Genomic DNA, 71,824 nt, shown 5'->3' with positions numbered 1-71,824 from the left:
TGACCTCGGGGGGGGGGGGGATCACGTCACCCTCGGGGGGGGGGGGGGGGGGGGGGGGGTCACGTGATCTCGGGGGGGAGGGGGGTCACGTGACCTTGGGGGGGTTGTCACGTGATCTCGGGGGGTGGGGGTCACGTGACCTCGCGGGGGGTTCACGTCACCTCGGGGGGGGGGGGGGGGGTCACCTGACCTCGGGGGGGTCACGTGACCCCCCCCGGTTACGCCGACGCCAACGCCGACGCCAACGCCGACGGCGACGCCGACGCCGCTCAGGCTGGAAACGGGCCCCTAAGAGCTGCGCTCTAAAATACACGTGCTCCGAACTTATCCGAACCATGCCGAGCTCTCCGATTGTTTGCTCGTGTTGCCGAAGACGAAGTCGCCATACCAACAGCCCGCTCTCGAGGGGATCGGGAGCTTACGGTACACCGGAAGTTCTAGTTTTTCCGTACGAGAACGTCGCTTTCCTCCTCTCACTCAAGAACGCGTTCGTGAATATCGACTTCTCGTCTTCTTACGATGTTCTTAACTTTGAACTTTTCAGCTAAGTTGTCGTAACCCAAGATCTTCGTGAATCTGGCCTCTGTTTCGGCAGATAAAGGAAAACCAGTTCGGCAGTCCGACCACAACAACCTTTTCTTTTCTCCCTACGAAACTTCCAGCTTCATCCCCACTGCCCATCCGTGGAGCTCGCGGGTGAACGCAAGATGAAGAACGACGTCGTGACTCACACCACCCATTCACGATGCCTGTGACGCTGACGGCTCGTCGCTCTGTGATGACCATAGAAGTGTTACAATCTGCGCTAGAGGTTCAACTGGCGCTAGTGTGCTGTCGCAAATTGAAGCAGACAGCAACCACTCGAGTATTGATTTCCAGTAATATATTACTCTAGGAAAAATGAGTGAATTTTTTCCCTGCCTTCGATTATTAGAACAAATATCCTGAATAATTCGTACGTACTAGGTAACTTGGAACATTACTCATCCAGGCAGATGAAATAATTGGCCACTTACTGTGTTCTTCTTTCAAATTCACTGCATTAAAAACGGCGCTAACACGGCTTCGTACATGCATTTATGTGCGCTGTCGGGTACTGTTAGCTCGAACACGACGTCGGCACTTTTCAGCATGGGGCATATAGACGCTTTTAACACGCGCACGGTGAACACGCGCCAGATTGAGCCGCCTATAGGAGCCGTCATAGCCGAGCTCCTCTTGTTTTACCGAAATGCTGAGCCACAGACGCGGGCGTTTACGAGCCTCGACAGAGGCCTATGATGAGGAGAAGGACGCAGTACCACCTAAAGTGGTGATAACCCGTCCTGCTGTTGTAATGATGAAGTGAAGCGAACGGAATAAGAGGAAAGAAAAACTGAAAGTCGGTTATGGCGGTGCCCATGCACAGCTGCCTGAAAGCGTCTATACGTGCCAAACGGACGAAGGACATCTGGAATGCCAAGAAAGACGGCAAGAACTACGCAGTAGCACATGGATCAGAAACTCCATGTGCGTGCACGATGAAAATTAATTGAAGGCCACGTGATATGGTCCGAGTTAAAATGACTAAGTGATGCTTTATTCTTTCTGCTCTTTGCGAATATGCTTGATCTACGTTCAAAGAATCAACAGCACTTTCGAAATCTTTGAGAACAAGTGCCTGATATAAGTTGCCAGGCGTAGAAAATAATAAAGAGAGATACCCCTCATAGCCCACATACTTTATTCTTTGCGTATTGAATGTTTTTAACTGCTCGTGAAGATGGAAGACGAGGTCATTTTCATATAGAGACAGGACTGGCATATTAGCCACATATAAGCCTCACTGGAATGCTGGCGAACCTTGAAAACACTTTGCATTCCTTTCGATTGTTATTTTGCTTAAAATCGTCGCTCGTTTTTACACCTGTGCTGTGGAACACAGGTTTGGGCCTAAAATATACCGAAGTTAAACATCGTTCACTGATAAAGAAAAATGCGTTAACTAGAGAAATTACGCTTATACAATGTTAATAAAATAATAATAATAATAAATCTTTATTTTGTTTCATCCCTGAAACGGGGGACCAAGACAAAAAGCTGCGGCAGCAGCTTGACGGAGGTCCTGGCCCCCTTTACAGCAGGCGATTCCTAAGCAATTTCAAAAACGAACAAAAATGCTACATTGAGAGAAAGAACACTATTTTAAATGTACAGACCATAGACCAAACAAAAACAATAGAAAAAATAAAATTAATACATTCATTGTGGTATACAATGGTACAGTGATCCGTATGCCTTAGCATAGATGCTATAAGGTAGATACTATTAGGTAAAACCAAAATAACAAAAGGGTTCCGTATTATTTTCCGGCGAAGTGACAAAATGCACGCGCGTTTCGCCGTAGGAATGCACAGGAGCACCGCAAAAGTAGACTGGTTGCTGTCTGCTTCAATCTGCGTCACGGAAGTCGCATGGACACTATCGCCAGTTCAATCTCTAACGTACATTGTAATAACTATAAACGCTTTACACACGCGCCAAATTACAGGCGCCATTGCTGACCTTCTCTTGTCTTACCGAGATGCCGAGCAACTGAAACGGTAGTTGACGATCCTCTGCAAACGCCGATGCTTTAGAAAAGGACAAAGTTGAATCTAATATGGCAATAACCTGGCCTGCTATGGTAATGATAAATTGAAATAAACGAAATAAGAGGAAACAAAAACTGAAGGTCAGTTCTGGCGGCGTCCATGCACTGCTGCTGCAAAGCGTCTATATGGTGATGACTAGGGAGGAGGTTGCCACCTCGCGGCGAGCGACGGAGTTAGCGTAATTACGCTCGTGCTGTTAAAAAGCCCGTCGAGTGGGACAGCCGGAGAAGTTTTCGTCTCGCCCGACGCGCCCGACCGCGGACGACCCATGGCCTCCGAGATCCCGAAGCGAGGCGCGCGCTTCGGGATCTCGGAGGCCATGGAGGACCTCAGATAATTGGCGCAGCTGCTACTAGATGGCGCCACTTACCCGCAATTCGTAAGGTGCCTTCCGGGACGACAGCACTAATCGTTTAAGGCCTGCTCTCTACGTCATCGTACGTGGATGCCCGATCCGCCCCAGGTGGCAAACAGGCTGAAGCTCGACGGGGGTCATCGCAGAGCGGTTGAGGCGTCCGTCTTGGCGTCGCCATGCGCAGGCGTCGCACTCGTTGCGAGACGTCGCAAGATGCGCTGGCGGCGATGCTCACGCAAGCGAGGCTGCACGTAGTGATGACGTTTTTGGGGGGGAGTGGAAGAGGGTTCGTCTTCTAGGCGACCATTAGCTCATCTATCTCATCACTACCGCACGAATGAAATGTGGAGCATTTATTCGCGGTGGTTATGTTCTTTTTTTTTTTTTTAACGAAAGATTGATTTGACAAACCTACCTTTGCATGTTGATGATGCACGGGTCATACAATTGCGGACAACTTTCTAAGTTTATACAGCCAAAGCTATGGGTGCACGTGCGCTTGCGGATATTGAGCGCCCATCAAAGCAGTGCACGCTCACTCTTCGCTCCTGAAGGGGGGGATCGGTGGCCGAGTGGTCTAGCGCACACCAGCTCGGAGCACGTGGAGCGAAAGCTCGCGCTGCAGAACCCAGGATCCTGGGCTCGAGCCCCACCCCTGCCCGTTTCGATCTGGATGAGCATCGTACCGGCGTGCGGTCGTCTATCACTACTGCGTGGTGCACGTTAAAGAACCCAGGCTAGCGGCTGTATCGCACTGGCTAAATTTCTCATCTACAGCTGGGAGACTCGTCGCCCCTATGAGGCAGACCAAGTTCTAGGCTGTATAAACACACACACAACCCAATTTTTTTTCGCTCCTGAAGTGCCCCAAAACGTTTCCTCGAGACTAGTGCGACACTGTTTGCGGGAACGAGAATCGCCTTATTAGTCTTTTTTTTTCCAATTTAAAGGCTGTTATAACAGTTACGGATGAAGTGGAACATCCACATTCGGGACGTTAACTTGATCAATAAGATGTTTTTTTAGTCAACACCCTTTAAACGTAAAGTATAAAGATTTATCACAGATTTCATGTTTTCGCTAGCAGTGTCGGCCATTGCTATACATTGGTTTAACCCAGGGCCGTAACCAGGGGGGGGGGGGGGGGGGGGGGGGTTAGGGGTTCTGACCTTCCCCGAAATTTTTTTCTGGGTACGGCCCTGGTCAATGCACTTGCAGTCAGCCGATCTTAATCTCCACCTCTGCGCACGCGCAGTGGCGCCGGTCGGCTACCGGGTACCAAACCGTTACCGGATCTCCGGTTTGCTGCAACTCTCCATTATATGCCACTGATGCACATGATTCATAGGCGAAAATAAGACAATATAGACACTTTCAAAATGGCCGCCGTTGTCCCCGAAACCCCCCCGCAATGTTTTTCTGGGTACGGCCCTGGTTTAACCTATTACCGCTCATCCAATAAGTGTCAGAGAAGAACTACTCTTTAGTCATTCAGAAAATGACGAGTCGCCTCAGGAGAAATACACATTTCGAATCCTTTAAACCTCTTGAGGTGTCCGTTGAACTCGGCGCTTACGATCTGCCTCAGCGCAGCGCCGTTATCGCAAAAATTCTTCATAAACTAAATTGGCGTGTAACTGTAGACCCAGTCAAGTTTTTCCCTCTAAATCTAGCGGGGAAATTGATTGGTAAATAACTACGCTACAATTCAAGCTTTCGAGCTGTACGAGGCGCAGTCAAAAAGTTTCGAGGCTGAATTTGTAGCGTAAAAAAAGAAAATACTGGCGGACGCAGCACACCTCCTGGCGCAGTGCACGAGGCTAGATGACCAAAGAACACAGCTCCGTGCAAGGTACACCGCCCTCGGATTACCTTGCAACACTGAGGAAGAAATGCTACGCCCAAGAGGACCCAGAGCAAACAACGACAGGGCTCTGAGGCACTTATTGCTTTCTTAGAAGTCACTGCCTTACTAAACCTCCTGTAGTGCTACTAAACCTCCTGTAGTGTGACGAAAGGCCGAACAGAAACGAAAGCGCAGCACCACATAAACACGTCAAGCACGAAAGACAAGATTCTCAGCATACGACTTAGTCATCTTTGTACCCTCCTGCCGGACTTCCGAACCTCCAGAAAACTTTAAAAGTAAACATTTGACAGAGATCTGTCTGGTTGGGAGTAATTAATATTAAAAAATTTGAACACCAACCAAGCCCTTCTGTAGGGACCCAACGTTTCAAGGCCAATTCGGCCTGTTCTTCAGGGGCGAATTGGCCTTGAAACGTTGGGTCCCTACAGAAGGGCTTGGTTGGTGATCAAATTTTTTAATACTCCAGAAAACTGCGTTGCCGCAGGACACCTAGAGGGCACACGCCACGGCATCGGCACAGCTGACCTCTTCCTCTGGGATGAAGATAAATCACGATCATACCACCTTTCCAGCGGCTTGACGTTGAAGTGTTGGCGGTTTATTGATTGTTTTATTAAGTGTGGACAACTTATGAAATATTTTTTACCTCTCACATCCTCTACTACACTATCTCTTTCTCAACCCTTCACCTTCGCTGTGCAGGACGGTGACAAGAATGCGCACACTAGCGTCCTACCAACTGTCCTGCATACTTTCCAAAAGTAATTAAAATACATTGCCAAACAAACAAACAAGAAAGCAGCACGGTGATACGCGTGCAGCAGTCGAAGACGGGGATCTCCCAGTGTTATTATGCCAAAAGGCGTAGACCTGACAGACCTGTGAACATTTGGGGCTGCGCTACACGAGTTTTCGTGACCACGTGCACGAGCACAATGGCGATTTCACTACAGGCTGCAAACCAGAGCGAGAAAGAACGTCAATTCTGTGTGAAACTCGACACGTTCGAAATGATTCGGCCGGCTGATTTCAAGAAGCAGTGAATCGCGCGAAGTGTTTTTTAGTTTCACTCGCACCTCAAGAATGGCAGAACACGAAGAGAGGTAGGGCGACCATCTCTGACCTCCCTATTTTTAGATATTCAAACGGTTGTTCGCCGCACTAACATCCATTTGAATATTTTATTCCCTCGCTGCATGATGCTTTTGCGCAAAAACCACAAGCGCCGCAAAACCTCCGGTGTTGATATACGCAGACTGGAAGTGTTCAAGGTCTTCCTGACAAATGACACCAGCGTATCAATGGGTTTTCTTGTCTAAAGCAGTCACAAGCGGGCACAACGCATTTCGTGACACCCTGCAAACGGGAATAGATTCGCAACTTTTTTGGTGGTGACCGCCAACCTACATCGGGATTTTCCACGTTGAAGTTGGAGAGGGACATAAGAGCTGGACCTCAGCTCGAAGAAGCTCAAAGGAGGTCAAACATTCAGTACCGCACGACCCTGAAAGGGATTCATATCGCTTTGCCAGCAGATTGCTTTTACTTGGTTCCGAGCCGTAAGGGCTTTAAGAACAAACTTCCTCGGACGTGGCAGCGTGCGCTAAACAACGAGATTGTTTGCGGCGCCGACTTTCCACGGCTATTTCTGCTTTTTACCACCATCTTTACCTACCCGAGATTCTGTCAAAACTTCGTCACGGCACCAGTGTCTGTCTGTTCATAGTCGTTTCTTGTGCAGCGACGTCGTTATCCAACAGTGTTGTCACTGTTGGTTAAACGCGTGAGTAGCTCCTGCAGTTAGGCTTAATGCAGCTGACAAGGCATTTCGATGAACATTGCCTGCTTCTCATAGCCAGTGCATGTGCTCACACACCTGCCCCTCGCACCCGAATGCATCGGGTGCGAGGGGCGGGTGCAGGGACATTCTATGGGTGGCCGGGGGTCGCCTTGATGCCGACATAAAGATCAGAGGAGTTTTGGGTCTCACGGTGGTCGGCTGCTTCTTCCCACGTTACGTGCGACTAGCCCAGAGCCACCCGCAACCGGGTGTCAGAGGTGGTTCGTGACAGCAGCCGCCACGTAACCTGAATGCCACAGTCAAACCATGGCAGAGAACAAAGCTATCTCCGACGCCACCACGGCACTGCTCCATCAGCCCTTCGGTGCCACGGAACTAACGCCTTCTCCGAACTTCTACTTCTCGAATCCCAGCACTCGGAAGCAATGGGTGATTCAATTCGAAGGTTAGAGCTACGCTCCCCGACTGCATCGAACATCTGGCGAAGTTCCGATGAGAACACTTCTCTACGCCATGCTGTTCAAGGAAGCACGTCGCATCCTTGAACCGCTCACGCTGATTCCCGCGGACTGGGGCTCGGTAGAAGTTATCAAACAGAAGTTCAACGACCACTTCAGTCGTCTGTTGGACGAGGTCTACGAGAGCGTTTGGTTTCACAGTCGAGACCAAGAGCTGGTGGGTCGGTGGACAGCTTTTACCCCGCGCTTCGTACACTAATCAAGAAATGGCACTACCTGTCCGCGGCTATGGAAGACCGTCGGGTGCGAAACCGCTTCGACGTAGGTCTTCTGAATTCTCGTCTCTCGGACAAGCCCTGATGCTGTCCGAAGCTTACGCTAGAGGAAGCAAGGTTACAGGTGCGAATTCACGAGGACGCCGTGAAGGCCCGAATCGAAGTTTTTCAGAATGTGTCGGATTCTTCAGATGTGGTCGCCGAGGTGAAGGTCAAGTAAGGTCATCGGAAAAATTCGTCTTTGAAACCGAAGCTTCGCAAAGGAGAGGAGTCGTTGGCATCTAATTCCGCCGCGAAGAACTGCCGGTTTTGTGGGAAAGAGAGCCATCAACGCTCCGAGTGTCCCGCTAGACATGCGAAGTGCCGGTACTGCAAGCGGTTAGGTCACTTTGGCGCACTCTGAAAGAAGAAGAGCGGCTTGAGCTCCCTCCAACTGCACTCCGTCGCATTGAGTTGCCGAGCCAGGTTCATCTCGTTAAACGTCACCGGCTACGCGGTGCACTTGAATGTCAACACGGGCACGGAGGTGACGGTGCTACCAAGCTCCTTTCCAGGCTTTTCTCGACAACTGAAGAAGGTTTACGGCGGGTCGGCTGGCCCGAAAAACACTTCTTTGCAAGCCCTGCGCTCTAAGAAAAAGCTGAAAAAAAAGGTAGCAACGGCGCGTCTTCCTTCCTTCTACTGACGCGTTTTCAAGCGGACACGAGAAAAAGGGAGGAACGAAATGTCCAGGCAGACGGGAAAAAGCTTTCGCCTTCCCGATTCATCTTCTTTTGGTTTTGTTTTTCGAACACGTCGTGCACGTTGTTTAATAAATGCTGTTGAGTTGATTGAGCTTCAACGGCAGCGAAGGGCACCTATAATTCCGTCTTCTAGTCCAAACGTAGAGATCATTTCTGTTGCATTGACGTTTTTATCCATAATTTTATGAAACGAGCAAACGAAGCCGCTAGAAACAAAGAAGTTCAGGAGCAGTGCCAGCAGCGCTACGTACACTGGGTAAGTTGGCCGTCTCTGGATTGCAGGACTCACGCGCAAGGAAGTTATAAGTACTAGGAGGGGGCACGTTGCAATATGTGTGAAGCCTAGTCATAAAAAAGTTTAAACGATGTTGTTTTCAACGTGAACCCCATATCTCTTTGGCAATTGGTGCGCGTGACATGTCACGTGCGAGATGGGTGGTTGATTGTAGTAGGATTCCTTGCAGGCTTGCGCGCGCTGCGTCCGGTAAGTTTTATCAGATCGAAGGCTAGGCGTAAGCAGCTCTGTCAGCTCCGTCCGGTAGGTCACGTGCAGTGCCGATAAGTGGGGAGGGTAAAGAGGAAAATGAGAAACAGGCGACGCGTCAAGTGAATTGCAGAAGGGTTTGGATTTGGGCTATTTGGTGGAACATGTTTAGGAGTTAAAAGCGCTAAAAACGACGGACGAGTAGGAGGGACACACACCACAGAGCGCTCTGTGGTGTGTGTCTCTCCTCCTTGTCCGTCATTTTTAGCGCTTTTAACCCCTAAACACGTCAAGGAAACCTGGCTTCTGGAGGCTACACGGCTGACGTCATGCCCCCTCCTACCCTTCTAATCTCCTTGCCCACGCGGAACTACAGTAGCGGAACCACGCGGAACTATGTCGACGTTTTCGACGTTATGGAAATCGCAGGAACTGCATCCAAGACAGACAGGTTTGGCTGCCGGCTGCCTGGGTGCCTTCCGTGAGTTCGGGTCTGTTTTCCGATGCCGAGTGCCAACCGGCAATCAACGTGATTCTGTATTTCTGCGTGTCAGCAACATAGCAGCAACATCGTGATGGCTGTGTTGTACGCTGTGAATAGAAGACTGGAATTATCGCCGATGTGACCGTGTGTTCGCGTATCAGTGGTGTAACAACAAGATGAAATGACGTAAACCGTCGGGCATTTATGTCGCTGGTCGGGCCGTGATCGGAGGGGCGGGGTGCCACAGGTTGACATTCCGCTTTACATTAAAGAGTTTAATACCACTTGAGGGATTAGGTGTAATCAATCGACGCACGGATTGCCATGTTGGAACGCTGGTCTGAGCAGTATAAGCTCCTATCGTACAGTGGCCGATGCGACTGTCGGTTGTCTGCTCCCCGAGAGCGATTGCACTCTGGGGAATGGACTGAACAGTAGAAAATTATGACGGAAAGTGCGTATATTTACAGTGTGGAATTTTAGCATTAAAAAAGGATAGTAGGTAACATTGAAAAAAAAAAAAGAAAACAACAAGCTACCCTTTATTTTGCTGTATAAATATATTACGGTTCCTGGAGAAACTGCCCTCCAAGTGGCGCCCTGAGATGAGCGCTAGAAGATTTCCAGCTCGCCACGGCGTAGCTCCGTACACTTAACACCTGCCGCAAGTCGCGGCTTTGACTGCATTCAAGTTGATCGAAAAGCGATTTCTCTGCCCGTGAAGCATCACTTCCAGCTGAGTGAATATCCGCTCTACAGAGATTAATTCAAGACGGCAACAGCAGCCGTGCGCGAACAGCACAAATAGAAAAAACAAACACTACAATAGATATACAGGCTACGACGTGCCGTGCAAAGAAACAAATTGTAAGATATGCGCCTGCTAGGCGCGAATGCGAGCGTACCTTCGCGTCAATGGAAGAAGACGACGAGTGACAAGGTTTGTGAGTGCTCGTGCTCGTGCAGTTCGGACCGCTGATCGAACCGCCAGTCCATCATGTACTGTCCCGAACCTGACCTGTATATATGTACATAGCTTCAGTGTAATTAAATGTACATAACAAATTTGGCGACGAGGAAATCGAAAAAAGCGGGCGAGACTCCGGCAACTCATCATGGTTGAAAGGACATCGCTGACATTTGAAGCTTTCCAGGCAGGTAAGCCGGAGACATGGCCATTATACCTTCAACGGCTGGAATTCCACTTTGAAGCCCATGGGATCGCTACACCCAAGTTGAAGCGAGCCGTGTTCTGCAGCGTTTGCGGAGCCGAGACCTATGCAATACTGCATTCCCTCTGCGCGCCAACGACACCTTCAGAGACGGACTACGCTGACATCATTAAGAAGTTGGGAAATCACTTTGCACCAAAGCCCTCGGAGATCGTGGAACGCTTTAAGTTTCATAAGCGGGCACAGCACAGCGACGAACCCATGGCTGCGTTCATCGCGGACTTACGCCGTATTGCAGTTACCTGCAACTTCGGAGACGCCCTCGACAGCAGTTTGCGCGACCAGATTGTCTGTGGAGTTAAAGATGAGGCCTTGCAACGACGTCTGCTGAGCGAAGCCGAGCTTACGTTGGCTCAAGCGGAGAAGTTGGCAATAGCAGCGGAATGTGCGAAGAACAATGCCATGGAGATTAGGACTACGCCTAAGGACGTCAGCCAAATCCACAGCGTGGCTAAAGATGGACCTGGACCGTCACCGCCTGCACAACATCATGCGAAGCCTGAAACCAAGCAAGCGACTTCCGTGTGCTATCGATGCAACGGGGCACACTCTCCTCAGGATTGCCACTTCAAGAACGCCACATGCCTGTTCTGTGGCCGCAAAGGACATATTGTCAAAGCCTGTCTTCAAAAGAAGGCTAAGAAAAGTCCTCCAAGAGCAAGACGGGGGACGGCGCAAGCTGATCTTTTAGACGGCGATACCACCAAGATGTACGAGCTGTACAACCTCTCGTCCAACGAACCTGCTATCCTCGTAGACGTCGACATCGACGGACAGCCAACAGCCATGGAGGTTGACTCAGGATGCATGTTCTCTGTCATAAGCAGGAGAACAATGGCACGACTTCATATTCCAAATCAGAGGCTGAAACCATCTACGGTTTACGCCTTAACAAGGCAAAATGTACGTTCAACACCATGCAAGTCGTGTTTTTGGGATTCAGGATTGACAAGGACGGGGTGCGACCAACTGAAGACAAGGTCAAGGCCATTCATGAAGCTCCAGAGCCCAAGAACAAACAGGAACTACAGTCATTCCTGGGCTTGCTTAACTTCTACCATCGTTTCCTCAAGGGAGCTGCTCACACCTTGGAGCCGTTGTACAGACTGCTGGATAAGGGGGCGAGCTGGACATGGACCGTTCTCGAAGCTGAGGCTTATCGCAAGGCGAAAGAACTGCTCAAATCAACGGCAGTTCTGGCTCACTACGATATCAGCAAGCCTTTATTATTGACCTGCGATGCTTCGCCTTACGGTCTTGGAGCTGTCTTGAGTCACGTGGCCGACTCTGGGCAAGAGTCACCAATAGCTTACGGGTCCAGAACCCTAAGCAAAGCTGAGCGAAATTACTCGCAAACTGATCGTGAGGCCCTGGCGATCATATATGGTGTCAAAAAGTTTCACCAGTACATCTATGGCCGCCCGGTGACCATAATCACCGATCATAAGCCTCTGCTAGGATTGCTGAGTCCGCACAAGGAAATTCCAGCTATGGTGTCACCAAGAGTTCTCAGGTGGACTCTAATGCTAGCCGCATACCACTACGATCTGCAGTACCGTCCGGGAAGCAAGATAGGAAACGCTGACGCACTCAGTCGACTGCCTATACCTGCAACAGAGCTGGACGACATTCCAGTCGCAGACGTATGGATGCTAGAGACCGCTCCAGAACAGCCTTGGAACTCCGAAAAAATTGCAGCATCCACGAGAAAAGATTCCGTGCTTGCGCGAGTCCAGCGCTGGATCATGCATGGGTGGCCAGATGACAAGCAACACGAACAGTTCAAACCCTATACAACTAGGAAAGATGAACTATCAACTTATAAGGGATGCATCATTTGGGGAAGCCGGCTTGTTATTCCCAAAGTGGCACAATCCACTGTACTCGACATCTTACACACAGCCCATCCAGGCATTGTAAGGATGAAGGCACTAGCGAGGAGTACAGTCTGGTGGCCTGGCATCGACCATGACATTGAAGAAAAGGCTGCAAATTGCTCCACATGCCAAGAACACAGACCATCAATGCCACGGGCACCAGTGCATCCCTGGGAGACGACGCAACATCCCTGGTCACGTCTACACGTTGACTTTGCAGGACCTTTCAAGGGAAAGATCTTTCTGATCGTGGTCGATTCATTCTCGAAATGGCTCGATGTATGTATTATGAATTCTATGTCTTCCTCAGCCGTCGTACAGAAACTGAGGATGCTGTTTGCCGTACACGGAGTGCCAGACGTCATTGTCAGTGATAATGGCACAGCCTTCGTTTCGGCCGAATTCAAGGAATTTACAAGCCGCAACCAGATTCGACACGTGGCAGTGGCACCTTACCACCCTTCATCGAATGGCCAGGCCGAACGAATGGTGAGAGAAACCAAGGAGGCACTCACTCACATAAATTCAGGCGACGTAAACGTCGATTTGGCGCGATTTTTGTTCCGTCAACAAACACTGCCGCATTCCTCAACGGGCAGGAGTCCTGCGGAACTATTGATGAACCGACGCCTGAAAACAGCATTAGATCGCCTGCATCCAGATTCTTAGTTCCATTCATCATGGAAACAAGAGGACAAGTTTCTCCAGGAAGGGAAGAAGGCACGACTATTTACAGTAGGTGAAAACGTTTATGCAAGAAATTACTTGTCCGGTGCCAAGTGGACCCCTGGAGTAGTCACAGCCGTGACCGGTCCACTATCCTATAGGATTGAAACCGAAGATGGACGATCTTGGCGTCGCCATGTTGACCAGTTGCGCAGGAGGCCAGCGACAACTTCTGCAGGAAACTCGGAAGATAACTCTTCAGTTGACTTGAGTTTAACTGCTCTACCTGAAGCGGTCTCCGAAGAAGCGGACGTTAGGTCCGATGCCACACCAGCAGTCCAACCAGCTGGTTCTACAACAGTTTCCCCTAGCAACTCTTCGAGACCTCAAAGAGCAACACGCCGCCCTACTTATCTTAACGACTATGTGCCTTAGTCTAGTAGGGAGGAGTGTAAGATATGCGCCTGCTAGGCGCGAATGCGAGCGTACCTTCGCGTCAATGGAAGAAGACGACGAGTGACAAGGTTTGTGAGTGCTCGTGCTCGTGCAGTTCGGACCGCTGATCGAACCGCCAGTCCATCATGTACTGTCCCGAACCTGACCTGTATATATGTACATAGCTTCAGTGTAATTAAATGTACATAACACAAATTCATGGCTTCGAACCGCATTGGAACGGCTTGATTTATTGGCTTTCAAATAATTATGGCATGATCAAGCGTTTACTTTTTAATAAGAGGTTCATCCCCTGGGCCATTCAAGATACTCTCAGCGGTATGACATTGCTACAAAGATATTAACATGCTGGGAACATGTTTCATTGCTTAGGCAGTCACCGAGAAATTCCGTACGTTCAAACGACCAGTATAAAAGACGGAAACGCGGAGCTCTGGTGTAGAGTTCGGGTTAGTGTGCCGTTGTATTGATGTTTGTAATTGCCATGTATGTGTGTGCGCTCAATGTACAATGTATGTTCACCTGATGCTTGTAGTATGCGTAATGTGTGTACATGTGTGTATTGTAGAGGATCCCGAAACGTAATAATAGCCTAAGCAAATAAAATATTTTTGTAAAACAATAATTGGGCGGTACCTAGCACCACCTAGCCTAGTTACTTGCAATTACCCTGCTTGACCCTGCCATCTGGTGGCAAGCAATTTAACCTTCTTTCACGCTACGCGATAAACAGCGGCATCGAGTTCGTTCTTTTGAGAGCAGCTTTTGGTTTCGCGGATTGGTTTGCCATTCCTCCGTGATGTGCGTTTGACGAAGGAATTGTGACTCGAAAATAGCAAAGGTAAGACGTATAGTGCGCGAAGTAACTGGGAATCGGTTGTCTCCGTTTAAGATCGCAGAGCTGACGATGAGAAAACTGAGTAACTGCTTTTGAAACGGAAGTGTCTTTGCCTGTGGGGGGAAGCTGGCTTCGGAAATAAACACAGTTCGCGGAAAGCTCGCGTTACGCTCTTATTTGCTGCTCCCCCTGTCCCGTACAAGAGACGTAGCGTCCTCGTTAAGCCTTACCGAGCTCGATTTGTTAGATTCGGGGCCGCCATAATGAGATGCGGGCGACGGAGGAACTTTGCTTCCCCGGTTCTGGGACGAAAGTTTCTTTCTTTGATTTGCGGGCATTTTAAACGCAGTAAACGGTTGAGATGGGAAAACTCTTGTGAACGGACATCTGGTGGCGGGGACTATCGAACCTGCGACACCGGAAGGGGCTCAGAGAAACACGAATCGCATGCGGTAAGCGAGTAGGCTTAGCAAAGCCTTGATATGCTAAGGGTGAGCCAGCCTGATCTTTCCTCACAACTGACGCTGCTCCCTTTGTGCTCTCCTGATCGCCTTTTCGCTCGATGGCAGTGATGAAGGTGCAAGACATGAAAAAGGAGCTGAAATCGCGGGGCGTTTTTACCACCGGCAATAAGAGCGAGCTTATGGAAGGCTGCAACCCTGCTGTTTTCGCAACAAACTTCTGCGTCTCGACAGGTTTAGAGAGGAGTGGAAGTTTGCGCCAACAAGCAACAAATTGGGGAGAACTTCAAGCGCAAGTTTTAACTTTTTTCCGCAGTAGTACGACGAAAATGTCATAACCCTATGTGGTCCCAAACACTCGTGTCACTGAGTCAAAACATCAGCGAAAAGGTGCACATCAAGAAGGTGGGTGATGTGCAGCACCAAACCACAGCCCGCAAGAACAACATTGATGTGCAACACCTACCAACCCCCTTTGCGTGAGGTTAAAAATAATACTTTTGCGCTCTTGTATAAGCAAAAATCAAGTCTTTACCGGCATGATGGTTACCTGGAGACCTCACGGCCACCTAATAATCATGACCCACGTCAACTATTATTATTATTATTTTGATGCGAGAAAAGTGTTTTTTTTTTTTATATTTCATTTCACGGCAGCTTCATTAAGATTTCGTTTTTATGCTAACAGAAAACTGTGTCCGTAAGAGCTACAGAGGCTTTCCCATCGATGATAACATTGTCTCGATCACGTGACACCGACCCCAACCACTCCAACTGATAAAAGAACCCTGTTTATCGCCCGAGATTCCATAAGTCTCGAGCGAAAGCGTGCACTGCCTCGACTCGAAGATAGAATCACGAGAACGAAACTGAAACCTCCCTCCGATTGATAACCGCAATCGGCTAGAGTTGCTGGCTTCAGGGACGTTCAACGTGAGCTGCGTAGGTAGAAAGAGCCCTCCGTTCAAAGCAAGAGGGCCGAAGCAGCACCGGGGCAGCATCGGTTTATTAGAATATCGTAATTAGGAGCAAAAGCGTTTAATCCATTAATTGGAAGTGGAAAAGAATGAAGATACTTCTAGTGATCTGTTGCTTCTTTGCCGGCGCTCAGGCATGGATGTCACTGAGAAGAACTTATGGGTGAGTGCGTGGCCGCATATTTTATCATTTTTCTACAAAATGAAAGGCGCGTTATTTATATGATCCCGGTACGTTAACACTGATCCCGTTAACACTGAATGCCTTAAATGCAAAGAAGCGCGAAAATCCAACTAGCAGTAGACATCGAGCTCTATCAGGTTGATAAGTGAAGCGAGCACCAGAAGCGCCGTGCTGAATTTGCTAAAGGCGCGTGCTGACGCGAAAACGGCAATCCAGCTAAAATGTGTGCGTGTGGCCTTCAAGATGATACATGTGTTGCCAGAGTGCGCGAAACATAATTCGAAGCTAGTTTTTTAGATGTTTACTATTGCATTAGTATAACTCCTTGCGAATATGGTGATTTGAGAAGTTGCTATAAATCGCATTTGTAGGTGAACTTTCTTTATTAGTGTTATTTACCACTTCGACATTGCTGTGATCATCTCGGTTAATTTTCTTTGCATTATCAGTGACATAAGGGCACGGTTGCCGCTAAAGAATACAAACAAAAGTCAGCAAAACGATGCTTAAAATAAGATACATCCAGGTAGAAAATTCTGCAGGAAGTAATATTAGGAGGATATGCATAGGAAAGGAAATGTACCTACTGTCGCAATAAACATCCAACGGAGAACGACATCCAAAGAAAGGGAGTTCATTGAACACGGTGTTTTTAGCTCCAACGGGGGACCACCATAGTTCAGCGTATATTTTAATCTGGTTTAGGGGGAATGAATACTCGTATTACCTCGAAAACGCGATAAAGACACCGACTTGCATTAGTTACACGCCTGAAGATTCAAAGTGGAGTTCATTAATTTCTATCATGCACCCCAATAAACCGTATCGTATTAAAAAAAATGGAAAAGAAATCAGTCCCTTTTTCAATCCTTTTTTTTTGGTCAAGCTTCCTGTACTTTATTTAAGTAATCGCAGGAAGGATTCTTTGTTCGCACACAGCATATTTGATTATATAAAGTATTATCATTTCGAGTTGATAAGTGGGCTTCGTAACCCTTCGTCTGGACCCCTCGAACTCGTGCGAGAGCAGTAATCTCTTTTCTTTCTCTAGCTTGCATGCACTCAGTCCTCGTCGCGGCTCGGGGTTTCACTGGGGTTGGGAATCGAGTAAAAAGTTTAGTCCGATTAATCGCTACCCTGTAGTCAATCAAGTAATAGAGTAATCTGTTTCTTTAATTCCCCTGCAAAATTTTTTTAGGAGTCAAAATTATATATTTTTTTATATTTATGTGCCTATGAGGATAGTCAGTGTATAGGTGAAACAGGTTCAAAGACACTCCCACTAACAAATTATTACTACAGCTACATAAGGCAAAGAAGTTCGTTGATATTGTCCGGCAAGAGCGACTTCCTTTGATTGTTCAGAACAGTTTCTGCTGCTCTAAACGGACACTCGTAATGCGTTGAAGTGACCAGAAAACGCGTAGCTTCTGCACACATACTTGGAGTTACATATCTGGCCCCTACAGTTTACTTTAGGTTAAACTTTCTCCCATAGTTTGCCCTGCACGCAGGTGTTCTCGTCCACGTCTGGGTGGTGGAAGCGTTTAATTTTTACTTTTTTTTTTTTTTTTATTCGCCAACATTTTACCGATTAACCGGTTAAAATAGTTAATCGCCGTTAAAGCATTATTCGATTAATCGGTGGGTGAATCGACCACTTGCCCAGCCCTTGCTCAACATAATCACTGATTTTGTCCCCTTCGCCTGTAAGTTGCAAACCGACGCGTATTCCTTACCGATTAATTTGTGACCTGTAATTTGCCGATTCATTGTCTATTAGGTCTTATCTGGGAACCAGCAAAATGGCTGAAGTACAAAAATAGGAATGTATCACTTTATACGTCTAGGCAACACCAGTGCTGGGATTTTTGTAGCCCTGGCAATACGAATGTCACTACTAAAACTTTAGTCACTTAAAGCTTAAAGGGAAGATGGGGCACTTTTATATTTGAGAAAAAACGCTTGAATTGCGTTCATTTGGCCTTTAGATTAACAGATATCAAAATTGTATTTCAATGCGACCCGCCGGAGAGCCATACGAGCAATTTCAAAATAGGACTGAAGCCCCGCCTCCCTAGCCTTGGGCAGCCAAAAGAGCCGTCGATGACGTCACGGACAGCGACTGTCTTTCGCGTTTTTCTCGCATTTAACAATACTTACGCAGCAAATGGTTTGGGTATTCGGGTTCACGGGTTAAAAATACACTAGAATTCACTTCTAACTCATTTTTTCCAAGAAGCTCCGTAGCTTCCCTTTAAGAAACGCAAGAAGGGGTGAGTCCCGAGCACCTTATTATCGGTCTGTAGAGCATCTCATTTCGAGCTTCGTGTTCGTGGTGTCGTCCACGCCACGCAGCAACGCACCTAAACACGCGTTGACAGCTCGCCACCACGTACACACGGATGAGTGCGCCAGGCAAGAAAGTTGAGTAAGAGCCTGCTCTTTGCGATTGTCGGGCGCCCAAACTGGGCAGATGCCAAAATATTTGCCAACGCGATCGCCGGCTTTCCCGGTTCTTCAGCACCGCACTTCGTCGGTCTTTTCGTCTGCCCGTTGCGCCTGGTTGGTTTCTCGATTTTCTTTTTCACTTACTTTTATTATGAGGTGTGGGAATATTTAAATTTTCGAATACGAATCGCATACGAATAAGGCAAAAAGCTGACTTAGAGTATGGAATCGAATGTCGAATATGTCTAGTAATAAAATATTGCAAAACAAGGGGTATCAGCAGATTTTATTCTCTTTTAAAAATAAATAAATGCAACTGCATTTTACTGGGCTGCAGCAGGCTAAAGATACTTCTAGTAATGCAGTCATTACAAATTATCATGTAGGAAAATTAACTGCTCAACGTGTTTGGAAAGTAAGCGCTCCCTATGCACCGTGACAACATTTCCGCCTGCAGAAACGACCCTTTCATTCGAAACTGATGTAGCGGGATGGCTAAGTACTTCTGAGCGAGTTTCCTTAAATGCGGGTTCTTGAAGCGGCCAATGCACTGCCACCACTCGCAATGATCCTTGCCCCTGTCCAGATAAGGCTTTTCGGCGTATTTGGTAACTCCCCTCTCTGGGGCAGATGCCAATTCAGTCTTCTTGTTCATCACTAGATGGTCAAACGCGTTCCATACACTGGATGCCACCAGTGAACACGAAGACGACGCTGGCATGGCAGTGTCCCCACTCGGTTCTACGTCAGCTGTCTGGTGCTCCCTTGTCACAAGGTCTTGGAGCCAGGTTATGTGGCCAGACGCACTGTGGCGTTAAAACGAGGGTCAAGAAACATGGCCAGGCTGGCCACTTCATGAAAGTTACACTCCGCAAAGCGAGTCTTGATACATTTTTTTAGATTGTCAGCAAACCCCGAGTTATTTTTGCAACCGTCAAAACAATGCAGCATTCCAAAAATATTTAGAATGTGACATGACACTAAGGGGTACTCTCAGCACTTGTGATCACAGTTACATCAAACAAGGGCTTCAATACCTCCACAAACTCCACTGCATATCTCGACTCGACAGAGTTAAAGCATCTATGGTAGTGTCCGAAGTGGAAAGCTCCAAAGTGAGGGCTTCTTTCTTTGAGTTCGAGGAGCCTTGAGAGCATGAGGTACTGACTATTCCATCTTGTGTCAACATCCTGGACAACATGAAGCACGTAAGCTTTGTTCAGCTGTGTCTGCAGACCGTCCAGCCGTTTATGTGCACTAGGGCTATGCTTGTAACGTCCTACAATCGATCTTGATTTCTTGCACACTTCGTTGATAGGCGGGGTACGCGTCCTCGCATCGCTAATCACCAACTGCACTGTGTGCGCGAAACTGGCTCACTCGAACCAAGGCAGCCGCCTGGCCGCCGCTCGGATATTGCGGCCGTTGTCCGTTACGATGTACTTCACGCAGTCGGTCGGTATCTCCCAATCGGCGCATAGTTGCTCCAAAGATGCATCAATGTTCACTGCCGTGTGACTCTCCGGCATATGTCACGTGTTCAAAGTGAACCTTTTCATTTCAAATTTCACGGTGAGAAAATGACACGTAAGGCTTAAAAAGTCATCGTTGGCACGCGAGGTCCAGGTATCGCTCCTAAGAGGGAAAGTGTTTCTTCCGTCTTCAAGTACTTTTTGCAGCTCGGTCCGTACCTTTGCTCTTGTGTCGTCGTACAGGCGCGGGACGAGTACGCACGACAGTCTTGTTCGAGAGGGCAGACTGTAGCCAGGCACGGCTTCTTTCATGAGTGCCTTGAACCCCCGGTCTTCAACAAAGCTGTAAGCTGGAGATCTAAGGCGACCATCTCTGCCACATTCTGATGAAGTGCGTTTTCATTCTTCTGTTACAAGGGCTGCTTTCTCTGTTGAAGTACATCATCCAGTGTCAGTTGACTCTTCGACGGCGTTTTCGCTGCATCTCTTCTGTACTCTTCCATCAGCAAAGGGGGCTGTTTCATGTGATTTTGAAGAGTTGTGGTTGTTCCCCTATCGGCGTTTGAAGAACACGCTCGCACAACTTGCACTGATCTGCCGACGACGAGAGAGAGTCTTTTGTAGTACCGCCGAAGAAGACTTTCTCAAGCTTTCTTTTCCTGCTTGCTCGGTGGCTCATCATCCGCAGTTAATGCCATTTTCAGAAGCACGCTCGAGCGAGGACGGTTTCAGCCACTTTGGTATCAGCACCGAGAGACTTGCGCAGCGGCCCAGCTGGAGTGGTTTTGACTAGGGGTGTCGCGAACTTTTGTCGAACCAGATTTTTTGGTCGAACTTTCGGGGTTCGACTGGGTCAAACCGGTTCGACGAACCTTCGACATTTTTACCAAATTCGACCGGTTCGACTTTGTGGACAGTGTGACAAGACCTTGATACAAGCATGTCTAGGTTTGGAAAAGTTTTTTTTCATGCAAAGGGTTATTTTATAGTGTGAACAGTTGTAATTAAAATAAACTAATCCTAATCACCGAAAAAGTTTATAGCTTAATTTTTAGTACTGTATTAAGTGAAATAGCCAATCAGCGCTGCACTTAATTCATCTCTTAGCCATTATCATCCAATCTGAAGCCAACTGGCCAGCCTGTCGCGCATGCGCACACGAGTCGAACCTTAATACAAGGTTCGTCGAACTTTCCACTAAAAGTTCGAAAAAGTCGAACCTGGTCGAACTCGAACCGCGGCCGGTTCGCGACACCCCTAGTTTTGACTGCGCGGGAGTGGCAGGAGTTGTGGTCGATGGCAATGCAGTGTTCTGCTCGCACATTACCATTTTTGTTTTTAATTTTCAAACATTTCTATTAGATAACACTCTTAAGATATATTTTATGCTTATATTTCAATCCCGATGCTTATTTTACTGTATCAATTTAGAGAACACGCAATTACATCATATATTGCTATAAAAGTGTCACACAACAAAGAGCTTGGTGAAAAAGCAACCGAAACTGATCCTGTCTTGCCGCCATCGGACAGATAGAAAAGGGCCACGCCGAGAACGCACGTATCATAAGCATCTCTCAGTGAATAAACCTATCCATATATTGAAATGCATGGCAGGCAGAATATTTGTTACTTGAATATTCGCAGTCTGTGCGAATATTATCCGTTTTTCCCGAATATTTGGCCGTGGCGGAATATTTGGGAACTTCCGAAAATGCAATTTTCAAAACGAATACGTTTCGAATAAGGAAAATATTCGATTCGTGTTCGAAATTTCGAATATTCGACATCCCTATTTTATTATTATTAACGGAGAAAACATATCAGTGTTAGAAACGTGCTTTCGCGGAACAAACGTTAGCGCTGTATGCCGATCGACGGTGTTCATCGCGCCTATTCGAATAGCAGACCTTGCGATAGTAAAACGTTCTTTCATGAGAATTTCCTGCATAAAACAATGAAACTAATTCGAGTTTTGAGTTTAATATATATCTTTTGCAGCCAGGCTAGATCAGTACCAAAAAAGGGAATTTTTAAAAGCTTTTTTCTGTACACAGCGACACATGGCTCACCCCAGCGGCAGGGGGGTGGGGCGATGATTTGGAATATTAAATTATTTGAGTGCAGCTTGCCAGTGAGGCATATATCTCTCCAGAATATATAAGAAAAACGTATATATGAAAAAAAAGCAGTCTCATTGACAAGATTTAAATGAAATCAAAACAATTGACAGTTCGCTGAATGTTTTCTACAATTATCATAAACAACGAACTTTTCACGCATGACAGTGTCAGTTGTCAGGAAAAACGTCTGGCTCTGCTTTCTGCATAAACGAATACATTTATTTGCTCTTGCTGAATGAACCGGGTTTTTGCGCTCGTTTTTTTACTAAAAGTACAGCTGTGCTAAACTCACTTCCACATGACACTGACGTGGTAAATGTTGAGGTGAATATTATAACAGGGCATGTGTTAAATTAAACACGATTCAGTCGAAATCTATATTTTTATCCTCAAATGTTGACTTACTCGGAAAATATTGTAATTGCAATATTGTAAATACTGGCCCTTAAATTATAAATTCGTAGTACCCAATTTGACATCCATAAAAGGGTTTACCTTTGACCGATTAATGACGTGTTCGGCGTTGATTTACGGTTTGAATTATGAAATTCGTTTCAGCCTGTCTGCCTGATCATTATGTCTATAAATATCCTTAATACGATTGTTCTAATAAGGGTTGAAGGTAACAAAAAAATGAACAATACGTTGTATTCTCCATCAGTAGAGTCAGCACCATTCTTTCGTGAAAATAGAACTTAAAAGAAATACACGTAAACAAATGCATGGTTTATACACTCCGTCAAATGCAATGAACGTGTTATAGCACTAATACGCAGTTCCTACCATGCTACGCAGTCTCCGTTCCCGCGCTGCGTAGGGGCAAGATGGGGGGCGGGGGGGGGGGGGGGCAGAACAGGGCGAGAGAGGGGAGTTTTAATGCACTGCTTACCTCCACACTCAGCGCGACGCAATGCCACTGGTCACGCGCGCTATGACGTCAAACCTACGGCTGCGCTCAATTGCTCATATTCTTTCGCATGGCCGTGTGCTACGGTGCGACCAGCACTAACACGTGCACGTAAGAAGATCTTTGCATGAAAGATTAAAGCAGTCGCTTTAAAAGTGCGAAAGGCGCGATAAGCGTGCATTTTATCTTTCTCTCCGAGACCATGTCCAACACCGGTTCGTCACCACTATCAAGTGCTCCTCAACGCTTACAACATCAGTCACCCCGTTGTATCGCAGACAACAAAGCCTGGGCACTGGTCAGCTCGGAGACGTGGGCGACCCCTTGTTTCTGACTCCGCTCATCGAGGCGGGTCACCTAGACGAAGCGAAGGCACTCAGCCGCGTGGGCAGCCTCGGGCACGTGGAGGATGTGCCGAGCCACGCGGGATTCTTCACCGTCAACAAGCAGCTGGGCAGCAACACGTTCTTCTGGTTCTTCCCAGCGAAGGTACGGTGAGCAGGACTGCCTCACGAACAGCTTAATAAACGTAGAGCGTCTTGAGACGCCGAGCATATCATTATCTCTCCGCAGTCAATGAGATTCCAACGTTAGTCGATAAGGACGCCAAAGAACTTAAATCACGAAGCTAAAGGAGTATAAAGGGTGACCGAAACGCCGATGCTCGATCTAAAATCGGTCGTAAAAATCGGCGCCCGCTCTAGCGATCTAAACGTTTCGTCAATCGTTTATTTCACAGGTAGGTTTACCTTTTAAGATTGCAAGGCGTAGCTCCCTTTCTGTAAAAAAAGGGGCAAAAAGCTTGCCAGGTTCAACGGCGGACGGCGACGCAGACGACTGAATAGAGTGGCGGGGCGCGTTTCGCGCACGTATTGATAGATGGCGCTACCTCCTTGTTCCAGCTTGCGTTTAAAAAAAGGTATAAAATGTGCCCGCGTGGACCGGGGTCTTTTAAAATGAGCATAATATTTTTGAAATGTACCTGTTGTTTCAAAATAAATTCGGACAATGATAGCAACAGCTGAAGTAACAAAGATAAAAAAAACAAAAAAACATGGTTCCATAACGACGGCGCTCTCGTTGCCAACGGGTTTCGTCTGCATGTCGCCCGCTTTTTTTCGCTTGTCGGTTACACCCATACATGTACGTAATGCGTTACTAGTAACGAATTACTTCTCTCTAGTTACTTTTTCGGTAACGATTAACCTATCCAGTTACTTTTCCAGAAAAGGAACGAGTAAAGTACGTCGTTACTCTTGAGGCCAAGTAACGAGTAGCGCTATTTTGTTACTATGAGTAACGTGTACAACAGGGTTCAAACAGCCTCATTTTAATTCTAACCTGAGTATGCGTCTATGGCGAAGCAGATGGGAAAACCGTAAACCAACTAAACACTATGAGAGTATGGTAACCTACATTGCTGAACACGTCAGTCGAACTCTACAACTGGGAATATGTCCTACACCCAGTGAAGACAATAAGGTTCGTTGGTCGAACCTTCTAGAATCGTGTACATACCGAATGTGAACCCGCAGGCTGCCAACACGGGAAGGCACAGAACCCATTGCCAACTTCGAACTTCAGAAGCAGCGAGAACAAAAGGGAGAGAAAATCCCTTTTGTTCCCTCTTCTTGAAACAAAACACTGCCGTTCCTTCTAGCCCGTCAGCTCTTCAGCGTCGCCGAAGATGTATTCTCAAGGATGCGGGGAAACATAACTGATAAAAACTTCGAGAAACAACTGCTGCTCAACTGCGACGATTACTGAAAAAAAAAAAAAAAACAAAAAAAAACGACAGTAAACTACGAAAAAAATATGCAGTTGTCTATTTTGCCGTCGTACTGAACAGAAAAATAACTCGTTACTTTTGAGGTAAAGCAACGCCTTTCTTTTGGAAATGGGTAACGAGTAATGTATTTAGTTACTTTTCCAGAGAGTAGTGAGTAACGGTATTTAGTTACTTTTTAGAGCGCAGCTCTTAGGCGCCCGCTTCCGGGTTAAGCGGCGTCACCGTCGGCGTCGGCGTAACCGCGCGCGTTGCAGTATGGAACGTTTCTCCGCTACGTTTAGCTGTGAAATTTTTCCGCTAAATTTAGCGGAAAAGTTACCCCGCTAACTTTAGCGGGAAGATTTCCCCGCTAACTTTAGCGGAAAGATTTCCCCGCTAAATATAGCGGAAAAATTTCCCGCTATATTTAGCGGGTTAATTTACCGGGGAAAATGACGTCACGACTTCGTGTCACGTCACCTATGAACAAATTCAGAGGCAGGAGGAAAGGAGGAGGAGGAGGGAAGGAGGGGTGGAGGAGGACAGCAAGAGCTGCGCTCTAGTTTCGCATTACAGAGGTTTGTAAACGTGTTTCACTTTAGAGCGCAGCCCTTAGGCGCCCGTTTCCGGGTTGAGGGCCATCGCCGTCGGCGTCGGCGTCGCGGTCGGCGTGACCGCGCCGGTGTCGTTATGGACGCCACACTTCCCCGCTAAATTTGGCGGGTAAAGTTTCCCGCTGAAGTTAGTGGGAAAATTTTATCGCTAAATTTAGCGGCTTGAGTTTCCCCGCTAAACTTAGGGGGGAAATTGAAGTCACGTGACCTCAATACCAATTCAGCTTCCCCGCTAAATTTAGCGGGGAAAATGACGTTACCATTTCTTGTCACGTCACCCATGAACAAATTCAGCGGTAGAAGGAGAGGAGGAAGAGGGGAGGAGCAGGAGAGGGGGAGCGGAGAAGGGGAGGAGCAGGAGGAAAGGAGGAAGGGAGGGCACGCAGGAAGGAGGAGAGGCATACTCTCCCATTTGTACCCTCTCGCCTCCTCCTCAAGAGCTGCGCTCTAGTTTCGCATTACAGAGCTTTGAGAACGTCTTTCATTTTTGGGGGCGGCTAACGTGTACATATGTGGTTACACCTTCCGACGCTGTTCCCCACGCCATCTATCAATACTTGCGCTAAACGTGCCCCTCCACTCGGCTCGGTCGTCCGCGTCACCGTCCGCCGTCGACCCTGTCTAGAATTTTGGCCCTGTTTTTTTACAGAATGGGAGCTTGTAATTTTGCAAGTCCCACCTGTGAAATACGCCCTTGACGGAACGTTTAGATTCCTACGTGTAGACGCCGATTTTTACGACCCATTTTAGATCGAGCTTTGGCATTCCAGGTACCATATGTAAAGCCGCAACCCGCGTTTCCTCAGCTCTCAGGGGGATACACATGAAAATACCTAATAAAAAACCATAACCTGTAGGAATATCAGAACCGCAGAAGAGGTTCACACAAATAACGATGTTCTGCTAAATGTTTAAAGCGTTAAAGGGACACTGACACCCCCCAAAATTTTTTTTAAATTTTTTGCCAGGCGCTTCATTATGGTGTCGGAGGACTACCCAATTAACATTTTGCAACAGAGTAGCGTATTTTTTTAATAAAACCAAAAGACGCAACTGCTCGAAACCGAAACCGAAACCCGACGGAGGTCGGAGAAGTGGAGAGGAGAGAGTGGAGTGGCGGAAGTCACGTGGCTACACCCGACCGTGTGTTTTTTTTTTTTTTTTCTCCTTTCCGGTAGCAGACGACATGCGGCGTATGGGAACTGCTCGCCGTGGGATTCTTTTGCAGTTATGCATGTTCCGCTCGTTGTTCTCTACTCCAAGATGAGTTGTTTTGTACATTGAGGAGTTGGAGATGAGTAGTGAGTGCCCGTGGTGAATTTTGATCGGCTCCGAAAAGAATACACCCAAGATGTTGCGTGAAGAGCTGGCTCACACGTCCCGCGTCCGAAACAGAAGTGGCATTGTGCGACAGAGTTTCCGAAAGATCAACGGGATCGGGACCAATGGCTGGCTGCAATTCCTGTAGACCATTTACGGGCACCTCGGAAAGCGGACGCTACCTGATTTATATGCTCCTTGCATTTTGTGGAAAGTGATTACATTGAGTTCGCAGGTGTCAAAAAGGATATCCCATACCATCTAATTCAGCGACGTGTCGTCCACAACATTTGTTTCTTATTTTTTTTTTCTTCAGTAATAATTGTAAAAAAAGAAAAGAAATGTAGACATCAAAAAATATTTAGAAAAAAAAAAAAAAAAAAGTTTCACAGGGGATCGAACCCGGCTCTTCCGGGTGCGAAGGGGACGTCTTTCCCACTGAGCTACTGGGGCTTTTTTTTTTTTTTTTTTTTTTTTTATTGCCGATTTTGACAGTGAACACAAACTCAACAATCAATGATAATTACAATGATAAAAACGCGTGCACAACACATAGGGCTCGAACATGAATGTTAAAATTCTTTCAGGTTCTCTAGAGCGTCCAATATTGGTACCCAGTCGGGCGGACACTCTAATGTGGCGTACACAGATTTCAGGCGGCTAACAGATTCCGTAAAATACAATCGAACGGGACGCGCGTCCACATCAGCATGCCTTACAGCCATTCTACTGCACCATATTGCATGCAGGCCCAGAAGCATAAGAAGGTCGACCGGAATTTCGCTGTCTTTGTGAACAGGAAGGAACCTGATACCATGCGGTGTTAAAGTAAGATCTTTTTTAATAGTTCTCTGGAGAACATCCCAAAAAAGAAAGGCGTCCCAGCAGTCTAAAAATACATGTTCTGTAGTTTCGGGCTTTTTGCACAGCAGACAGTCAACGCCCCAAGGGACGAACAGTTTTTTCTCATGAAGCCAAGTTTTTACTGGGAGAGTGTTTGTGTGTAATTTAAAGAAGAAGGTTTTAACAGAAGGTGGGATAGACATTTTCTTAACTCTAGATAACACGTCCTGCCCTGGGCCAGCATGAAACATAGAACGGTAGACAGGAACAGGAAAGACAGCATCTATAATATCTCGCGTAAGGCGTTTTCGGGTGACAGCTGACAAGTATTCAAAAGAGAACCGTACAGTCAAAAACCGGCAAGCATCAATCACCTCGCGAAGAAAACTACCAATTCGCCTTTGCCTTTTGTAACACGTAGAAACAACGAACGAAGGAATTTCCTCCGCGAGTCTGGTCTGAATGACAGCACGAAGAAAAGGATTAGTTTGCTCTCTAAAAAACAAAAACCGCGATACAACTTGCTTAACAAATATATGTGATAGGGACAGCCCGCCTTTCTTGACGCAGCGAAACAGATTATCGCGACATAATCTTTCCCACCCAGACCGCCAAATGAATACAGCAAAAACACGGTGTAATTTTTGTACATTTACTCTAGCGCAAGCCAAAACTTGAAGTACATACCAAAATTTTGCAATTAAGAAAATGTTGCAAACAGTGACACGCGTAAAAATTGACATATCCCAACCACCCCATTTACCCGCTTTCTCTCGCGTCTCTTGAATCACCGTTGACCAGTATTCATTTGATCGTTTATAATGTTGCAATGGAACACCAAGATACTCAGTTGGCGTTGACATAAAACAGATATCTTCAAAGACTTCGGGCTTCGTGGCCCATGTCCCATGCCAGAGGCCGCAGCATTTCTGCCAATTAACGGCAGCGCCGGTTAACTCGCAGTAGGACTTTACTTCACGCACCGCTTCGACAATACTTTTCTTATCTTTGCAAAAAACAGCAACATCATCGGCATAAGCTAGAAGTTTTACTTCTATATCTTGGAGAGAAAAACCATTTATAAGTCTATTTTTAATTATGTTTCTACAAAAGGGCTCGAGAAATAAACTAAATAGCAACGGGGACAATGGGCAACCTTGCTTGACGGATGACTCTACACTAATACGCGTTGTAAGCTTCCCGTTAATTATTAGCTGGGTAGTACATCCTGTATATGCCAAGCGAACGAAGTTCAATATTATTTTGCCTACTCTAACGTGATGTAATATTTTATACAATACACTGTGCTGTACACGATCGAAGGCCTTCTCTAGATCGATCTGAATCATGGTAACTTGATCTAATTCCTCGTCACATACCTCTAATATACTTCGCGCAATGTGAACATTTGTCAGAATTGAACGACCTTTGATACCACAAGTCTGATGCTCACCCACAATCTTACAAATAACGTTCTGCAACCGCCGGGCTAAAACTTTCATTAGAACCTTGTAATCAACATTACCAAGGGCTATTGGCCTGTAATTTTTTATATTTTTTAATTTCTCTTCATCATCAACTTTGGGTATGAGAACAGTGTGTGTGTTTAAGAAAGACGGTGGTATCGTATTTGTGTCACAAGCTTCAATTATTACAGCATGAAGGTGGCCTGAAATTACGTCTTTGTACTTTTTATAAAAAGCCGCCGTCAGACCGTCGGGCCCAGGAGACTTTTTCGACGGAAGGTCATCAATTGCACGCACGATTTCTTCCACACTTATCGGAGCTTCCAGCCATTCCTTTATCTCATCGCTTAGACGGGGCATCGCCGCTAGATAATCTTTAAGCTGCGAATCACTGCCGTGCTGCCGTCGCCGAAACAGACTGCTATAATATTCGATAAAATACTTTTCAATAACTGCAGGGCGACTAGTCGATAGGCCATTGTGTTCTATCATTGTGATATTTTTTGTTTTTGCATATTTGGCTTCTGCACTTAGTGCCCGTTTGGTTGGCTGTTCACCCAGAGTGTATTTCTCCGCTCGAGCTCTTACGAGTGCTCCTTTGTACTTTTCTGTTTCAAATTCAGCTATTTTTTGTTTCACATAACTCAGCTGATCTGTAAATTGTCCGGGATATTCACATTCTAGTTTAGAAATGCGGTGAAGATCATTTAGCAGCAGCTTTTCCTCTGCTTTCTTCCAGTACGCGAGCGTACTAGCGCGTTCTATAGCAGTTAGCTTGACCTCCCGTTTAAACCATTCCCACTTCGTACTGGGGCTCTCTGTACGGTCATGCAACCTCACTAGTAATGCGTCTATAGACTCATTAAACACGTCATCCTTGAGCAGGCTATTATTAAGTTTCCACAATTCCCATTGGAAGCCGGTGTTTTTCTGTTTTCCCCCGACAAAGAAAGAAACCAGCGCATGGTCGGAGAAATAAACGGGTGACACGCTGTAGTCATCGAAACCAGTTAAAAGTTCAATCGACACGTACGCTCTGTCGAGACGGGCATGACTTGTGCCTTGAAAATGCGTGTACCGCAACGCCAGGTCATTTCTTTGGTAATTCGCAACATCATATAAAGTGAATTCGGAAATCATTTCATTTAAAATACCCGTGCTAATATCACGTTGCCGTGTCTTACAAGAGCGATCTCTTACGTCACAAACGCAATTAAAATCACCCAACATAATGATTTTCCTTTGGCAGTCTAGATACGTATAAATCCTCTCAAAAATATTTTCCTGGAATTAACATCGTTTGGCGCGTACAAATTTATTATTCTGTATTCGACATTGCTCAAGCTGCAATCACAAATAACAAATCTGCCCTCGCTATCAACAGTGAGGGAGAGGTCACGCGCGTTTAAAGACTTCTTTAAAAACAACATACATCCTCCGGACAGTCCGTTGGCACGAGAGACGCAAACCTCAAAGTAATGTAAAAAAGGGGCCAGCAGGGAAGCGGTTGCCTCGTCGCTTTCAACCTTTGTCTCCTGAATCGCTAGGACGTCTATGCCATTATCGATTAGCAGCCTTCTAACCTGGTACTGTTTGCGACGCGAGGCAAACCCGCGAACATTTAACGTCGCTACTTTCAGACTGTCGCTAAGGCTAGACGTCCCCGCGTGTCAGTGACTTGCGTATCCTCACCAGGAGCTGGCCCGGGGACGCTTCAACCGGCCTGTTTGTCCGGTTCCCTGGGTTCGGGTGCAGGTTTCGGAGAGGGGCGAAGCGGCTTCCTTTTAGGCGGTGCCGCCTTCGCCGGTGCCTCCGCCAGGGTCGGTCTGCCGTCAACTTGCTTAGAGTCGGAGTCTTCGGGATGCGGGCGTTTCGTAGCCAGTCCGCTGGCTTCACCCATGTGAACCTCGTTAACCGGTGGGACCGCAGTGTTTAACTCAGGCCCTTCATTCTTCGACGTCGATGGTTTATTTCCTGTCGCTGTCTCGTCTTTATTGGTCGGCGCCTCTTCCCGGTTTCCCGTGGGTGCGTCGACCGATGAAGCAGCGACCACCTTCAGCGAATGCTCAGACGCGGCCCGGTCGACCTGCATGCCTGTGCCTCCCGGTGACTTGGTGGCGGGGCCCGTCCCTTCCAGTGCTTCCTGCGCGTCTGCTTCATCCATGACATGCTCGGCGTTGGCGTCTTGTCCACTCGAACATGTGGCCGTTGCGTAGGTCTTGATGCAGTGATCCGCGTCATGGCCGAACCGGTGGCAGGTTGCGCACTTCGGCACACGGCAGTCCCGGCGGATGTGCCCGGTCCGCTGACAGCGCAGGCAAAGCGGGGGTCTGCCCGGCACCACGACGAGAGCCGGTCCTCCGGCTATACGCAGCTGGTGGGGCAGGTCTTCCAACCCTATCCCTGGCTTGAGCCGGATAACAGCCGTGCGTGTCATCGACCCGCAGCCCATGACTCCTTCAACCCGCCACTTCTCAGTTCCTACGTCAAACACCTGGCCATACGGTGCAAGTGCCACCCTCACCTCGTCGTCGGGAACGTAATGAAGCAGCCAATGAATCTTGACTCGGACGTCCCTATTCGCCGGGTCCACGACGACGCATCGCCGTCCCTTGACAACGAGGTCGCCCGCAGCGATGATTTTCCGTTTACCCTCGGGTGACCTGAAGGTCACAGCCCAGACGTGGTTCATCTGGTATGCCCCTAAGGTAAGAACCTCGGGGAGCAGTGCCAGACGACTCAGGGTGTCGCGGAAGTCCTCCACACGGTACGGGCGTCCCCGGACATCGGCGTGAAGAAACACGGTGTTGAGCACCGTAGGTCCAGTTGGCAGAGGCGGCAAAATTATCTGATACTCCGAAGACGCAGAGTCATTCCTGTCACCGCGGCCCGACTGGGCCGCTATCGCTACTCCGGCGGAGCCTGCCATCCCACGTCCGCACTCGGTGAAAGCCAGAAGTGGAATGAGCTACTGGGGCATATCGGAAGTGGGGTATCTTTTTCCTTAGTAATAATTCAACCGATAAACTGTAAGTTGGAAAGTCGGGATGCACCACGCATTGGCGACATTCTCACCCAGTAAAGAAATCGTACGCGTGCATATTCCACTCGAAGTAGACACGTCGCGCTTGACGTTTGCGCGAGCGATGTCTTCAGCCACAAGAAGGGAGCGACGGCTCGGCGACGTCTTCGTGCAAATCGGCTTGGTGGTCGGGCGTGTCGTACGGGATGAATACCAATTCTTTTGACCAGTCCCAAATTTCTCTTTTAGAGGCAGACAAAATTCGCCGGTACCGCGAACGACAGTTCTGAAATAGAGGTCCCACGCCCGTCGTCCGCTGCCATCGCCGTCCCTGCGAGTCCCACGATACGCGAAACGACGCACGCACAGAATGCTTCCGGTTGTCTGTGGAACTTTTTTTTTCAATCAACGTATTTGCAGCTTTTTAGAAGCCACAAAAAATGGGTTTCACGTTTTTTTTCTATTTTTAATATTGAGTGTGTGCTTTCAGTGACCCACGACTTTGATTAAATTTGGTGGTCGCATCGATACCTTAGAAAACGGCCCGTGACCGCGGAAAAGAGAGTGAGCGAGACTCGAACCGGCCAGTTCTTGATCGGCGGTTTTCGGGCGGAAAGAAACCGAATTTCGAGCCGCAAATTCTGTTCTAGGTAGTTGAGCTCTCATATGTCACGTACAACTAAAAACCTCGGCGAGCATAAATACCCTGTCAGTGTCCCTTTAAGCAGGATTGACCTTTGGATGAAACTGTTTTCTTTTTTTGTTTGGGAAAAGAGGGGGGGGGGGTATAATTATATAAAATTATGAAGACGGGTGCTTCACCCTTTACGTGATGTAAAGAAATCCCCTACGCTCACACTGAGTTTCACAGTAATGTCATTTACAGTTCAGAATTCACGGACCAAGTTCCTCCGCGCAATTGTTTGTTCTACGACCAACTACACTTAAACGAGAAGCCCGCAATAGCTCTTTCTTGCTTGCCTCAAGCAAACAGTGCGATCGCGTGTATTGCGAGGTGAAATTTCTTTCAAAATTACAACACGACGCTTAAACCTTGATTAGACTAGTTGGGTCATACTTTAATATTGGTCAAATAAAGTCAACACGGACGAGAAAAGGCACACATACGACGAGGACTGGCGCTGGTTCTTGTCATATGTGCGTTTTGTTGTCATTGTCTGGATAGCGCAATTTGATTAGTTCAAAATATTACCTCTCTAATAATTTATTTAAAATTTTGTTACACACTCTCTTTTCATTCGTTTACACCCATATTGAGATTTGAGAATATTGCTCGACTCGACAAATTCCCTTTCAGGAGAACCCAGAAACAGCTCCAGTGGTGCTCTGGCTGCAGGGCGGTCCCGGTGGTTCCTCGCTCTTCGGCCTTTTCTCGGAGCACGGACCGTACTATGTCGCCGAAGGCGGCATCCCAAAGCTGAGAGAATTCACGTGGGCTCGGCGCTTCTCCATGCTCTACATTGACAACCCCGTGGGCACGGGGTACAGCTTCACCGGGAAGGACCAGGGCTACGCACGCAACGAGACAGACGTTGGCAGAGACCTGCTGGAAGCGCTCCAGCAGTTCTTCACCCTCTTCCACGAGTTTGCCGGGAACGAGTTTTACGCCTCCGGAGAATCGTACGCCGGTACGTGCTCATCACTGGCTCGCTTTCCGATTCGTAAACTGAGCGATTTCCAGTTTTTGCTTCGTCATTGCCGCGTTCGTGGGAATGGCCTACATGCCCCCTGGCGGGACAACATGCAAATATGCTATACTACGTTTCGCTCTAAATTCTACCGCAGCCGATGCTATACGATCTGATGGAGCTAATCACGCAGTGACAAAATCGCATCGTCATGGTGCTCATCACTTTTGTGCCTTTGCTGTCACCGACTCTGGGGACGCACCGCTATCCTGCGCTTTTTTCTCCACACGTAAAAAAAGCTGACGGACATGATTAAGTTGACCTTATATAACGCTGTTTCATTGGGCCCAATGGCTTGCAGCGTCGGAATTGCGCTGGTATACTTAAGGTGACACCAAGTGTAACTCAGATTTTGTGAGTGTCGTGTGGACGCAAGGTGTAGGATGACGCGGCAGCTCGGTTCATCCCATGATGGTTCGATCGATAAATAGAAATACAACTGCAACTATTTTCTTTTTAGCAGAGTACAATTTCAGGCGAGCAAGGTCTAGAAAATCATGCATGTAGTGATAGAGCTCTGTTTATTTTTTTCTCCTGGCAGCGGAAGGTAGTAGAGTGCTTTCAAATGTGACCATGCTGGGGACTTTCTCATATAAAACTAATATTCTAAAAAAAAAAAAAAACTACGCTTCCAGTTTTGCTTAGTCAGTAACGAGTGTTTCGGCGAAGGTAGCGTGTATTATTGTATTTTGATAAATTTACTTACGAATAGTTCGGGGTATTTGACGTTCCACGTTCTCCCAAACAGGAAAATACGTTCCTGCCGTCGCTTACGCTATCCACACGGCCGTGCAGCCCCGTGTCAAGATCAACTTGAAAGGTATCGCCATTGGCGACGGCTTGGTGGATCCCAGTACGATGTTTGACTACGCAGACTTCCTCTACCAGATTGGACTAGTGGACAGCAACCAAGCCGCCTACATCCGTGAAGCGAGTCAGAAGGCCAAACAGTTCATCGATGACGGTCGCTACCTGGACGCCTTCTACATCTTCGATGCTCTTTTAAACGGTGACGTCGTGAAAGAACCTTCCTATTTCAAGAATGTCACAGGGCTCGATTTCTATTACAACTTCCTCCTATCCAAGCAGCCAAAACAGCTCGGATACTACAACGCTTTTGTGCAGACAGCTTTAGTTCGTAAAGCAATCCACGTCGGGAAGCTTACATTCAACGACGGCGACGCAGTCGAAGCCCACCTCCTCGAAGACATGATGAAGTCAGTGAAGCCGTGGCTCACTGTATTGATGGAAAACTACAAGGTGATGATCTACAATGGCCAACTGGACATCATCATTGCTTACCCGTTAACAGCCAACATGATCTCAGCAATATCGTGGTCCGGCGCAAAAGCCTTCAAGAATGCACCTCGAAAGATCTGGTTGACTCCGAGTGGAGAGGACGTGGCAGGCTACGTCAGGCAGGTTGGCAATTTTACAGAGGTGCTAGTGAGGAACGCAGGTCACCTACTGCCGTACGACCAACCAGAGGTTGCTTTGGACATGATAACAAGGTTCATTGAAGGAAGGCCCTTTGTGCAGTAAATAAATGCATTTTCGTCCAGTACAAAATGAAAGACAACGAATTCAACTGGCAATAGTATAGAGCAACCCTCTCTTTATCCCCTCCCTGGATTCATTAGATAGCGACTTGCACCATCAAGGTTGGCCCAGATATCTTTTGCTGTCCATCCTTCTTATCAGCTCAATGTAAAAAAAAAAAAAAAAGAAAAATCAGAGAAACAAACACAGAAACAAAGGAGAGAAAATGAGTCGCGCCCGTTGTTTGCTTAATACGACAATTTATTTGAGACAACTCAGTACGAATAACAACGTCCCACTTCGGGAAGGACGGCCCTCTGGTGTCAAGGAGGTTTCATAAAACTGGTGATCCCAGTGAAAAATCTTGTATGTAATGTATAAGAAATGTTTTGGTCTAATAAACGCACATAGTCAAATAAGGACACATAGGAGCATACAAGAACCTTATAAGAACAATATAAGATTATTTAACAAGTTATAAGAAACTGATAAGACGTTTCTTATAACTTTATATAATCTCATATGTTCTCATAAGGTTCTTGTATGATCTTATTTGATCCAATGCGTTTATTGGACCAAAAACATTCTTATAGATGTTAGATTTTTTACTAAGGGAGTTCATGGTACGCGTGCATTCTCAACTTCTCGAGTCAAAGAGTCTCAGATCCACGATGACGATGGTCCACACCAAATTCCAGAGTTTCAACAATGAGTTCAGTGACGATGGTTGGGATATCGCCATGTGATGTCCGTATCACTTGGGTGGAACTATTTCCGACACACGCAGTTTATGTCGCGGTGTTCAGAGCCCCCAGAATTGAAAATGGTTGGTTGCAGATATCAAAGCTTTATTTTCAAATTAGAAGTTGATGGAGCTCGATTCGCGAGGAGCTGGAACTTTTCTTCTTAAAATGTGATATCTGAACGTGACCGATGTTCAATTGCCTCTAGCCGAATCATGGCAAGAGGGCTTTGAAAGAAAACGATGCGTCTCGACCAAGCCAAAGAGAAAGCGAACAAAGAAAACCAAAACTATTTCTTACGGCCTGGATGTTAATATTTTGGACGAACGTTGTCAATGTAGAATTTTATCAAAATCCGGTGTCCACCATTTTCTCCATGACTGGTTTGAAACGTTTTTTTTTTTTGTATGGGATGGAGTGGTGTAAACGAACTCTAATAATATTTTTTCGAGCAAAGAACCTAAATGCTGGTGTTTTCATTGAGCTTTGTTAACCTAGATTGAGCCCCCGAAACATCGTTTTTCTAGCCACTATGGCCTATCTTTCGTCCCCAAATTCCTGCAAAGATTTTTCTCCGCGCCTCTTCGTGACGACACCCTTTGTTTCTTAGAGTTTCTACGAAGGAATCGTAGAACCATGTCCCTCTGTCTCCTTAACAGAGGACTTCACTTCATCCGAAAGCGGGAGATTGATTTGGTTAGAATTTCTGTACATGCCACACAAAGAAACGTATTACTGAGGCGTCAGTTTATTAATGATACCCATAGCTGAATGAATGCATGGTGTATTATGAGATGCGAGTAGCGCTTCAAGTAATCCGGGAATAAATATCCGACCCCAACCGCTGAGGGGTAAGGCACCAATATATTCGTCGGAAGAAGCTTGACCATATCTATACTTCGGTCGTGTTTTCGTAGGGCGGATATCTCAGGCTATCAGGCGATGCGTTTGATCATAACTACGGCTTGTTGATTTTCGAAAGCGGAAGAGTGCGAAGGCCTTCTCGGGTTCATCTCAAATATATCAGCGAGTTGTGTTATGTCGCCTCAGCTATGAAAATAAACAGAGAGTTAGTATTTGTCATCTGATCGGTAGGTCTTTTTGAATGCCAGCACGCGTCCAGTGCCTGAGACCAAAACAAGCGCTCGCAACGCTCGCAGTTTTTCTCGTAGGCCATGGGCTGGCCGATAGATCATACCCCTTCCTTCTTAGACATAGTCACCGTATTGGTCAGGTGGTCGACGGACGCGTGGAGTTCCTCGCCAAGCGGATGTAGAGGCAGTCCCGAGTGGACGTAAATGTCGTACGGGGTTGACGTCGTCATTATCTGGTTGTCTGATTGGTGTTTGGGCGGAAGTAATCGCGTCCAAACGCCTGCTCAATCGATCTTCTAAGCCAGTGGTTCTCAACCATCGATGTTTCGCGGACCCCTTGTGGATCGGCGGAGATTATGGGGGACCCCGTTCGGGGTGAAGGGAGGGGGAAGGTATAGGGTAAATCTATTAATATTTGAATAAATAGATTTTGGTAAGGGCTAGTGTAAAGTAGACCTTTCTTATTGACATGCACACGAGGAAACTCGCCCAAAAACTGAAACATTTCTTCTCACCTGGAAAAAAAAAACTTTTATTGCCGGGCTTAACTGATGAAAACAGACCCCTCGAATGCCTTCGCGGACCCCGAGGCGTCCGCGGACCCCCATTTAAGAACCACTGTTCTAAGCAAATATCCCAACCCGGTGGTGGAAGTAATTTCTCAACTCCTAAGTTCAGAGAACGGTGTCATATGGTCTATGTTGCGTCAGACCTAACCCTGCTTGCAGTCTACGATCTAGGATCGTGGGCCCACACAACGTACTACGACGCCCGGTAGCCACTTTCGATCTTTTGGGAGCTGTCTAATCCACACGGGTTGTCCTTAATAAACTGCGGCGAGTCATTTTCTTGTTTGTCGTGTTTAAGAATGCCGAGGGTAGCTCTGCTATACATCATTCACACCGGTGTCTTTCCGGTTGTCGCGTACACTGTAGTATGTTGTTTGAATAGAGCGCGCTCCAACACGCATGGCAGTTTTTGCCTTCCTTTTTTTGTTCACGCTTGCTTGAGCTTCTGCACCGTCCGCTGAGCCTGCCCGTTGCTGGCCGTGTGATAGGGGGCACTGGTGACTGAGATTGTGTTGTTCATGCTATAGAAAGTTCTGATTCATTCGGGAATCAAAGCAGTTCCGTTATCGGAACAAATCTTTCTTAATACTCCAAACGTGGCGAACAAGTTCCGGAACACCTTGATTATTGCGCTTGACGCCATGCTGCTTACCACTCGTACTTCCGGCCACTTAGTATACTCGTCGACGACGACAAGAAGTACTTTCCCTTCCGCTGGCTCAGCAAAGTTACGTGAATTGTATCCCAGGCAGTTAACGTCCCGTTCAGTGTAGCTCCCGTTACCGAAAATAAGGAACGAAATAGCTTTACTCGGTAGCTTGGAAAAAGCTAACGCATTACAGAGCTCGGTTTCCATCTTGCAGATGTAATGAAATACCGGTGTGGCTACTTGCCATGACCAACGGACGTTACTTTTACGTTAGTTTATCATTACTTTGTGTTTCACCGTTAGTATATGACAGCTTTTCATAATAAACCGCCTCCATAAACTTCGGCCACAATACACTTGTTGAAAGCGAATATTTATTTATTTGTACTCTGTAGTGGCCGGTGAATAACAGGAGAGGAGTGGGGCACAGATCATATTTATACGTTGGAAACTCACACAAACAGCACAAGCCATCAACCAACACTAGAAATGAACGATTAATAGCAACACACAATAATAAAATTTCAGTAACGCCAAAAATAGTAAGAAAGAAATTCAGATTGCATTGATGAAGTTTATACAAAATTCACTGTCGGCAAGATGTGTAATGTATATCTTCGAACACATGACGCTTCGCCAGCGCGATCCGGATAACAGATTTGTATATCCTCAACAGCTTGTTTGTTTGTCTGGCCCCGGCAGGATGGGTAATGTATATCCTCAAACCTGTGACGCTTCGCGAGCGCGATTAGGATAATTGAACCTTGCACATAGCACCTGCCTGGGATGAAGAAACCGCTCTGAAAGGAACGATCGGATGCATGCCACGTAACGGACGCAAAATAGACTTCCTCGTGTAATTAAAGTTAATCCGGTAAAGTACACGTTATTTTGTTCCTTCGCAACCCAACGTCGCATTTCCATAACGACGCGTCAGCACCCGTCCACCGCTGACACACTTTTTTGGTTCAAAGCATAGGAACGTCAACGCTCTTTCTGTTGTTGACAGAACGAGAATACATTTGTTTTAAGAAAAGGATGTGACCAGCTGGAGTAGCTAGGGACGCTGAAGAAAAATCCCTAGAACGGCGGCAGACTGTTGCCTTTAGAACGGATGTCTCTTTCCAGCAAGACGGCTGCTCCTTCAGGGTACGGCGACGGTGATCTTAGCAGCTTCTATACAAAGACTGCACCAAGGACGCTTAGGGGTTCCGCGCAGCCATAATCTCGAGCCTTTTGTGCCCGGTCATGTGAGTGTTAAGTGTGTTTTGCGAAGGAGTTTGAAATGACGCCGCTTATACATAACTTTGCTGGGGTTTTTTTTGCCACTTCTATGTAGTGTACAGAACAAAAATTATTTTGTTTTCAAAGCACCATACGGCCATTTAATCACAGGTAACGAGTAACGGGTACCGTAATTTGATAGGAAATACCGTAAAATAATAACGACATTACTTTACTCATTAGTCATTTGGGATTGTAACGGGTACGTCACTGCGTTAGTCAAAAAACTAACGCGTTACCAGTAACGCCATTACTTGCAACGCGTGAGTTCCAACACTGGATCTGGTACATTAGTGGTGGAGCATTGTCAATGTACAAACTTCTTGCAAGGACCAGCGCCTTCGGGACCCCAATAAAGAACCAGTCAGGGCTTTGACAGACATGCAGTTAGAGCTCCTCGATATGGGGCAGCGTCAAAAGGGATACTGGCGCTTTAACAATAGAAACAGATAAGGCGCTCCGACTGACATCGCACTAAATTGTTGAAGTCACGAGGTACTGCCTTGAGGAGCTAAACTTTTAGTATTGCTTATTGGACAAATTCCAGAAATTGTGCAAGCCACCCAGTTTGACATGTGCCGCAGCCAAACTGACGGAAGACTACACACTTCAAAATGACCGAAAATGAGATAAAAAAGAAAGAACCCAGTTTGCCAGCTATAACATACATCGCAGACCTTTGTTCGATTGAAGCGTTGAAGAAACTTGCGTGTGAGGCATCGGCCCTGAACCTCGTAACGGAGGAAAGGGAACTGGAACTCAACAGGAACGTTCTCATCGATAACCTCACGAGAGGTGGCCTGGAGATTCATCAGCTGGTCGTGACCAACGCTGTTTTTCACACACAGATTGTGCTAGAAAAACTCACATTGAAAGAAAATGCCATACGACTTCATGCTAGAGGCAACAAAAAAGGGACACTTCTAAGTTTGTCAAGGCACATGCTTTTGAACAACGAAAGCCTAGACATTTGCAACATTGGGCATCACCCTGGCACAGGGCTTAGCAACACCCTGTGGGCAGCCGCCAACACGTTACTTAAGAACTATGTGCAAATGAAGACTGACCAGTTAAGGTCTAGAAAAGCTGCAGCGCATCAAAAAGCCGTTTACAACTCCCTGTAACGCCGAATTAGAGCGCAGCTCTTGAGGAGGGGGAGGGAAGGGTACTGGGGGGGTGGGTCAAGTGACCTGGGGGGGCGGGGGGGTCACGTGACCTTGAGGGTCACGTGACCTTGTGGAGTCACGTGACCTTGTGGGAGTCACGTGACCTTGGGGCGTCACGTGACGTCGGGGGGGTCACGTGACCTGGGGCCACGTAACGATGCCGATGACGTCATCAGTGACGTCACTGATGACGCCATCAGTGATGATGACGATGCGGATGCCGGTGACGTCATCAGTGACGTCACTGATGACGTCATCAGTGATGATGACGATGACGATGCGGATGCCGTTGACGTCATCAGTGACGTCACTGATGACGTCATCAGTGGCTATGATGTCAACGGGGGGTCACGTGACCTGGGTGACCATCGTGACCCTCGTGAGGGTAACTCTCGTGACCCTCGTGAGGGTAACTCTCATAACCCTCGTGACCCTCGTGAGGGTTACCTTCACGAGGGTTACCCTCACGAGGGTAACTAACCCTCGTAACCCTCGTGAGGGTTACGAGGGTAAGTAACCCTCGTGAGGGTAACCCTCATGAGATTAACCCTCGTAACCCTCGTAACCCTCACGAGGGTTACGAGGGTTGCGGTTACGCCGACGGCGACGCCGACGCCGACGCCGCTCAAGCCGGGAACGGGCCCCTAAGAGCTGCGCTCTAAAAAAAAATTTCAAACTCTGAAGTGATTCAGTGCACCGAAGGACAAAAATAAAGATATGCGGTACGAAATGTGTGTTGTGTCAAATTTTAATCTTTATGCCACAGAAAGTTTCCCTTGCCAGACTGAGAGAAAGCACTCTAAAGGTAAGGCACGAGACACTACGTCCTCGCACTTCAACTACCATCAAGAACAGTTTTTATGCTCTGCAAGCTACTCAATGCTCGTAGACTAAATAAAAAACACGAGTAAAAAACTTTAAGCCTTTCCAGTCTGGTGAAGAAGGAAGACCAGCGAAGCTGTACTGTGGCCGGAACAAACTTGTACACGTTACCGAAAAAAGTAACTGGTTAGAATTACAATTACTTCACGGTAAAAAGTAACCGATTACAATTATAATTACAGCCTCAAAAAAGTAATCGGAAAATTACTCTAAAGTAATCGATTACTCCCCACGTAACGTTTCATTAAACTTTTTTTTTTTTTTTATGACGGTAGCATAATTCTTCGGGTCTCGAGCTCAGCTGTTCCGGAAAAAAAGAAAGCCTTGACTGTTTCTGCTTAGAGCTGAGTGAGTGACGCCAACACACCCAATTCCTCTCGAGAAAAAGAAAATAAAAGCATAAAAAGAGTGCTTGTTAAATACATTACTCACAGGAAGCCTCTCGAACCTCTCGAACCGACTCTAACATACAAACTACTCAGTTGAAGTGGAAAACGCGTGAACTTTCTTGAACTGCAAATACTTGCTGTGCAAGAGTGTTTTAAAGTATAAAAGGACAATTGTGGTAGCCGTGAAACGCGAACTTAATCGCGTCGCCGCTTCGCGTTGACGCGACCGACCTGTGTGAGTAATGAATGTGAAAGAGATACAACTACCAGCTAGGTAGTGCGCGCCACTGTTTCGCGAGATGTGACTTAAAGGGGCCCTGCAATCATATTTAAGCGCCTACCTTTTTTGTGGTTTCCACATCACTTGGGGTTCGGGCAAGCCAGAGGACACGGAGAGAGTAACTAAATATCAGTGCGTCATATTTTAACCGGATGACGCGGAAACCTCCTCCACCTACGGGGGCGACCCGCGGTGCCGGTGTAGGACGCCGATCTCACTACCCCTCCGCTCCGACTACGGTAGTGGTTTTGGCGTACGCCAAAATCAATACCGTAGTCATTTCGGCGTACGCCATAGTCAATACCGTAGTCTTTTTCGCATACCGCAAACACACTACCCTTACGCCAAAATCAATACCTTGAATAACGTCGGCTGAGCAGGAGTTGAGCTCCGCATTTCGCTAAAACTGGCGGAAGTAACTTTCTGCAGCATAACACCCTGATTGTTTGTTGTTGTTTGTATGAGCGGTGGAACGCGCGCGGCAGGCGTTAATTAATTGTGATTAGCGTTGATAGGGCTGACGGCGCGCAGAGCTAAAGGGCACAAGCAAGGAAGCTTGGAGTGATTCTGTGTCGATGTGATTTGACGTCGCTTCTTTTTGTTTCTTCAATCATGGTGCAAATGCAGGTGCCCGACTCCCGAACGATTCGAAGGCAAGAGTGGTAGCCCGCCTGTCCGCTTGTCTTTCAATCGCATCCACTGTCGTCATTTTGGGCACAGCGGAAGAAAATAAGACGTTCACTATTTTAAATAGCGTGCGATCGGCCTGTCTAGGTTCTGGCGATACCGTTTCAGGCTGTAGATGAGAAAATTTAGCCACTACAGTACGACTGCTAGCCTGGGGTCTGTGCCTCACAACAGATCGAAACGGGTAGGGGTGGGGATCCCTGGCAGCGGGACCTTTCGCCGTACGAGCTGCGGTGCGCTAACACACTCGACCTCCGATACCCCCTTGGGGCACAGCGCTTGCTGAAAGAAGTTTGGATCGTTTTACGCAGATTTTGCAGTGCGTACGAGACGCGCAACAGCTACGTACTACGTCCTAGATGCCCAAACTGCCCAAACTGAGGCTCGCTACTTGTGCGCGGCTGTCGTGATCTGCAGCTGGGAACAGTATGCTCGCCATGAAAACGTTGCAGTGAGAAGTACGGAAAAGTAATACTATAAAAGTATAGTATCTAAAACTGGCTTACATTGTCACTGAACATATGGAAATAAAACTGATTAGGAATGTCGATCAGATGGGTGGGAATGTTATATAATGTGCTCAAGTTATGTGTGGCGTCACGTCGGCACAGGAATTCAAACTGGTTGCCCCCACCCCCGCTCCTAAATTCATCCAATGCTGCTGGCAGCTTTTATATATATATATATTTATTGTAACTTTAAAGGCCCCAACAGGAGCATTACATAAGGAGTGTGTGTGTGGGGGGGGGGGGGGGGGGGAAGTACATGAAAAATACAAAAAATCAACACATGAACAGACAGGTGGCTGACACCTACAGTGCTGGTAAGTAATATAAACGCTGAGAACAATTGTGTGTGAAATAAAACTGGTACATAAATACACTAGCAAAAAGAGTAATCGAAGCATTGCGCAACAAGACGGGGTCACCTATGGCCAGGCACAACCAGGGTAATCACCGACTCACACCAAGCATACCGGAGCTTCCAGTCGAGCTTGGTGTCCTGAAAAGCGCTGCAGGTGCTCAAAAACAAAAGACCCCCAAAGGAGCCCATAGAATTTGAATGGGTACCTGCCCCCTCCGTGGTAGAGGGCAACAAACTTCCTCACCAGCAGGCCCGTGCACTGACTTACCGGGCCACAGCCGTGGAAGAGGTGCAGGACCAACCCATGGTCACCTAATAGGAAATACTAGTCGCATTCTACTGCAAAGAAAGGCGAGGACTGCCAGCCCCGCATCCTAAGTTAACGCTGGAGGAACAGGTAGCGTATAGGAAAATTCAGTCCGGGTCCTTCCCCCACCCCCTTTTACTCAGTCGCATATGTTCCCCACTCAATACAGTGGGAACTGCCCAGTGTGCCAAGAGATAGGAGCCCTCCGCCACAACATGCGTGAGTGTAAATTCAATCAAGACCACCCACCACCCACACCCTTTCCCCTGTAGAGCGATGGGAGAACTTGCTGTTCAGCCCCGCCCTGGAGGATCAGCTTCAATTGGTCAACAGGGGCCAGGCAGATAAGGCAGCATATAGGATCTCGTGAAAAGGGAAGCCCTTTCTTCCGGCACAGACCACCGTGCTGAAATGCTCAGAATAAAAGTTTATTCTCTCTCTCTCTCTGATTGGTTGAAGTAGTTTGTGATCCGAGATACGTGACATGGGTGATTTAGTCGAGACGATGCTCTTCAAGGAGGAAGTACGAGTGAGTTATGAAGCATTGGATTATAATAGAAAACTTTATGAAATGGGGTTAAGCATGATCTATCTTGTGGCGCGACTTATACAGCGGGCATTTCAGTGCAGAGACACTAGTTCTTCGGTAATGGTCATTAAGAATCGACCTGGCCGTGCGATTTTGAACTGACTCAAGATGGTTAATGGGATAAATTTGATGAGCATTCCGAATTGCTGCTGCATACTACAACTTTGGTCCAACGTAAGTCTCGTAAGCCATTTTCCGGAGATGAGATGGTGGCGCCTTCAGATTTCTTTTGATGTACCTAAGAGTGTGCAAAGCCTCTGCTGAGTCTGTTTCAATGTGGTTATTCCAGGTTAAGTCATTAGGTAGTGTTGCACCAAAATATTTATAGATGGAGGCAGGCAGAGATGATTAGTCCAGAGCCAATGGAATACGAAAAATATTATGTTACATGTTTCCAAGTAAAGCGAAGTAATTTACATTTTGACATGTTTAATGACATTAGCCGTTTGGAGCACCAGGCATGAATCAGGTCAAGGTCACTCGGAAGATTCAAATGGTCATCAGACAAAGTAATTTTGCAATATAATCGTAAGCGAAGAGACAGACTACAATTAATAAGTCGTTAATAAAAATAAGAAACAGTAGTGGACCTAGTAATGCCCCCTGTGGAACCCCAGATATAACGTTAGTAATATCTGACATATGGTTGTTAGCCACAGTGGACTGAGTGCGAGAAAAGAGAAAGTCACGAATCTAAGAAAGGACCAAAGGGTCGATACCCAGGATAGAAAGTTTTGAAATTAGATGACGATGGGGAACTCTTTCCAATGCCTTCGAGAAGTCAAGGAATGCAGCATCGGTTTGGCCCTGCGAGTCAAGGTTAGTGAGTAACTTGTGTTTGAGTTCAAAGAGTTGCGTCTCGCATGAAAAACCTCTATGAAATCCATGTTGATGATTGTAAAAAATATGATTGGCTTCTAAATATGATATGAGATGGTAGTTTGAGTCCAGCACACAATCACCGCTTTTAAAGACCGGAATGACCTTCCCCAGCTTCCAGTCCAATGGTATACTCCGTTCCACCTTCAGTCCGACTGGACGTCGGGGAAAAAATCGCGTGACCTTTCGGTTGGCCAGAGCGACGCAGGGAGCTCAAGGTCACATGACACTCTCTCAACGCTGAATTGGCTGGGATAGCTCCTAGCGTTTGCTGCGCTCGGACTGAAGGTGAAACGGAGTATAGGCAATCCTGCTGTGATGACTAAGAAAATATGAATCTGAGGAATTCACAGATATTACTTTGGTGTTGCTAAGAACTTTGGGGCTAATATTGTCTGGACCAGAAGATGATGAGAGTTTTAACCCTTCTATAAGTCAAAGCATTCTGGAAGCAGAAATGTTAGTGTCAATGGGGGCCATGGGCTCAAAACCAGAGCAAGGCAAACTTAATGCTTTCGTTTGATAGTATGGAAGAGAAATACTTATTTAAAGCAGTAGTGCAATGTGGCTCACACGGCGTTTACATTTTCATTCTTTAGTCGGATAGAGTCAGTATTATCTCTGGGTGAAAATACCTTCCAGAACTTCTGGGGGTTACTTAGCAAAATTCTTGCAGGTCCAAGGAAAATAACTTCTTCTTTGTCAACTTTACGCTCTGTACAAGATTTGAGACATGAAAAATAATCGTCCCAGACTTTGTTATTATTTACTCTTTTAGCTCTTTTACACATGCGCTTCTTTTTGTTATTTATAATGATCGTAAAGTTTTATTGTACCAGGGGTTATGCCCGTCGTTGTTTACAATAACATTCGGAACAAATTAACTGCTGAGTTAGATTATTAAGTTTGTTTTTAAATAGTATCCAGTTTTCTTCCACCGATCTTGAACAAAGGTTTTCGACATACGACTGACAGAACGATGACACGTTCCGATTTATGGTGACGTAGTAATCACCTTTGTTATAGCTCACGAATTGTTTGAACAGTTGGGCTCAGCGTCGGCACAGGGATACATAACTCGATGATCAAGATGCCGTGGTCACTTAAGCCAGCAACACAGTTGACAATTTTTATTATTTCTGGTGTGCTTGTAAGGGTACGGTCAAGAATATTGTCGCCACAGGTGGGTTGTTCAACAACTGGGGTGAGGTTAAAATTCAAACATGAAAAACTCTCGCGCAGCATTCGAGCTGCTCGTGGTAAGATGAACCCAGTCAATGTTTGGAAAATTTAAGTCGTCAAAGATAGCAAAGTCTCCTTTTGGGTAAAGACTCTAAATGTCGAGCAGTATGGTGCGCAAAGTGTCGCAGTGCTCAGAACCATTGTTCCGTGCCCGATAATACGATGGGCAGGAGATCAAACTATAAGGGGTACTTTATTTGAACTTGTCCCCACGGCCCAGTGTTTACTACCACAGCATAACAAAGAAATTGAACCTAGTCATCAGTCGTGGGCACGTTAACAGCAGAAAGTAACAGTGTTACAGTTACAGTTACCTAGGGGGGAAAAGTAACACTGTTACAGTGACAGTCACCGGCTTCAAAAAGTAAAATGTTACAGTTACTGCAAAAAGAGTAACGCCGTTACTTTCTCGTCACAGTACAAAAATTGGACTTAAGAAATCACAAACCAAAACAATATTATTTTATTTGTTACACTCTACAGTAAGAAGAAAGGTAAACTGATAAGTTAGAAAAATTTAAACCCAAAGGGTGTTTCTTTTTTTTGTGTGATTCGCCATTTCAGCATTTTGATGTGCATAATTTATTTGCAATAATTGATAAGCCAACGCTTTTGATGAGCGACATCGAAGATGACACTCCAAAGGCCGCTTTTTATACGACCAAAGCGCTGGTAAGAGCGAAGCGAAGCACTCGTATCCAGACCGTGCATGACAAGCAGTCTTGGGCAGTAACTAGCTACTAGTAATGCGTTACTGGTAACTATAGTTACTTTTTGGTAACGAGTTATTCTTTACTGCTGGTAACTTGTAACTGTAAGACTGTTTCGTTTGTATTGGGTAACTGTAACTGTAACTCCACGCATTAAACAAACAAAAAATTGTCTGGTTTAGCACACGACTGAGAATCGAGTCAGCACGAAACCGGGAGATAAAGGAAGCAGCACCCTTAGTGGTAGGGGCGGCGAACAATGTCCGTTTCACCGACTTTAATTGTCTCACTCTTCTCATGTGGGGACCATCTGCAGGTGTCGGTGCTCGTGCAATATGTCTCCGAGTGTTCCGACTGGGCTGTGTCTGCACCCCCCTCTCTCTTTGCCTTTGTAGGATGTGCGCTGTCATTTTTACACCCAGCGGGTCACCGTCTCCTCTTCCCTATTAGTTTTCAAAAAAGCTGTCCCCACAATGTGCAGAAAGCCGGCACTTGTTTCACTTATTTGTTCTCTTCAGAGCTGCTCGACTAAACACGAAGGCAGGTTCAAATGAAATTGCCTTTTTCGTTGATAACCTCAAGCCACAGATGGCTTTTTGGACAGAGACCCCGCAGTGGTCGTCGTACATTCTCGTTGAGCACCAGAAGGCCTCACTTTGTCTCCTTTCCTGTATATTCTTTCGAAACTGTTTGACCCGCTACGTTCAGGCCTGCTTCCGAGTATATCCCGTGAGGTAATTATGCGATCATCCGTGTCCTCAGTCGTTTCGGAGTCAAAAATAAACAAAAACATAACTGATGTGGGCCAACGACAATTTTGAAAAACAGTTTATTCTAAGTTATAGTCATATGCAAATAGTGGATTTTGAGTTTGAAGCGAAAAATTTTGGCCAAATATTTTCAATTTGAATATTGAAAAGTTTTCCCATGCCTTTCACTGCATTATATGCTTAGACGAAAACCCAGCTAAAATCGTGAAGGTTGTTCTACTTGTTCATTTATAAGGTAAGTTTAACTATCAAATATTTATGAACTGTGACCTCAGAAGGTCTGATGTCATGGGATGGCAGGTAAACGACGGGTCTGATATAAAATGAATCTTATAGAGACAGCAAATCATACCCAATTGAGTGAATTTACAAATCTTGCCTTATAAAATATTATTTCTTTAATCTCGAGTTAAAAAGTGAAAGACGTTTACAACTCCCTGTAATGCCGAATTAGAGCGCAGCTCTTGAGGAGGAGGAGGGAAGTAGTGAGGGGAAGGTATACCCCTCCTCCCCCCTCACCTCCTTATCCTCCTCCTCCCCTCATTCTTGAATCTCCTCCGGGGGGGGGGGGGGTATGTGACTTTGGGGGGGGGGGGTCATGTGACCTCAGGGAAGGGGGGTCTCGGAGGGGGTCACATGACCTCGGGAAGGGGGGGGGGTCACGTGACCTGGGGGGGGGGGGTCACATGCAGCCCTAGTGGTTAGTCCATGCTAAGGTGTGGGGAAATCTAACATGCTGAGCGCTTGTATCCGTTTATCCAAAAAACCAATTACTTTTATCTAATTGGAGACGTTTGGCTAACAGCTAGGAGGGAGAGAGAGACAAATTTTATTTACAATGATGCTTCGTCCGCATTATCTGCATCTCATTAGCGGTCAAAAAGATGCTGGTAGTGAGGGCGGCAGCATGGTCCCTGCGACGTTGAGAATGTGTGACACTAATTCGGGCCATAGTGTCAGTTGTGCTTCCCGGCCGGTGGGGTGGTCCAGCTCTTCCAACTCACAGATGTGGAAGGCATGAGGAGGAAGGGGGTGAGGTATTATGAAGATGATTGTGCACGGGTACAGATCGGTTAGGGTAGGCATGCACTAGTTATTAGGCACATATTCCAAAAGCGCCGCAAAGCAATATTTAGCCGACATTTAAGCGTTTGCACAGTGCAGCTAGGCACATAGCCAGGATTTTGTTTCGGGTGGCGCCCGCCCATAACTAAATTTTGTATGAGGGGGAGGGGTGAGAGATGGTCCCAGCAAAATGGAAGATTTCGGGGGGAGCCTGGGCACCATGGGCCTCTCTCCTAGCTACGTGCCACGGTGTATACTGTACATGAGTAAATCGTAGTGCTGCAGGGGGGAGGGGGTATTATTGTGTTGCGAGACTTGAAAAGTTTAAATTTGGTATACAAATCACTCCTTTTTATTATTCCGTATACACTGTGAAAACATTTCCTTGCCATTTGCATACTGTTTGGTATACACATCTAATACATTTGGTTAGAATATTTCTTAGTATAGTAGATCCCCAGCTAAAATTCCCATTAGATCCAATTGGAATTTTAACTGGTTTTAGCCGGAATCGATTGGTTTTAGTGGGTTCCAATCAGCACATTGGCCAATGGGTCTCATCAATTGGAATTTAATAATTCGGAGGCATCCGGTTTAGAGAAGCTCGTTTTAGCGAACGCCGTTTTACCGACCCCGGTTTATCGGATCCCTTGAGAACCCAGTTTAGAGAAGATGGCGATGAGCTTCCCCTTAGCGAATTCGGCTGCCATTTGGCACGGATAAATTGGTTGTCTGAAAACCCAACTGGTACCAATTTTAAATTCCAATTGGAATCTAATGGGAATCGGGATGTCATATGCAAATTAGCCTTCAGCACCAGCATCTTCTTTGCCGAGCATACTTTGTCCCTTCATCAGGGAAAGCAACCTACTGGTGCGATAGTTTTGTTTAACCGTGTCTTTCATCTATTCTGGGTTCGGGGCAGCCGAAGTGAAAACAACCTGGGTCCGGACATTTCGTTGAACGCCGTTTCATTGAACGCCGTTTCATCGAAGCCGTTTCATCGAAAACCGTTTCATCGAACGCCGTTTCATCGAACGCCCTTTCATCGAACGCCGTTACAGTCTGTAATATTTTTGTAATTTATTTTAATTTTTATACACAACGTCATCTAATTCTCTCTTTTTTAAATCACAGGGTGCTGTGACAAGATAAGTTCCATCGTGAACATATCCTTCTTCGAGAAGAAAGCCTCCATAAAACAATGACCCCACTCCATGTCACATAAAACAATTAAAAATGAGACAAAAAAAAAACAGTGTTGTAATAAAACTTGTCACCAAAAATGTAAATGCGGACACCCATGAAATGAAAAGGAACGCAGTGCCGAGGCGGCCTGCTAAAAAGGGATGCAGTCTCACATACCGAAGAGAGGCGATGCGGCGGGCGCCGGCGGGGCCCAAGGGCGGGAACGCCCGGAGGAAGGAGGACACGTACGTCTACTAGCTTCGGGGTCCAACAACGTACTCCTTATTTAGAAGGGAAACAATCCGGGGGCATGGGCCCGATGGGTGTATACTAGCGCCGCCTGGCCATGAGTATTGGTGTGGCGGTTAGTGGCGCCATCTAGTTAGTGTGGCGAGAAATATTAAAATGGAAAAATTTAAATACTACAAACAGAAAGCACGATGTGCTTTCTGGGAAGCGGGTAGTGTTTTATTGTCTGACAGCGTGTACGTGTAACCTTGGGTTATGTGAGGATCCGAAAGGGTTCTTGTCTTCTTTGGTGACAGAGTACAACCAGGGCTTTACTATTGTCTGGTGCGGGTTGGCCTTCCTAAGAAGGGTTCTTGTCTTCTTCGGTGACAGAGTACAACCAGGGCTTTACTATTGTCTGGTGCGGGTTGGCCTTCCTAAGAAAGCGCCCTGAATATCATTCATAGGGCAAAGGGCCGGTGATAAAGTTAACAGTGAAGGGGAGGTGATTCCAGTCCAGGTGTAGCCCGGAACAATGTTGGCTGAAACTTTGTGCAGCTTTTGTTTCTGTATAGTTTGAAAACTAAAAAAAAAAAAAAAAAAAAGCAGAAACGTTCAATTTGAGCATAAAGCTGATAATCAGAGTATCGTTATGTTTTATTTTGTGTGCTCTCCTGGCAGTGAATCGTTATGTTATAAGCGTGCTGCCCTGGCAGTTAAATGCTTTTCGTGAATAAACCTTCAACTAAACGTAAATGTGCAAACGAGCTGTGTGAATTGCACATTACCGAAACCCCCAGACTGCCGGTAAAAAAATGACACAGAAACCTAAAAGTGTTTTAAGTGTCGGTCGTTTACCTCCAGTGTCATGTTTTCTGTCGTATACACGAGTAAAACTTTTCAGTAAGTCGCATACCCATTTGTTTTTATTTCTTAATGGTTTTTATTTCTAGTAGTTTGACTCCACCTTAAACACAGTTTCACAAGTGACTACTTTAGTCTTAACAAATGTAAGGTAAAACATCTATAAAGCACTGTTATGCCCCAAAAATCGATACAGAGAAATTCGATGAAACGGCCCTTAGCGATTCGATGAAACGGCGTTCGATGAAATGTTCATTCATTCGATGAAACGGCGTTCGGTGAAATGTCCGCTACCGAAAACAACCGCATCTCCACGTGGTGAATGATGTTGATTGGGGCGAAGCTCTGGTGGTGCTTGTCTGCGTAGACGCTGAGCCGCAGCATGCCGAGCCTTTCGTTAGTTTTCATCCATGTCACGCTGCGGTCAAATGCTCAAATGATATAACCACGTTCCATACCACACATTCTCTTTCTGACATGTATGAAAACGAACGAAAGGCTCGGCATGCTGCGGCTCGCTGTTCGCTAAAATGTCATTCGCTCATGAGATATGGACCCCGGTTGTTTTTTGCCCTACACGAGCACGGGAGCATGTGCTCACGTGCTCGTGAGCACGAGCACGCGACGCCGGACATCGGATGGACATACGGACATGGCTAGCCCCTAAGGAGCTTCGCCCCTAAAAAAAAGAAAAAGCGCGCTGTCCCACAAGCCCGCTGGCGGGACAGCGACCTTGGTCGGAAAAGCGTTATCTGTCCCCGCCTAAATGGAGACATCTGGTCACTTTATTGAAGGCTAAACATAAAACAGCGCAAAACAACGAGGACTAGCTCCACAGGGCTAGTGCAGCGTTCGTCTTGTGGTGTTTGTTCCTTTCCATCTGCTCAGCCTGTGAGTTGCCGGTGATGAGGTGCGCTGGTGACTCAGATGATATTCATGCAATAAATCATAGTATACCCTAAAGCAGCTCCGTTGCCCAAACAAACCTTTATTAACACTTCAATTGTGTCTAACAAAGACCATAAATCCTTGATTACTACGCTCGACGACATGCTGCTATCCCAGCCATTAGGTGTATAACAACCTGAAATGCTTTTCATCACTGAACCATCAGTAAAGCCTATGCGAATTTCATTCCAGGATGTTTTCCATTCTCACTGTCAGTGTTTTTAGCTTGGCTTTCTGGTTGTTTGGCATTGAGTATGGGATCCAGACATAATGGTCCCGGACCTTATGATCCCAGACAATATGGTCCCGGACAAAATGGTTCCCAAGTGCCAGGCCGCACAAAATGGTCCCATGTTGTTTTCACTGCATTTTTCTTTTTTTTTCTTGCTTTTCACAGGTTTGTAGATTGCATGTATTTATTTTTGGTAAACATTTGTGACATGAGCCATTGGTTATTTTAAAGTTACTTTTTAATTGCTTGGTCTTCACAGGTTTATGTTATTAAATGTGTTTGCAAAATACTTATATTGCGAGCCGTTTGTCAATCTAGAGTTTATATTTTTCACGCATAATTTTCGCCATTTGTTCTACTTTTCGTGTGTTCAACTTGAGTTTCAACCAGTCTACCGAGAAATGCAACAGCAACTTCAAACAATCTGCATACAGTACAAACAATTGAGCCGTATCATGAAAGGCGTGGGCCAAGTGCCGTTTCAAGATCGTAGACCTTTTGGACTGGATTGGGTTTTTATGGCGCAAGGGCTGCTGAGGCCAAACAGCATCAAAGAAGGGTAGACCTTTTGTGGGAACGTAATAAAACATGTCATGTGTTCAAAAGCATGTTTATTATTTTCCATTCATATTTTCTAACATTGCATCAAAACATGCGGTATCTGCACGGTAGATTGCCTTTATTCCCCCTATGACGAATCGACATGTGACGAATAGACCGTTAAAAGTAATCGCTGCAGATATCAGTGACATTTTAGACAGTGCGTCAAATGTGTCGGAAATTTTACTCGGGACCATTTTGTCCAGGTTTGCACTTGGGACCGTATTGTTTGGGATCATATTGTCCGGGATGATATTGTCCGGGACCATTTTGTCTGGGACCATATTGTCCGGGACCATTTTGCCCAGGACCATATTGCCTGGGACCATATTGTCCTACACCCATATATGCTATTTTCCCCAATTCCTGGCCATTAGATATATAGCTTCTGGCACAGGCTTTCATGGCGATGATTCTGAGGTATACAAAGTGCACCAGAGTCAGCGACCCAGACCGTGGATCCATTGGTATCACAACGCATGATCCCTGCATTCAACAACATCATGTCACCAACACACTGATCTCACCAGCTATTGTGCACATGCTTGGTGACGCCATAACTGCTCACAGGGGACAGACGGCCGTGCACAAGACAGGTGGTGTCGTTTCGTGTACTGCACGCACAGGCCCACAGCGGGGTTATCGCGCTTGCAGGGGACTGCAGTTCTCAGAATGAATAGCGGCAGAAGCAGCATAACAAAACTCTTGAATAGGTCAAAAATATCCTCTCTGGGGCCTCCGACATTTCTACTCTGAACTGCTTCAGACACGTGTGAAAGGGTGAAATTCTATGTGGTCTTTTCTGCCAGCTTCTGGAACATAATTAGAGTCTCCTGCAGGTCAAGAATAGCAAGAGAAGTCTCTGTCCCTCTCTCTCGACATTTGCGGAGCGAACACTGGAGAGAAGCAAACAACCTATCATGACAAGTAGAGGTGGTTTCCTCTTCTCCACTCTCATGCTGTTCTTGACCTGCAACAGACTATAGTGCCCTTGCCAACGCTTGCAACATGAGCAGAACTGTGGGAGGGTTGGGCTCATCCTTGCCCGCAGGAAAGGCAGTCTGCTCAAAATGTCTGTGTTCAGATTCTACTGAATTTGCCTGCTGGCACCAGTCAGCATCATGGATCGTCTTGATCAGCTCGAGGCAAGGATGCCGAAAACCTCGTCCTCAGAGTTTTCGTGCAGCATGGACTCTGACAAACACTGTTCCAACAGTCCGCAAAGAAAAAAAGGTCCAAAGCACCTAGGAAGAGGATTCCTGTTCAAGCTGAGTCAGCCGCAGACACTGCAGTCGCTGACCAACGTGACTGTCAGCTCGGTTTCTCGGCTGCGCACGGACATCATCGCCTGGTTTCACCGGATAGATTTCAGGTTCCAGACGTTTAAAGCTGCACCAGGTGAGGCCATCCCATTGATTGTATCCAAGCTACCATCTAAGGACTCCATGTAGATTATGTACCACCTCAAGACGGCCAAGCTAACAATCTAGGAGCAAATGAAGAAAGCTTTCCGTCGTCGTTACAACCTGGACAACGAAGCTGAGGCAAAACAAAAGATGTTCAGCACAAGTCAGCACTCGGGAGAGTCCTGCACCGACTCCGCCTTCCATTTACTGGAGCTCATCCACGAGTGCAGCTACCCAGAGACGAAGGTGGAGAAATGCAAGGTTATCCTGGCCACACCCTTCCACAAAGCACGAACGCATGCTTCGACAGGTGCTTCGCTTCGTTGAATGAGTTGCTGGACTCTTTCCTTTGCTTTGACCAGGTTGTCTTCAGCCAACCAAAGAGCCCGGTTTTGGCTCTCGCTGCAGAGCGAGTGCAAGCTGCGCAGGGACAAAGAAAGCGCACTCCGTCCTGCTCTTGAAGCAGGGCCGGCCACCGCCTCATCGGAACGCTGACGACAGCAATTGTCACCAGCACCCTTCTGCAACAGAGAAGCAAAAGAAGCAGATGCGTCGCTTCAGCATGCGTCAAAAACTTCGCGGGACTTTCAATGTTCTTCGTCCCAATACCCTGAAGTTTGTCCGCTCCGTCTCATTTGTAAGAGACGCGGCCACTTTGTCACGTGATGCCGGCAAGAGCTGACCCAAGAATTTCTGGAATGGCAACGGCACTTTGAGTCTGTTGCATTGTTGACGGAGAAAAGTGAAAACCTGATGCCGTTACCACCTGGAAGGTGTCATTAGTAGTTTGTTACATCACCTCTGGTGCTGCAGTGGGCATCAAGACAATTAAGCTCAGCAATGCGGACACTGACCCCATTTTCCGTTGATCAAGCCTTTTTTTGTCAGGGGACTTCTGTCTCAGAACCTTGGAAAGTTGTCAACCCTCAGCACCAACGTTGGTGTCACATTTGACAGCGGTACGCAGCTCGGAAGTTGACCTCCAGACAAATCAAGCTTGCTCAAGAAAAGCAAGAAAGCGACTTTGACAGTGGCACATGTATGTTCTTTTTAAGGACTAGCTCGTGTTGTAGGAGAGCCCACTCATCAGAGTCAAGGCAACACTATGATTTACTGGCCCTCGCCAAATCGTGAGCCGGCTCTCTCCTGTGAATTACAAGCTTGAAATCGTGGATGGTACTGGCCGCAATGTAGTGCATGTGGAGAAACTGAAGCCGGTCGTCAAATTTGTGCAGCCTCTACCTGGGGACTGAACTTTGTAAACTTTATAAGTTTTTTTTCTCATTTATCACGTCGTATGTATATCATTATTTAATCATGTGCATATTGCTCAACGCAGTATTTGTTTAATGTTTGTTGCATGGCAGCGTGATATCAGGTCGACACTTAAAACCCTTGGCACGTGACGAGCTCCAAGAGACATGGCTCTGAAGCGGCTCGTGCGAGCGCTCATGATCGAAATAAAAAAAGTAGTTTTGGCATGGTAGTTGATGACGTTGACATGTCTTTCCTGAGCATGGTGCCCATTAATCTTGATGACCGATCCAGATCGTCACAACAACATTACCCAGGTAAATTTCCACGATAGGTTTTCCTGCTAGGACTGTCTCCTTGCAGAGCTGGAAAATTGCCGCGGCAGCTGAAATTTTCAAGAGCATCCTTTTCACTCTGTCATCTTTTGATGGTGTTTATGGTGAGCATATCTGCTGTCTCCACTGTCACACACAGCTATAGTGGAATGCCTTGTGGCTGGGGCCTCTGCCGTGGTCTGCGTGGGTTGGGGCACAGCGAGTTTTCTTGTCTTCCCTCTGATTATTCATTGTTTCCATACGTGTATATGTGTTATCTTGTACTTACGACTACTGTTTGTTTATGTTTATACCTACTCAGCGGCGGGCTAGCAGGCGCACATGCGTAAGGGTATTAACCTTTCTGTCTAGCCTCGCACGCCGCTGAGTGGGCAAACTTTCTCGCGCAAACAAAAATTATTATTATTATTATTATTAGTGAGGTCCACTGTTGAAAAAATAGTGCCTCCAAGCACGCTCACCACAAAATTTGTTACAGCCCGCATCAGATTTACCGCCAGTTTTTCAACAGCGTTCAGTGTTGTGTCGGCTCGATTATGCCTTAGCTTTGGAGCATCCGGAGTTCTGCCTCCACTGCGGTACACATTGCAAATGGAACAGGGCTAGCCTTCAAAAAACGCAGTGTTGCATCTTTTTTCAGATCCAGGTTCAACGAGAGTTCTTTGTGCCTGCTCATCCCTGGGTCAAGAACTTCCTCATGTGTCAGCAACGCGTCATCTAGGGTCTTGCAGTAGAGTGCGACTAGTATTTCCTTTTAGGTCACCATGGGTTGGTCCTGCACCTCTTCCATGGCTGTGGCCCGGTAAGTCAGCGCGCAGGCCTGCTGGTGAGCAAGTTTGTTGCCCTCTACCACGGAGTGGGCAGGTACCCATTTAAATTCTATGGGCTCCTTTGGGGGTCTTTTGTTTTTGAGCACCTGCAGCGCTTTTCAGGGCACCGAGCCCGACTGGAAGCTCCGGTATGCTTGGTGTGAGTCGGTGATTACCCTGGTTCTGCCCGGCAATAGGTAACCCCGTCTTGTTCCGCAATGCTTCGATTACTCTTTTAGCAAGTGTATATTTTTATTTGACACACACTTGTTCGTGCACTGTTTATATTACTCACCAGCCCTGTAGGTATCAGCCACCTGTCTGTTCATATGTTGATCTTGTATTTTTCATGTACTCCTCCTCCTCCTCCTCCCCCCCCCCCCCCGCTCCTTATGTAATGCCCCTGTTGGGACCTTTGAAATTACAATAATAATAATAATAATAATAATAATAATAATAATAAAAAAAAACTGCCCGTAACGTTGGAAGAATTTAGGAGCGGGGGTGGGGCCAACAACTTTGAATTCCTGTGCCGATGCAACTTCACACATAACTGGAGCACATTATATAACATTCCCACCCATCTGATCGGCATTCCTAATAAGTTTTATTTCCATATGCTCAGTGACAATGTAAGCCAGTTTTAGATACTATACTTTTATAGTATTACTTTTCCGTACTTCTCACTGCAACGTTTTCATGGCGAGCATACTGTTTCCCAGATCACGAGATCCGCGCACAAGTAGCGAGCCTCAGCTTGGGCATCTAGGACATAGTACGTAGCTGTTAATGTGCGTCTCGTACGCACTGCAAAATCTGCGTAAAACGATCCAAACTTCTTTCAGCAAGCGCAGTGACCCAAGGGGGTATCGGAGGTCGAGTGTGTTGGCGCACCGCAGCTCGTACGGCGAAAGATCCCGCTGCCAGGGATCCCCACCCCTACCCGTTTCGATCTGTTGTGAGGCGCAGACCCCAGGCTAGCAGTCGTACTGTAGTGGCTGAATTTTCTCATCTACAGCCTGAAACGGTGTCGCCAAAACCTAGACAGGCCGATCGCACGCTATTTAAAATAGTGAGCGTCTTATTTTCTTCCGCTGTGCCCAAAATGACGACTGTGCATGCGATTGAAAGACCAGCGGATAGGCGGGCTACCACTCTTGCCTTCGAATCGTTCGGGAGTCGGGCACCTGCATTTGCACGATGACTGAAGAAACAGAAAGAAGCGACGTCAAATCACATCGACACAGAATCACTCCAAGCTTCCTTGCTTGTGCCCTTTAGCTTTGTGCGCCGTCAGCCGTATCAACGCTAATCAAAATTAACAACGCCTGCCGCGCGCGCTCCGCTGCTCATACAAACAACAACAAACAATCAGGGTATTTTGCTGCAGAAAGTTGCTTCCGCCAGTTTTAGCGAAATGCGGAGCTCAATCCCTGCTCAACTGACGTTATTCAAGGTATTGATTTTGGCGTAAGGATAGTGTGTTTGGGGTATGCGAAAAAGACTACGGTATTGGCTATGGCGTACGCCGCAACGACTACGGTATTGATTTTGGCGTACGCCATAACCACTACCGTAGTCGAAGCGGAGGGGTAGTGAGATCGGCGTCCTACACCAGAAGTGCGCGATATGTGGAGTCTTTGTTCCCGGGCTTACTACTGGCCAGAGCCACTAAAAGCATCTTTTAGTCTAAATACTAAATATAAGTGGCGCGAGCCGTTTCAATTATGTATGAAAGTAGTTTTTGTTCAGTATTTTAGATCAGAAAGAAACAAACGCAGTATATAAAGTGCGGAAACAAGAAATGACCCGTCGACGTACCCGCCACCAAGTGGTGGAAAAGGCGGCGCATACTAGAAATGGCTAGTGGGATCAGGCGTCAACGAGCGGCGAGTGCAGAAAGGTCCTGGATATACGCGACGGCACTGCGGTCGAATACGGGCTCGAGTATCCGACCGGTTCCGAGCGTTCCGAAGGCCTTCGGCGAGCAGGTTTGGCTTACGGTTTGGCCGTTTGGCGGTATGCCGACGCGATGTGGCTCCCGTTCTGAACTTATTTTTACCCCATGTTTGCTGTCGTTTGTGGCCAATAAAGTGTCATGCCGAATTAGTGTTTAATCGCGCAGCAAATGCAGTGCGAGCCGCCCTGGCTGCCCGCTTCATACAGCCTATCCAGAACATACGTTAGAGGCGCCCTCTTGAGGCGTCGACACGGAGTGCGGCAGCCGCGAACGCTCGCATAGAGTTATTACAATAAATGCTAGGGGTTCAGGTGGTGCTAGTGTGCTGATGCATTTTGAAGCAGAAAGCAAACAGTCTAAATTTGACTTCCGGTAATGCATTCCTATGGGAAAACGCCAAATCCGTTTTCTCTTCACGCTCGATTATAAGAGCAATATTTTCTTACTGTTGTGGCAGAATACAAAGTTGGGAACGTTTTACAATCGGATTAATAAAAATACGTGTCAGTAAGGGCGTTCTCTTTTGAAATTCATGGCGTTAATTACACTGCGCTAAAATAGTCCAACGCACATGCATAATACACTTGTTGACGTTGCAAACTGCTATTATAGGACACGTATTTACGCATATAGTCAATGCTATGAAGCACACAGAGTGAATCAGCTTGAGAAAACACCAAAATGATGCTAGCATATGTCAAATAAAACAATCAAATCAGACAAGAGCGAAGCAGGGAGTTATGTAACGAAGAACACGTGCTGGATTAGTAACAAACTGTGCATTAGTAACAAACTGCGTTTCCGTTATCTGAATGCATTACAGCTTGAATAAACCCTACGTACTTTTTAATTGTTCTTTTAGAGCGCGGTTTCTAGGCGCCCGTTTGACCAGCCCGGATTTGGTCACAGCCTGCTCAACACAGTCCATAAGCAAGTCAACATCGAGGCTATAGTACATGTCCTTGACGTCCAAAGAAAAAAAAGCACGACGTTGGAGCCCGACGTGTGCAGGTGATGGGGAGCTGGTATCACGTCGGCGGAACCACTCACTCGGAAGGGCTGTTCCAGAGGGACGGCCGAGAGTGGTTTTTGGACGTAGAGCGCCAAAGGCTTCTGCCAGCAGCCCTGCTCAGAAACAATGCTCCTTAAGGGAATATCCAACTTGTGTGTCTTGGCCGTGAAAAACAAGCGCAGGTATTGAGGAGAGGGAGCTGAAAACCTTGTTAGAAGGGAGCCGAGCTGGTTGGCCTTGCAGAGTTTTTTGGCCTCGGAGCGAAGCGATCCAGATGGTCTGTTCTTGAATGCCGTCAAGTTTTTTTTGTGAGAACCGCGTCAATTTTTTCGCTGAAGGAGGCATCGCTCATAACGACGAAGGTTCCAGTTTTGCCCGCTTCCAATAGCTTCAGTTTTGAATTCTTCAGCTCTTGCACAACCTCCGGGAATCCGATCTTGGATGGAGGTGTTCTTCCGTACCTACACACAACCCCGGAACCACTGCCGAGAAACTCCAGCCGAGCACGGTCAGGTATTTTTGACGCACCCTGGTGCGCCGCCGCCAGGTCTTCAACTCTAGACGGAGCACAAGCAAGGGCAAACTTCGGCACGTTTGATAGAACCGCTTCAGCGTGCGGGGAAAGGAGGGTGTCGGATAGGTTAACAAGTGGGTCCAGCCCACTTGTCTGGTTACTTCGCTTCTCAGCTGCCGAATTCACAATGACGCGCCTCCAGGAGGACTCCAGAAGTAGGTGAGCCGATCTGCCGATAAAGGTATAGGACGGGTGCGTGGCATAGTTGACCCCGAAGATGGGGATCATGAAGCCGGGGAGACCTTTCCAACATCAGGATCTCTTGCGAAACCTCGTGGCGGGTGACTTGCTTGAACCGATAGTTGGCTGACCAGCGGGTGGAGAGTAACCCCCATACCTGGTGCACTGTAGGATGGGTGATGTTTTTGCGCAAGTAGAGGCCGAGGGTCCTCCGCCCACCTCCTCCGCCTTGTTCCTTTTTCCTCCTCGGGTCCTTTCGCCACCAGCCTCTCATTAAATATTGTTGTTGTGAGTCGAAAGATGTCTCGTCTTGTCCGTGTTTTTTGTTTATTCTTTCTGATAACTTAATCATCACCAACGCGCTCACCATAACTTTAGTTGCTTTAATAAGATTTCGCTTTTATGCTAAACCAAACTTTTGTGCCCACAAGAACTAAAGAGGCTTTCCCGCAGATGATAACATTGTCTCTAACACGTGACACTGACCCCAACCACCCCACTGATAGAAGAAGCTTGTTTATCGCCCGAGATTCCATAAGCCTCAAGCGAAAGCGTGCACTGCCTCGACTCGAAAATAGAATCACGAGAACGAAACTGAAACCTCCCTCGATTGATAAGCGCAATCGGCTGGAGTTGCTGGCCCCTGGGACGTTCAACGTGAGCTGCGAATGGTAGAAACAGACCCCATTCAAAGCACGAGGGCCGAAGCAGCATCGGGGCAGCATCGGTGTATTAGAATATCGTAATTATGAGCGAAAGCGTTTAATCCATTAATTGAAAGTGGAAAATAATGAAGATACTTCTAGTGATCTGTTGCTTCTTTGCCGGCGCTCAGGCATGGATGTCACTGAGAAGGAATTATGGGTGAGTGCGTGGCTGCATGTTTTATTATTTTGTGTACAAAATGAAATACGCTTTATTTATATAATCCGGGTCCTTTTATACGAATTCATAAAATTTTCTTTCACTCATTTCAGTGTTGTTTTGGGGGAATTGAAATGCAGAATGCGGAGAAAGGATATATACTTTAACACTGAATGCTTTAAATGCAAAGAAGCGCGAAACTCCATCGGGCAGTGGAGATCAAGCTCTATCAGCTCGGTCAGTGAAGCGAGAGCTAGAAGCGCTCTGCTGAATGTGCTAAAGGCGCGTGCTGACGCGAAAACGGCAATCCAGCTAAAATGTGTGCGTGTGGCCTTCAAGATGAGACATCTGTTGCAAGAGTGCGCCAAATATAATTTGAAGCTAGTCTTGTCAAGTGTTTACTATTGAATTATTATAACTCCTATCGCATATGGTGATTTGAGGAGTTGCTATGGAAACTCATAGGCAGGTGAAGTTTCTTTATCATTGTTATTTACCACACTCTAAAAAAAGTCTGTGCGTCTACTTTTACGCACAACACTTGGAGAACCAATCAGCGCAACTTACGGAGGCAGCTCAGCGAATGACGGTGCCGAAACATATGTTTAGACCCAAAAGCGTAGTCTGAGTTGTGACATTACGCAATGCAAAACGTTGCGCTTACATTGCTTAATGTCACAACTCAGTCTGCGTTTTTTGGTCTAAACAGATGTTTCGGGCATCGTCATTCGCTGAGCTGCCCCTGCAAATTGCGGTGATTGGCCCTCCGAGTTTTGTGCGTCAAAGTAGACGCACAGACGTTTTTTAGAGTGCACTTCAACATGGCTGTGATCATTTCGGTAATTTTGTTTTCCAATATCATTGACACCAGGGCACGGTCGCCGCTAAAGAATACTCACGTAGATCAGAAAAAACGCTGCTTAAAATAGTAGACATTCAGGTAGAAAATGCTGTAGGAAGTCATGTTAGGGGGCAATGCATAGAAAAGGAAATTTACGTGCTGCCGCAATATATATCCAATGGAGAACGACCTCCAAAGACAGGGAGTTTATGGGACGCAGTGTTAATAGCTCCAACGAGGGACCACCATATTTAAGCGGACATTTTAATCTGGTTGAGGGGGAACCGAGATTCGAATTACCTCAAAAACGCGATTCAGACATTGTCATGAATTAGTTACGGGTTTGATGATTCAAAGTGAATTTCATTAATTTCTATCATAAACCACAACAAACCGTATCGTATCTAAAAATAAAAGAGAAAGGAAATCAGCTCACTTCTCAATCATTTCTTTGTCAAGCCTCCTCTGCTACATTCAAAGAATCGTAGGAAGGATTTTTTGTTGGCAGACAATATATTTGCAATATTGAAAGTATTATAATTTCGAGTTCAGGAGCGGGCTGGGCGTAGCCATTCGTCATGTCTCTTAAAAATCCTGCGACAGAATTATGTACTTTTCTGTCTGTAGCTGGCATGAAATCCCTTCTCGTCGTGGCTGCTGGTCTCACTGAGTTTCGGCATCGATTAAAAATGTTGACCCGATTAACCGCTACGTTTTAATTGAATAATCAATAGATTAACCGGTCTCGTTAATTCCCTAGCGTAATATTTTTAAAAGTAAAAATTTATTTTTGTTATGTAGCTTTGTTGACAATCTGATAATCGACGCAGTATATACACTTTCGGTTATGAGCCAGCGTCAATGTACAGTTGAAACAGGGTCAAAGACACCCACACTAACAGATTACTACTTCAGCTGCATGAGGCAAAGAGATTCGTTGATATTCTCCGGCAAGAGCGGCCTTTTTTTGGTTCTTGACAATAGTCTTGGCTGAACTAAATGGATATCCGCACCGAACGGAAGTTGTTGGGATACGCGCAAGCCTTCAGCACCATGTCTGCAGTTACATACGTTGCCCCTGCAATTTACTCTAGGTTAAAATTTCATCTAAAATGTGCACTTCACATGGGTGTTTTCGTCCAAGTCTACGTGAAGAAAGCGGTTAATTTTAGGGGCGAAGCTCCTAGCCGTGTCCGTATGTCCGTCCGCCGTCTGGTGCACGTGCTCCTGCTCGTGAGCTCACGCGCTCACGTGCTCACGAGCACGTGAGCACGTGCTCCCGTGCTCGTGTAGGGCAAAAAAAAAAAACCGCATCTCCACGTGGTGAATGATGTTGATTGGGGCGAAGCTCTGGTGGTGCTTGTCTGCGTAGACGGTGAGCCGCAGCATGCCGAGCCTTTCGTTAGTTTTCATCCATGTCAGAAAGAGAATGCGTGGTATGGAACGTGGTTATTGCATTTGAGCATTTGACCGCAGCGTGACATGGATGAAAACGAATGAAAGGCTCGGCATGGTGCGGTTCAGCGTCTACGCAGACAAGCACCACCAGAGCTTCGCCCCTATCAGCATCATTCACCACGTGGAGATGCGGTTATTCTTTTTTTACTTTCTTTCGATTCTTCAAAATTTTACTGATTAACCGGTTAAAAAACTAATTGCCATTAACGCATGAATCTATTAATCAGTGAATAAATCGACCCATTGCCCAACCCTAGCTGAACGTAATCGTGGATTTTGTTTTTTTCGCGTGTGAGCTGCAAACCGATTAAGTATTCCTTACCGATTCATTTGTGACCTGTAATTTGCCGATTCATTGGCTAATGGGCCTTATGTGGGAACTAACAAAATTGTTGAAGTACAAAAATAGGAATGAATCACTTTATACATCTAGGCAACATAAGTGCTGGGATTTGTATAGCCCTAGCAATACGAATGTCACTACTAAAATTTTAGTCACCAAGAGCTTAATAAACGCAGGAAGGGGTGAGTCCCGAGCAGCTTATTCTCGCTGCTCGGACAATGAGATTGTAATATTAGTCGATGAAAACGCCGAAGAACAAATCACGAAGCAAGAAGCACGCATATTACAAACCGAGCTCTGCATTTCTTTTTTAATTTGGCAGTGACCACAGAATTAGGGAAACCTGAACACAACGCTCAGCAGGAAGTTAAGCAGCGAATTTGGTATAGGTATAAGTCAAGCTTATTCTGCAATGTCCCGAGTTATCGCCCATCCCCCGGTCATCGCCCACCCCACTTTTTAAACAAATATCGATGTCAAAAAAAGAAAAAAAAAAAGAGACAACACAAAAACACCGAGTGATCGCCCACTCTTACAATTTCCACAATGTCGACTCCTCGGTCCGCGAAAATTCATTCTACCCGCATGACGCGTGGCCGCGGACCTTATGGTTGGAGGACGTCCGTGACAAAGTAAAACGAAGGAGGGAAAGAAACTTCTTTTTGTTTATGCATTTCCTCTCCGATTTCCGCGATCCAGAAGTCGTAGTACATTCATGCGAAAGGAAAACGATGGAGATAACAAAATGATACTTCGGTTTGCTTACAAAAAAGTTTGTTCGGACAGAACAAAAAAAAAAAAAAAAGAAGGTCATAAAGGTAACAAAAGCACTAACACATTCAGGTATCGCGAAGTCAGCGAACACCGCATATCCTGGAATGTAACCGCGGAGTGTAAAGTCAAAGTCCGTATCCACCAAAGTAAGGGCCACCGCGAACCCGCTCCTTCTCCCGGAACGTAGCGACTGCGGTTGGTAAGGCTGTGCAATGCTGAAGATTAAGCCAATCGGTATATAAAAATTTGCTGCAACACCACGCACAGACGACAGTAGAGCGTCCCATTTCGAGCTTCGCGTTCGTGGTGTCGTCCACACCACGCAGCAACGCGCCTCAACCCCGCGTTGACAGCGCGTCACGCACGTACACACGCATGTATGCGTCAGACAAGAAAGTTGCGCAAGAGCGATTGACGGGTGCCCGACTTGGGCAAATGCCAAAGTATTTGCCAACGCGATCGCTGTCTTTCCCTCTTCCCCAGCACCGCACTTTGTCGCTTCTTTCGTCCGCTCGTTGCTCCTGGTTGGGTTTTTTGTTTTCTTGTTGACTTAACGTTTTTTTTTTTTTATTAACGGCGAAAACACAGCAGCGTTAGAAACGTGTTTTCACGGAAGAAACGTTACCGCTGTATGCTGATCGACGGTGTTTATCGCGCGTATGCGAGTAGCCGACTTTGCGATAGTCAAATGTTATTCCATGAACATTTCTTGCATAAAACAATGAAACCAATTCGAGTTTTAAGTTTAATGTATCTATTGTGGAGCCGCGTTAGAGAGGCAAAGAAAAAGGGGCATTTTTTTAAAGTGTTAAATTTTCTATACTTTTTGTGCTTAGCGACCGAGACATGGCCTAGCCCACTTTTATGAATTTCAGGTGGCAGGGGGGTGGGACGGTGACTCGTAATATTACATTATTTGAGCGCAGATTTCCAGTGAGGCAAATATCTTTCCAGAAAAAATAAAATAAAACAAAAATAAAGAAGCACATAAAAAATATTTTCGTACACAAGATTGAAATGAAGTGAAAACAAGTCACACTTAACTGAATGTTCCAACAATTATCATAAACAAAGAAATTTTCACGCATCACAATAACCTCGAGGGAAAATGTTTGACTGCTGCCTGCGAGAACGAATAAATATATTTAACCTAGCTGGATGAAGCGAGTTTTTGCCGTCGTTTTTTACTAAAGGTACAGGTGTGATAAACTCACTTTCACATGAGCCTGAAGTGGTTGGGACAGATACCATGTGCTGAATTTTGCAGTTAAGGTAAAAAAGCATTGTTTTTTTGGATTTTTCACCTAACTAGCAAATTGGTATCATCATCATATACTTTTTAGACCAAGAAACGTAACAGGGCATGTGTTAAATGAAACACGATTCAGTCGAAAATCAATATTTTTATCCTCGAATGTTGACTTGGAAAATATTGCAATTGCAATATTGTAAATATTGGCCCTTAAAGAATGAATTCGTGGTACTGAATTTGACGTCCATAAAAGTGTTTACTTATGAAGATTAATGAGTTATTTCGCATGGATTTACGGTTTGAATAATAAAGTACTTTTCAGGCCTTACTTCCTAAAGTACTTTTCAGCCTTTTTAAAAATGTTTTTAATACGATCGTTTTCATAAGGGTTGAAGGCAATCGAAACTCAACAATACGTCGTATTCTTGAACAGCAGAGTCAGCACCATTCTTTCCTGAATATAGAGCTTAAATGAAAAGCACGTAAACAATTGTATAGCTTATAGACTCCGTCAAATGCAATGAACGTGCTACAGCACTAATACGCAGTTCCTACCATGCTACGCAGCCTCCGTTTCTACGCTGCGGAGGGGGAGGGGGGAGGAAAGCGAGAGAGGGGAGTGTGAGATGCACCGCTTACCTTTTAACTCCGCTGGACGCAACGCCATTGGCCACTCGCGCTATGACGTCAAACCAACGGCTGCGCTGAATTGCTGATAATTTTTTCCATGGTCCTGTGCTACAATGCATCTAACACTAACACGGGGAATAAGAACATCCTTGCAGGGAGGATTAAAGTCGCTTTAAAAGTGCGAAAGGCACGCTGAACGTGCATTCGTTCTTCCACTTGGGCACCATGTCCAACACCGGTCCGTCGCCACGATCAAGTGCTCCTCAACGCTTACAACGTCAGTTACCCCGTTGTATCGCAGACAACAAAGCCTGGGCACTGGTCACCTCGGAGACGTGGGCGACCCCTTGTTTCTGACTCCGCTTATCGAGGCGGGTCGCCTGGACGAAGCGAAAGCATTGAGCCGCGTGGGCAGCCTCGGGGACGTGGAGGATGTGCCGAGCCACGCGGGATTCCTCACCGTCAACAAGCAGCTGGGCAGCAACATGTTCTTCTGGTTCTTCCCAGCGAAGGTACGGTGAGCAGGACTGCCTCACGGACAGCTTAATAAGCGTAGAGCGTGGTTAGACCCCGAGCATATCATTATCTCTCCGCAGCCAATGAGGTTACAAGGTTAGTCGATAAGGGCGCCAAAGAACTTAAATCACGAAGAGGAGTGAACATAGAGGGTGACTGAAATGCCGAGGCTCGGTCTAATATGGGTCGTTAAAAACCAGCGCCTGCACTAGCGATCTAAACTTTTCGTCAAACGTTTATTTCATAGGTGAGTTTACCTTTTTAATTGCAAGGCGTAGCTCCCTTTCTGTAAAAAATAGGGCAAAAAGCTTGCCAGGTTCAACGGTGGACGGGGTAGACGGTGACGCAAACGACCGAATAGAGTGGCGGGGCGCGTTTGGCGCATGTATTGATAGATGGCGCTACCTCCTTGTTCCGGCTTGCTTTTAAAAAAAGTTATCGAATGTGCCCGCGTGGACCATGGTCTTTTAAAATGAGCACAATAGTTTTGTAATGTATTTGTGGTTTACAAATAAATTCGGACAATGATAGCAACACTTGAGTTAACAAAGATTAAAGAAAACGTGGTTGCATAACGACGCCGCTCTCGTTGCCAACGGATTTCGTCTGCATGTCGTCTGCTTTCTTTTGCTTGTCGGTTGCACCCATACATGTTCGTAACCTGTTACTACTAACCAGTTACTTCTCCCTAGTTACTTTTTTGGCAACGATTAACCTATCCAGCTACTTTTCCAGAAAAGGAACGAGCAAAGTACGTAGGTACTCTTGAGGCCAAGTAACGAGTAGTGCTATTTCATTACTATGAGTAACGTGTACAACAGGGTTCAAACAGCCTCGTTTTAATTCTAACCTGAGTATGCGTGTATTGCGAGGCAGATGGGAAAACCGCAAACCAACTAAACAGTATGAGAGTATGGTAACCTGCATCGCTGAACACGTGTGTCGAACTCTACAGCTGGGAATGTCCTTCACCCAGTGAAGACAATGAGGTTCGTTGGTTGAACATTCTAGAATCTTGTACAGACCGAATGCAAACCCGGAGGCGGCCAACACGACAAGGCAAAGAACCCATAGTCAACTTCAAACTTTAGAAGCAGAGAGTACAAAATGGAGAGGGAATCTGTAGGGATGGCCGAAGGGGCTTAGCCGAAAGAGCTCGGGGAATTGGCGGCGCGGTCACCCGAAGCGTCCTTCGGAGGCGCCCGATGTCTTGTCTTTCCCTTTGGCGGCAAGCGGAGGCCAGCTCCCGAAAGTGGAAGCAGATTTCCCCGCGTGGGAAGTAAACAAACCTCTGTTCGCGGGTGGTCGCCCTTGCCGCCGAGGTAATTGGGGAGGCGACCTTGTCGGGGCCATGTCGGCGACTTCGGGGGAGTGAGGGAGGTCCGGCCTCCCTTCGGAATGTCGGTGCGCCTTTTTGGAAAAGTTGAGTCTGAACGAGCCCGTGCGCGGAGCAAGACGTTATTCTCCCGCGGTCCCGAGGGCTCCGCGTACTTTGTCCTGCGGGGCAAAGAACTTGCCGTGCGCGGCAACGGATTTGGCGCTGAGGCGCCATTGTTGGCGTTGGACTGTCGCGAGCGACAGTACGCCAAGCGTGACGTTTTCCTGTTTGTCCTGTAAAAAGTTGTTCTTCGTTTGTAAATATATATTTATTTACTCAATCACTAAGTCGTGAGCGTCACTGAAGCCACCGGAAAGAAGCCACGCTCCAGCCAGCGCAGCACTCCACGATCGACGAAGAAACATTACTGGCGCAGTCGACAGGATCGTGGACGTCGTCGGCCACTTCGACAACATCGTGTGCCAGGAAGACGACGAGGCCAGTGCTGGCGCGGAGTGTGGCGGTGTCCATCGGCAGGAGCCCAGGACCAGTCGAGACGACCAGCAGCCTGGTATAGCGAGGCACGGCTACAAGTACGCCTGTGGCCGACAGCGACGAAAGCCGAGAAGCGGACGTCGCGTGGGGCGATCGGCGCCGGTGACCTGCGGGTTCGGCGTCATCGACAACTGCCGTGGGCCTGGGGCCTTCGACGGCGACAACAGATTCAGGCAAGCGAACGTCGCCGGCTGCAATCGACGCCAGTGACCTGCGGGTTTGGCGACACCCGACACCTGCAGCGGTGACAGCCAGGTCTCAAAGAACGGACTCTGCTTGCGGCGATCGACGCCGTGGGGACTCGCGAGTTCGGCGGCGTCAACGACTTCCGTGGGCTCCACAGCACCGCCAGGTACGTGGTCGCTTTCCCTTTCGTCGCCGGCTGACACCCGCGTGCTTAGCTGCATGGCGAAGTGTAGCTTACGTAGGAGGGGGGAGCCCTAGCGACGGAGGCGACGAAGGGTCGCATAGGGAAGCAGTTCCGATGAGCGTTCGGTTAGCCCTTGCGAGGGAAAAAACGAAGGAGCTGGAGCGGCAGGTTCGACAGGCAGAACTCCGGGCGGAGGAGCGGAGAGCGAGAGCGCGGCTTCTAGGGCAGCGCCGTGAAGAGCCGCAGCATCGGGCAGCGGAAGACACGGCGCCCGAGGCTTGGGTTGTGAGGGAGACAGAACCGGACGCGCGAGGCGACCCGGAGGCAGTCGTGGGGTCCGGGGCCGATCGTCACGTTCAAGAACCGGAGGCTGCCGTAGAGTTCAGCGCCGATCGCGCTCTCCAAGAAGTAGGGTTTGAGGCCGGCCGCGCCGTACTGGGACCGCAGACTGCCGGGGGGTCTGACGCCGATCGCGCTGTCCAGGAACCGGACACTGTCGGGTCCGAGGCCGATCCAGCCGTACCGGTACCGCAGACCACCTTGGGGTCCGAGGCCGGTCATGCCGTGCTGGGACCGGAGACTGCCGGGGGTCCTGACGCCGATCGCGCTCTCCAGGAAGCGGACACTGTCGGGTTCAAGGCCGATCGCGCCATACAGAAACCGGGGGCCGCCGTGGGGTCCGAGGCCAATCGCGCTGTCCAGGAACCGGACACCGCCGTGGGCTCCGAGGCCGATCGCGCCATACAGGGTCTGGAGACTGCCGTGGGGTCTGAGGGCGATCGGGCCGCTTGCGAACCAGGGTCTTCCTGCGTCCGGGCAGCTGGAGGGGAGGAGCTCCCGGAGAACCAGGGGTCGGGCTCGACGCTGGGGAGACTGGTAGATGCCGAGGTCGCGAAGGGGGCTGCAGCAGCTGTTCAGATTGGACCTCGGTATCACCACGACGGGCCTTGTGGTGAGGGTGTGACACTGTGGGTACCACCAAGTGTGCGGCGAGGAGAGGTACACGTGCAGGAGCACGAATCGCCGTGGGGCGACAACGTTGGAGCGGGTACGGCGATGGCGCGACATGGGCGCAGTGTTGGTCCTTCCTCTGACCGAACCGACTGCGAAGCGAGTACTGAGCACGGTTCCCGGAGGAGACCGAGCCGAGCACGCCTTCGGGGGCCTAATGAAGCTCTGGCGAGCGACACTGTCCTCGCGACACTCGACACAGGTGACCGAGTAAGGGGCGACTGTACGGTGGCAGGGGAGCGCTTTGTCTCGCTTATGCACGCGGTGTCAGCGGGTGTGCATGTGGGGAGGCGATCACTGCCGTGGCCCCTGCGAGGTGCCATTGAACTCACACTAACCCCCCATTCACACTGGAAGCGGATCCGCGTTCGCGAAGCGGTTGCGAAAGCGGTTGTATAAAGATCCAGTGCAATTGCACGCGCATTTGATGTCATCGTGTGCGCGTGCAATTGTACTGAATCCTTATACAACCGCGTTCGCAACCGCTTTGCGAACGCGGATCCGCTTCCAGTGTGAATGAGCCCTTACTGTGTAGCGCTTGCCGCGCTTTTCGAGTTTTGTTGTCTTTTTTTTCTTTTTTACGGCAACGGCTTGCAGCGTTCTTGGTGTCGCTGGAGTCTAGCTGAGTGTGTGATCAAGGTTTTGTCTCCACAAGCAGAAATAAGTGTTCTCCCTGTTTTAATTTTCATTTAGCAGGTCGTGCTAGAGGAGCGTGGCTGTGTTTTATTTTTTCGCTCTCTCTATACGGGAATGCTGTCAGCTTCGGGAGACAATCACTGCCGCGGTTTTGTGCAATCAAACGTTCCAGCGTTGTTCAGTGTTCACCGAGCGTTTTCAGTTTTTCGTTTACTGTTGGTTTGCCGGAATTTATTGATGTTTTTGTCTTTTGGTTGCGGAACCTCTTGCGGCACCAGAGGGGTCGTTGTTGCGAGCGATCCAGGTCCTCAGAGGCCGGCTGAGAAACGGAGTTTAGTAAGAAGTGTTGTCCTTTTTTTTTTTTTCTCCTCAGTTTTATATAGCAATTGGTGCTAGAGGTGCCTGGCTTGGTTATTTCCAGCCATGTGTTTTGTTGTTTTTATTTTTCGCTTCAGTTTAAGCGGGTTGT

General features: G+C 47.2%; 3 protein-coding genes across 3 annotated transcripts in view; all 3 read left to right on the top strand.

Annotated features, from left to right (window-relative positions):
* Positions 1-11,938: 11,938 nt before the first annotated feature.
* On the top strand, positions 11,939-13,149 carry LOC121838167 (uncharacterized protein K02A2.6-like). The gene is made up of 3 exons (XM_042294247.1): positions 11,939-12,736; positions 12,853-12,947; positions 13,040-13,149. Exons 1-3 carry the CDS (start codon positions 11,985-11,987, stop codon positions 13,147-13,149), a joined length of 957 nt encoding a protein of 318 aa, XP_042150181.1. The 5' UTR covers positions 11,939-11,984.
* Positions 13,150-14,975: 1,826 nt separating this feature from the next.
* On the top strand, positions 14,976-35,053 carry LOC120844155 (probable serine carboxypeptidase CPVL). Its single transcript, XM_042294246.1, has 4 exons — positions 14,976-15,038; positions 22,904-23,236; positions 33,099-33,429; positions 34,238-35,053. Exons 1-4 carry the CDS (start codon positions 14,976-14,978, stop codon positions 35,029-35,031), a joined length of 1,521 nt encoding a protein of 506 aa, XP_042150180.1. The 3' UTR covers positions 35,032-35,053.
* A 34,769-nt stretch (positions 35,054-69,822) lies between these two features.
* Positions 69,823-71,824, top strand: part of LOC8039498 (probable serine carboxypeptidase CPVL) — an 8,389-nt gene continuing 6,387 nt past the window's right edge. Inside the window, exon 1 of the mRNA XM_040215786.1 lies at positions 69,823-70,680. Coding sequence (XP_040071720.1) covers positions 69,823-70,680 — 858 coding nt within the window. The remainder of the gene's footprint in view (positions 70,681-71,824) is intronic.

This window comes from Ixodes scapularis, unplaced genomic scaffold (genome assembly GCF_016920785.2).
Source record: "Ixodes scapularis isolate PalLabHiFi unplaced genomic scaffold, ASM1692078v2 PGA_scaffold5__190_contigs__length_132052651, whole genome shotgun sequence".
Lineage (NCBI taxonomy): Eukaryota > Metazoa > Arthropoda > Arachnida > Ixodida > Ixodidae > Ixodes > Ixodes scapularis.
The sequence above is the reverse complement of the archived record's forward strand: the minus strand, read 5'-3'. Positions and strand labels throughout refer to the sequence as shown.

Bases quoted from the DNA above. Each gene is read 5' to 3' on its own strand.
- LOC121838167 (XM_042294247.1), top strand. From the start codon at position 11,985: ATGCTAGAGACCGCTCCAGAACAGCCTTGGAACTCCGAAAAAATTGCA. The intron at 12,737-12,852 runs TTCAGGCGACGT...GCCTGAAAACAG, and splicing joins GAGGCACTCACTCACATAAA to CATTAGATCGCCTGCATCCA. The intron at 12,948-13,039 runs GTAGGTGAAAAC...ACTATCCTATAG, and splicing joins AGAAGGCACGACTATTTACA to GATTGAAACCGAAGATGGAC.
- LOC120844155 (XM_042294246.1), top strand. From the start codon at position 14,976: ATGTGGTCCCAAACACTCGTGTCACTGAGTCAAAACATCAGCGAAAAG. The intron at 15,039-22,903 runs GTGGGTGATGTG...TCGCTTTAAAAG, and splicing joins AAAAGGTGCACATCAAGAAG to TGCGAAAGGCGCGATAAGCG. The intron at 23,237-33,098 runs GTACGGTGAGCA...ATTCCCTTTCAG, and splicing joins TCTGGTTCTTCCCAGCGAAG to GAGAACCCAGAAACAGCTCC.